Source organism: Esox lucius, chromosome 24 (assembly GCF_011004845.1).
Source record: "Esox lucius isolate fEsoLuc1 chromosome 24, fEsoLuc1.pri, whole genome shotgun sequence".
NCBI lineage: Eukaryota > Metazoa > Chordata > Actinopteri > Esociformes > Esocidae > Esox > Esox lucius.
Genome location: NC_047592.1, coordinates 18,523,921 through 18,596,009, shown reverse-complemented (window position 1 = coordinate 18,596,009; position 72,089 = coordinate 18,523,921). Strand labels below are relative to the sequence as shown.

Sequence of the window (72,089 nt, the reverse complement as noted above, 5' to 3'; positions counted from 1 at the left end):
TATAGCACTAAGCGCTAAAGAAATTGTACTGTGAATGCTACTTTCCTAACAGCTCTGCCCATACAGTTAAACAATAACATTTCTCTCTGTAGTTTCGATAGGCTATTATAGCCTATGAAATAGCAAATTATTGTTGCTATCTTGCCTTATATAATGTTGCTATTAGAAAAATGACAGTATATTCTCATTATTATAATATATTATTATTACATAATAATGCTAATGAATTAACTATTCTCACAGGATTTAACAGCGTTTTTTAGTAACAAGCCTTGGCGTAGGCTATATTGAGGAACATAGTCTAATGTGTGATTTGTGAGTTCCTACGTTTAATCTCAAGTGCTGCTATAAACACAAAATGTCTCTATACACACAATCGCAATTTTCCTAACAGCTTTAGTAACTTGCTGTTAGTAGACTTTCAGTGGATTAATTAAACTGTCAATTCAATTAATTAAATTCTAATTATTGGTACCATCTTTGCCCCATCGCCATATAGATATGTGATATAATAATTGGATACTAGAACCAAATCTCATTTTGTTGATGCGGTTGTGTGTGTTACAATTCCAATGTATTATAATGCTTGGATAGCTTATGTTCACACACCGACTTTCGGCACTTGCTATTAGGCTTAAAAATATTTTAAAGTTAGTCATGCATAAAGTTAGTCGCGATAAAATATTTTTAAGTTAGTCATAGAATTTATTTTACTTTAAAATTGTTTTTTAGGCCTAACTCTATATTGTTGATAAATACACGATGGTGTGAACATGTTATTTAATCTATAATATGCATTTGCCATCTACTATTATTCGCTTCACAATTTTCAACGGTGGTTTGGTCCCTAACCTGACTGTACAAATATGCGCACACATTTTTTTTGAAGTTCCTCTTGGGTGTTTTAATCACAATGGTTGATTAATGCAAGTATGTACAACACTTACATGCTTACATGCTAACCAGGCTGCTCAATATTACCTAACCTGTATTATTACACAGATCACAATTCATACACATACACCTCCAACCAATGTAATTTATTGTTACACCGGCCAGATAAACAATTAAATACACATCCAATGTGTTTTTTTGGCAAACAGGGTTATAATTTAAGTTGTTTCATTCATCCTTAGCAGGGGTCGGCAAGTACGTTTGGTACTGGGCCAATTTTCACTAAAGAGGAAGTGTTTATGTGAGTAAATGTTGTACTCAGGAACCTGTGGCTCTGTAGGCAAACTGCAGTGGGTCTAGTAGAGGGTTGATGATGGTCTTGATGTGGAACAGTAAAAGCCACTCAAACGACTTCATAACCACAGAGGTCAGGGCGGCAGGTCTGAAGACGTAAAGTCCTGTGATCCTTGGCTTCTTGGGGACTGGGATGATTGGAAACGATTAATTTATAAGCATATCCTTATTCATCCATTATTCTGCACATTAAAGGAACCGTATGTAAGAAATCTGTTTCAATTAATCATAAAATGGCCCTGATGTGTCACATGACATTAAGAAATCATGTTCATTTCAAATTCTTATATCACTGACAACTGTAGTATGGCCAGGATATTGTCATTTAAAAGTGAGAGTTGTAGCCCTCAACTGATGTTGATGTTGTCATGTTGTGTTTTGGCCTGATGCGCCACCCTCCACCTATCTACCAATCACAAAGTCAGTAGTGTTTCGGGATCCGGGTTGCCAGCTCTGCTCTAACCTACCCTAACTCTAGTCGGATAAATAATGTCTAACGTTACGAAATCTAAAAGACCTCTTTATAATTCCGAAATTCGTCGTGACGAAGTCCGAAATAAAACAAGAATTTGTATAGGAGATGCCGTTGAAAGATGGAGATGGCTGAAAACGGAGAAGAATTTGAAGACAGATGCCAACGTTGCAAATTTTCTCCTGGACAGGTAAGATTCATCTATATTTGACTAACTTGTACTTGATGTCAATGGACATTTCATATATTCATGACAGTCGAACAAAATTATGCATGTTCATGCAAAGTAACGTTACGTTAGCTCATATGGACGTATGCTAACATTAGCAATGCGTTATCAGAGCCCGTTTCTCTGTCCTTGTGCTGAGACGCTGAGGAAAACAAAATTAGCACACCCATTATGGCAATTTGAAACGTAATTGAGACAGAAGCCCAACTTTACCTCGGAAAAATGATTCCTCATTCATTCTTCGCGTATATTGTGGACAAAGTTACACATGCTGCAAGTTGACCTGTTATGTGTCATGGTGCGGTGAGCAGCAGCACCACCGTGCCATATATTCTCAAGTTCCCATATCTCACGAACACATCCCGAACTGTCACATGTTTCCCATCTTTCACACCAGGTCCCAATTGTCATCATTTGTATGTGTATATATGTTTCCCCTCTGCTCCCCACATTGTGGATCATTGTTGCTGTTATGTTTGTTCAGTTAATCAGTGAGTGTTGTTTAATGTACTGTTTGAATGTTAGCTGTTAAGATGCGTTGTCGCGCACTTTAATTTCATTCAGTCATTAGTATCGTTGTCCGTTCGGGTTGTTTCGTTTGTTTGTTTACTGAGGATGACCAGGATTTCCCCCCAAACCCACTCCCTTATCCTGGAATAGATGATGTCATGAAATACATTTAAATCATACAGTGGGGAGAACAAGTATTTGATACACTGCCGATTTTGCAGGTTTTCCTACTTACAAAGCATGTAGAGGTCTGTCATATTTATCATAGGTACTCTTCAACTGTGAGAGACAGATAGAAATTACAGACCTCTACATGCTTTGTAAGTAGGAAAACCTGCAAAATTGGCGGTATCAAATACTTGTTCTCCCCACTGTATATGACCTGTTCTGATATCTGTTCTGATATCCATGTTCTCTGTCCTTAGTTGCATTTACTTCCACTGAGCTTTCCTCAGTCTGTGGGGTTTCCCAAATTGTATTCTTGAGAAGAAGGAGCTCTGACATTCCCTCATCCTCCCATTCTTCTAACTCAGCTCTCTTGAAGTATCTTACTATCTGAGAAATTATTGCGGAGCGACTTTCACAGGACAATTTCCTGTGGCAATCCTGTTACACACAGGAACTCACATACTTCAACTAATTTGTCCTTTTGTGAAATTATTTTAAATGAACAGCACATTTCAACAAGGCTATGTCAAAATACAGTATATACACTTTTATTTGCATTTATTCTTTGACATTTTGTATATTTATGAGCACAGGGAACTCTAAGTTTAATACTACTACTCTATTATTACAACACAGTTGATATTACTGTACATTTACAATTACCCCCAGTCACAGCCCCAAGGTCTTACGCTTCTATATTATTGTGCCGGGGGAGTAGTGTCAGTTCTCCTTCTCCACTGTAAATCCTAATGTCAATCCTAATCCACTCTCAAAATTTTCCTTGTATCCTGCCCTTTTTAAACTTAGGAGGACAACACGTTCGTTTATGTGTTCAAGCGAAGTTACAATAATTTGTGTTTTATTATATGTCTAATACTGAAGGTAATTGTGTTATCTCTCCTCAGTGGATGAACCCTGGAGACTCAGTGACTCTGAACTGTGAAGTTAAAGAGTCGTCTACAGGCTGGAGGTTCTCCTGGTACAAGACTGTTCCCTACAGAGCTGGGTTACCCTCTCTATTGGACAAGTCCTACTCTGTAGAGGCCCTATCTGGAAATGAGACTACTGAAGAGTCATACATTCTGAGCCTTACGTCTCCGCCAGACAAAATCCGCCATGCATATGCGTAACAACGGAAGTTCAGTCATTTCCAATTAACAAGTGTGTTATGATGCAAAGAACTATAGCGCTATGCACACCCTTTGTAGATGCATTGTGTTTGGGGTGTTGCATGCATTGTATTTTTCCTACTTGTGCGCAGTAGTAGGGAAGAAAGTGTTCCTGAGCCTGCTGGTGCAGGAATGCAGAGACCTGTACCACCTGCCTGATGAGAGGAAGGCAAACAGATTGTGGCATGGATGTGAAGGGTCCCTGATGATGCCACGCTTGTGCTGGAGGTCTACGATGGCCGGGATTATTGACCAAGATGGTGGCGTATGTACTTTGCAACGTTCAGAGCCTACCCAGTTTTTGCAAAGTAGCAGTACTTTAAAAAGTAGACCAATTACTTATAATATACTATATTTCTAATGATTGCTTTCAGTGAAACATTTTTAGTTTAACATTTTCAACAATGATTAGACTAAGGGCGAGTTTATACTTGGTTAGCAGACCTTTTATTTCAATGTTCAAATAGGCTTTGTCATTTTGTTAACATTATATTTTTGATTTAATTAATTGTAATACAAGCCAGGGTGTTCACAGTATGGAAATTAAATGGGGTTTTGTTTTGTACATGCAAATACACTTGATTCCCCATTGAGGCTTAATGTTATTTCATGGTGACTAATGACTTTAGTTATTTTATGTGGAGTAGTTACAGGCCTGTCCCTGAAGGGGGCGATAAACCTCATTTCGATTTACGTAACTATTGACACAAAAGGTGAAGTCTGTCACTGCTTTCCAAATGTAACTTTTCTCTCTATTGGTTCGCTCCTTTACCAATGTTGAATATAAACACCACAATATTTGATCAATTCATAGCACAATGTTATGACATTGCTGATAAAGCCATGATTATCTGTCCCCTCAAAGCGGCTTGCATTGGAGCAATAATGTCACATGATTGATGACGTTTGAAGGTTCTGATAGGGTTTTGATGGCGATTCCAACCAGGCTTATATGAAATTAGATTAATACTGAAGTCTTGAACTAATTCAATTCACAAATTAAGCGGTGAATGTTGATATGTTTGTGCTGCATGTCATGCATTATCAATAACCGGCAGATATCAAAACCCTGTAGATTGCTAGAATTGTCTAACAACCTTGTGAAAGCCCCCTGCTAATAGCTCAACATGTAGAGCTCTAGAAAGATACATAATAGCTTCTGAAATCACGGTTCGAGTCCTGATGTTAAAATGTCTTTAATAATGTTTTGTTGAAACACTGTGAACACTGCATTTGTATTTTCTACATAGCTCGTCAGTTTTTAATGTTACATTTAAATCAAGCATAGGAGCCACCATATGAATGTTGAGTTGAACTCTAGTGTTTCTCTGTTACAGATTTATCTTTCAAAGGTATGATCACCACGTGATGAATGACGTCCGAAGATCACATGCCCTTTTTGAAACGGACTGCAAATGTGAAAATCCCCTGACTGGCACCGGGGCTTTCGTCCAAGTTATTAACAAATGGGTGCATAAAAAATAGCTAAGTAGGTGAAGTTGGTAATTAGATAATAGTGTTAACAGTGTGCGGTGGACCTGTGAGCAACCACTTCAGTGACAGCTAAACTTTGCCGAGACCTGTGGGTTCTGCTTTGTAGATCTGACCAGTTTTCATACAAATCATTGTAATGGTTTCTCCTTCCTCTGACTTGCACTGTTCAATTTAACAGCAATCTTCTAGAAAGTTGAAATTTGTAACTGGAAGTGTGAAATTTTCTATAGCCTGTTGCAGAAAGGTGGCAAGTTTCAATTTGCATCATGTAGAGGTCAGAGGTCTGTTTACAGAACAATTAATTTTTCCAGGGGTGCCTGGAACAAGAATTATTTTTATTATATAGTAATGACGTGGTTATGGACCTAAAACATTGTTTGGAGGAATATAAGTGTTACATCTAATTTAACCCTTATCCTAAAAGTTGATTCAATAGCATAAATTACAAGTAGAACAGGTACAAAATAGCACAACATACATTTTTGAAAGTATATTAATATAGCCCAAAATCTTAAAGTTAATGGCATAACCTAAAAATACAAAATTAAATGATATGCCAGTGAGACAATTAAACATTTAACATTAAATATTCAAAACATTACATTCCAAGACTGTCAAAACTAAACTGTTTCTTTATGTACTGTGTATTCAGCTTTGCCCAGATTCTGTAGGATTTAGATTCATCCTATCATGTTGTATGGCCAGGTGAACACTTCCAAAACACTGTCCAGTTTACTCTTGCTAAATAAATGATGTTCCTCATCTCTTTGTCTTGTCAAATTGCATTGTGTTTTCTGGATCTTGTAATTGTTGTTGTGTGGAAACCAGCATTAGATGATGGTTTAAAGACAGCTAATAAGTATCCTCATAAACTAAAATAATTAACAGAGAAGCTCAGAATTATCACTAAGTCCTCTTTTGTCTATTTTGTCCATGAATGTTTCAGTGTCTTCAAAATTATTAAACAAAAACATGAATGGGGAGAGAGCTTCTTCTTATGAGGAATGCACTTTCTAACTTTTCTCAGTTTCCTCCAGTTTTAAATTTTAGGAGGAGATGAGGTCCTGGTCCACACCTGTGATTACCTGGTTTGGGGGCCAGTTGCTGTCCCGGTCCTTGTCCACCTGGTCATACTTCTGACCTAGTCTAAAATCAAATAGCCTCTGGATTTAGCCCAGAGAAATGTATTAATTATTCCAATTGGACTCTTAATATCTCACCCGGCACAGCCAGAAGAGGACAGGTCACCCCTCTGAGCCTGGGTCCTCTCTAGGTTTCTTCCTAAAATTCGGCCTTCTTAGGGAGTTTTTCCTAGCCACTGAAATTCAACACTACTGTTGTTTGCTCCTTGGGGTTTAAGGCCGGGTGTCTCTGTAAAACACTTTGTGACAACTGCTGTTGTAAAAAGGGCTTTATAAATAAATTTGATTGATTGATTGATTCTTGTTCTTCCTCTAAAGTTGAAGCCTCTCTGAGAATCTGCAGAGCACCCTGTATTTCCTCATCATTCAGGGGTGAGGACAGTTTCAGAAGAGGCCCATGTTGGCATTTACCCAGGCAACAGCATCCCCCAGGTCAACAACGCATCTTTGGAACTGAAATGAAAGATCACAACAACCACATAAAGGTAGAGGTGTACAAAGTAGAAAGTAAAAGTACACAACTGTGTTCGGCTGTGTTCACCACTTTAGGCAAGTATCTAATTAAGATCTAAGTAACCAGGTAAAGCAAGCAAGTTTATTTATATAGCACAATTCATACATCGAAGCAATTCAATGTGCGTTACAAAGAAGAAAGAAAATGCATATACAATAACATAAAACAAATACTCAAATGAAAACATCAAAACAAATGAAAACATAATCATAATAATAAAAAAAGGGAAAATATAAAAAGAATAAAAACGGGATAAAAACACAGGAAGCTATAAGGCCACAGTGTGGTTAGGTTTAAGTGCTCAGTCATAGGCACGTGAGAAGAGAAGTGTTTTAAAAATGTATACGTTTGGTGCACGTCTCTGATCTTCTGGTAGTTTATTCCAGTTGTGCTGTGTTATGCTGTATAAGTGCTAAACGCAGCTTCTCCATGTTTAGTTGGTTAACATTCTAGCAAACACATTCTGAATGAGCTGCAACTGTTTTACAGTCGTATGGGGTGTCCAGTTAAGAGGCCATTACAGTATTCAAAACTACTAGAGATAAAAACATGGATGAGCTTCTCTTGGTCTTTTTGGGACACCAAGCCTTTGATTCTGGTTATATTTTTTTAGATGATAGAATGCTGTTTTGGTGACCGATTTGATATGACTGTTAAATGTGAGATCTGATTCTATCAGAACCCCAAGATTACGCTCTTGAACCCTGGTTTTACACAATAATCTTGGTTTAATTGTAGACAATTTTGGGAGTTCAAAACTAACCAGTGATCAATAAAATTAAAAGGAAGAGTGTAAATAATCAATTAAGGTCACTAGTTATGAACTCTGTTTAGGTAATTTAGATCATTCTTAGCAACTTCACAAAACTGGTGAACACGGCCAAATACTATTTTTTACACAACTGCATAGATGATGGCCATGACAAATTACTCTTTTGTTTACATTTCTAAATAATGACAACATAGTGTATATTAAGCTACAAAATAAATGGATCTTGCCTGCTTGCATAGAGTGACATACATCTTTAGCTATAACGTACCCCATTAGACTAGACCTGGCTTAAGCCTCGTGTGGTGCGAGACAAGGCAACCGTGTTTGACATCCACCTGTCAAACCCCGGGCCATGTACATTTTGCACCACCCTCTGTTGGAGCCTCATGCACTGTCAATACGCCTCAACCAGGATTCGACTGAAGCAGAGTTGCAGCTGCACTGCAAGCTGGAACGCTGCGGTACGTTACCGGTAGGTTTTAGTTAATAATCGCAATCCATGTGCCACATCATGGCAGAAATAATAACAAGTAGCCCACCTCGTAGCGTCGCTATGCTATCTTTAAACGGTGCTATAAGGGTTGACGTGTTGTCTGTCTCTGGAAAGCTATTCGAATCTCAGATTCAAAGAATTTAGTAGATAAACAATCTTAGCGAACACGTTAACTATCCCTAAATATATCGATAGAGGTTGTCAGTTGGAAGCACTTACCAAAATCTTCGTCATTGACCCTGTAATACTTCCTTCATAAACGCATGCACTTAATCGAAAACACCACACCAATGGAAACCTTCAATGGGCGTAACTTAATATTAAGGAACCCCATTAAGTTATGCCCCCGACTTGCGGACTGCAGACATACCCTCCTCGGTTCTGGACGTTCTGCCGCCAAATAATATGAATATTACCATTTTATTAACATGTATATATTTATTACATGAATATAAAGTAATGAAACGGACAGCTTCGCTATTACTATATGTTATTGACTTGCAAAATACTTTTAACTGTAGAGCAGGCTATGGGTTCATTCTTCCCGTTATGTGGAGTCATATAGCCTCCAGTGTTCGTTAGTGCAAAGAGCTAGGTTTTGTGTGTTTTGAGTGTTTGCTTTGTTTAATTAAAATAATGAGTACGACCCTGCATTTGAGTTAGCGATTTTGCTTCTTTCTTCTCATTCGTTTTTTTCTTATACTCACTTCCTGATCGTTTTTGTCTCTTATACATGGTAGCAATTTTTGGGGCTGCAAACCACACTGATCAGTTGAAAGCCCTTGCAGAATACAAGTTACCTATTGGTTTTCCGGAAAACTCTAACAATAGATGCCACTGTTGAGCGTTGCAGATTTGGCTGCACTCTCTGACCAGCCTCTCTCATTGAGAGACCATGATTTACTACATGATCAATTACAGTAGCTCTGATCTCATCTGAGACTACAGCTCTTGATCTTCCTGTTATTCTTCTTCCACCATGCATACGTATTTGTATTATGTTATTGTTTTGAACTTAAGTTTAACAGTTTTGAAAACAGTATGTAAGTATGCGCAAATTGGCTTGTAAGTACACCGAGTTTTGGCGGTTGTTGTGTCTAAGTAAGAAAATAATTAATATAATTTGAAAGATGTAGTCATTAAATGCATTTTGTGCCAAAGCGATGATAATTGATCCTCAGTTTAGCCCACTTATACTTCTGTTGTGCTCACTGTGTGAAGAGTTTTGAAAAAGTGACTGGGAAATGTATTGGGAAATGTGTCCTAGCGACTGTAAAAAACTGTAACACCTGTGCTATTTATCTAACTGTGTGTAATTTTGACACCTCCAACGAAGTAGAGTGTTTTTCTTGTGTTAAATCTGTGTGTAATTATGTTGTAGACTTGTGAGTAAGGTTTTTTTTTAGTTAAGGCTAGGGTTTGATTTAGGGTTAGGAGTTAGGGCTAGGGTTCGATTTAGGGTTAGGAGTTAGGGCTAGGGTTCGATTTAGGGTTAGGAGTTAGGGCTAGGGTTCGATTTAGGGTTAGGAGTTAGGGCTGGGGTTCGATTTAGGGTTAGGAGTTAGGGCTAGGGTTCGATTTAGGGTTAGGAGTTAGGGCTAGGGTTCGATTTAGGGTTAGGAATTAGGGCTAGGGTTCGATTTAGGGTTAGGAGTTAGGGCTAGGGTTCAATTTAGGGTTAGGAGTTAGGGCTAGGGTTCAATTTAGGCTTAGGAGTTAGGGCTAGGGTTCGATTTAGGCTTAGGAGTTAGGGATAGGTTCATTAATTCAAAAGGCGGGTTAATCGGGCTGGGATAAGGCTTAGATAAGGCTTAGATGTGGGAAAATCACACCTTTACACTTATGTTAAGCTAACAGCTTCCACCAACACATTACTGTCTAGCACTCTGGTACCCTAAAAACCATGATCAGTTGAATATTTTACACTCAAAACATTATTTAATTAATTCTGATGTACATGTTGGTGATTTTTGCGGTTATTGAAGGACTTGTACATTACAATATAACCACCTGGTTGACCAAGTCCCTTCTGAGCTTAGACAGTAATGACCATGAAAAAGTTCTGTTGTCACAGGAAGCTAGTTTGAAGTTGAGTCTGGGGGGAGGTGCTGATATTAAATGATGGCTGCTCATTCCACTAATATATGGAACAGGCTTTTGAAGATAATATCACTCATGTAGTGCCTGGGAGATGGGTGCAGGCTGGGGGCATTGATATTTGTCAGTTTCATTACCTCAACCTGCTTAGAAATGTGATTGCAGAACTGTCTGTGGGTAGAACAAGGCAGTGGTCTTGATAATATTCAGTTTCATGCGTTATGAACAGCCTGGCTGTATGGAAATGTTAATAAGAACAGCCTGGTTGTATGGCAATGTTAAGAACAGCCTGGTTGTATGGCAATGTTAAGAACAGACTGGTTGTTTGGCAATGTTAAGAACAGCCTGGTTGTATGGCAATGTTAATGAACAGCCTGGTTGTATGGTAATGTTAAGAACAGCCTGGTTGTATGGAAATGTTAATAAGAACAGCCTGGTTGTATGGCAATGTTAAGAACAGCCTGGCGGTATGTCTATGTTGAGAACAGAGTGTGTGGCAGAGCAGGTGCTTTTTTAAAGCAATGTGTTTATATGTGTTGATAACCTCTATATATGATTAGCATATTTCAAATCTGTGAATTGTGTGAACTATGTTCAATGTGTGAAGGAAGGGGTGTCAGAACACATCCATTTCCTCTGTGGGCTGTGGAATATGTGTGGTTAGCTGTCTAGGGCTCACTGCCAGTAGCCAACGTAAATCTATACAGCTGGCACACTTTATTATTCTAATAATGAGGAAGGAACAGTGTCAAGCCTTTTAGCCAACCAAAAGATGTTGGTCTGAAAATTAACATTGCATCAACAGAATGGGTGATGTTACAGAATGTTTTTTCTTCAGGTCTCTAAATGTCCTTTCTTTTTTGTATGATGGTGAAGAGGCTCGATCTAAGGCATCATACAGGAAGGAGTGTGGTTTTTAAGTAGAACTGTTGTTCAGAGAGACTCATTCATCATCAATATAGAATGAATCATACCTGGCTCTGTGTTCTACTCTGTGAGTACTGACTTTTTATTTGTGTTTGTATGAGTCTTATTAGCAAAGTACACTAAGGTTAATACTACTACTCTATTACATCAACACTGAAATAGATTCATCTTTTACTACTGCTTCATAATGTCTTTTTTTATGTCTTTGTTGTAGTACTGAATACCCTCATCTACTGTGGTCACTCTCAAGGTAATGCTAGATATTCATTCATTTGATCAGACCTCAATCTCTCTGTGCTTGGTGATTTAGTTGTGTATGTGTTTAAGCAGAGTTTGTATAATTTGTGTTTCATTATATGTCTTGTACTGTAGGTAATTGTGCTATGATGTTTAGGTAAACCAAATCCTGTAGTGACAAGCCCAACAGTCCAATATTCACTGGACAGACTGTCATTCTCAGATGTGTAAAACAGGGAAGAGAATTCAGTTCTATTCCCAAGTCTCCCAGTGGTGAACAGTGTAGAATCAGCCGACACAGTAATGTCGGAAATGATTCTGAGTGGAGTGATGCAGTCAAATTGTCAGTGTTTGTTACAGTATTTCTGAATTGCTAAAACAAATTTTTTGAATGTTTCTCTCGCTATCTCAAAACCTTAAACACAAATCACCAAACTTAAGCTACACTGTCAAAACCTTTGACTTGTCTTGCTATATCAAACAATTGCTTCAGAACGATGTTATCTTTACCCAAAACCAAACACTGTTTCAGATAACACACACATCCAGCTAATGCATAATATTACACACTACAGAGATAAATGTAAAACACTGCACTCAGGGCAGAGCAGGGGAAAAAATATATTTATTATGAAGTACTTGCACAATCCTGCACACATATAAATGTAGTCACAAACAAAATATGCAGCAGATCGATAGCAAGCAATGTCTTGGAATCATTCTGCCTCAGCATCATGCCTCTGGGCATGGTCAGGCCACAGGACCTCATCAAAGTCACAGGCAATCCTGTCCCTTGCTAAACAACGGGGAAAGAATCCTTTAGCATGCTGAATCCAACCTTGAATCGCTTCCACTCTAATGTTGTCACATGCTGCATCCATTGACTGAATGAGATTTTCCTGTGCATAAGGATTTCTGTCATAGACCTTCCATCTCCATGCAGAAAAAAAGTATTCAGTGGGATTAAGGAAGGGTGAGTATGGTGGGAGGTACACATTTATAAAACGTGGGTTATTTTCAAACCACTCACAAATTTCAGAACCACGGTGAAAGTTCACATTGTCCCAGATTACCACATACATGGGATGCTCTGCCTACTCATCACCTCTTTGTTCACGTCTCAGTAGTGCTTCCTGTAGAGCATACAGAAACGTCATAAGATGGGCAGTGTTGTAAGGCCCTACAGTCACATGGCGGTGAACAACCCCATAGCTGCTAATGGCAGCACATATGGTTACGTTGCCACCACGCTGCCCTGGCAACTCTACAATGGCACGTTGACCAATAATGTTGCGGCCTCTCCTTCTCGTCTTGGTGAGAGTGAATCCAGCTTCATCCAAGAAGATGCACTCATGAGGCCTCTCCATGGAATCCAGTTGAAACATTCTCTATAGAAATGAACAAAAATACATTTTTGAAGTAACGTAAATTACACAGCATTCCAGGCTTCATGACTCAGTATACATGTGCTGCATTACATTCAACACAGTAAAGATGTACAGTAACTCAATAGTGCTGTAATCTCTGGACATGATTACTTACTTGTACATTACTTTCAGAATTTCTCTCAAATGGTACTCTGTAGGCTTGTTTGAGACTTATCAGGTTGCGCTTCAGGACAAGGTCAATTGTGGAGAGACTCACACTGTTGATTCCTTCAAAATTCATGTGGTCTTCCTCAACTTGCTGTTGTATTTCACACAGATGAATGAGATTATTTTGAAGGACCATATTGACAGTAATGGTCTCCTGCTGTTGTGAGAACATACCTCTCCTTCCACTGGCATGTGGCAGTCTTTCAATTCTAGCAAATAAAACCTCTTGTTAGAATTGTACAGACAGGCCTAATGCATTGAAATGTCACCAAATATGTACAATACATAAAATACTATTATACAAGTATATCACTGCAAGAAAAGGGCACATTTTTTGATATGTTACAGTAATATACTGAGACGTTCCACGACTGCACATACTGTACTGTAAGTTTGAGGGACCACTAATGATAGTACACTTACCTGTTCTCTTCTCTGAATGTCCTGACAATGGAGGCTACAGAGAACCTGCTTATATTTGGTTGAACACGTAGTCCTGCTTCCCTCATACTCATTCCATGAACCAGAACATGGTGTATGATTGTTGCTCTAATTTCATTGGAAATGATGGCTCTTGTTCTTCCTCCTCCTCCTCCTCCTCCTCCTCCTCCACTTCCTCCTTCTCTCCTGCCCTCCATTGTTATAATCACCCATGCCATTTGGATTTGACGTGGCTTTATACCCTGATTACTGATTAGGTGCAACACATTACTGATTTGAAACAGGTGTGTTACATTTTGAGTGCTTGTGTGTTACCGATGACAACAGTGTGTTGCTTGTGTTTCACTTTTGGGGGCTGTGTTGTGCCATTTTGAGTTGAAGTGCACCACAATGCTACGTGTGCTTTGTGAATGACAATGTGTTTACAGTTTTGCACAAAGAGTGATTCCGATTTGCTAGTTGTGTCTAACCACACATGCTTTAAGTTCAGCAACTATGTGATTCAATCAATAAAGTGGTTTGCAACATTGGTTTTGCAAATGGATTTTAGTGTTCTAGCAATTCAGAAATACTGTAACATCATCTTGTAACAGCTGGGCACAGCCTGTACCGTGTCGGTTGTTGTATTTCTATGTTCAGTGTCTTCATGTCCTAGTTGTTTTGTTTCAATTTCTTTTGGTTGGTTTCACCTGTGTGTAGTTAAGCCTTCACCTGTATCTTGTTTATCCCTAATCATGTCCCTATATAAATTCCTCATGTCCTAGCGTATTGTTGTACAAACCTGATTCCAAGAATGTTGGGACACTGTACAAATTGTGAGTAAAAAAGAAATGGAATAATTTACAAATCTCAAACTTATATTTAATGAACAGAATAGAAACAGAATAGAAAGAGAGACATTTTGTAATGTCATGCCAAATATTGGCTCATTTTGGATTTTATGAGAGCTACACATTCCAAAAAAGTTGGGACAGGTAGCAATAAGGTAGCAATAATTATTATGTAAATTGGCAACATGATTGGGTATAAAAAGAGCCTCTCAGAGTGGCAGTGTCTCTCAGAAGTCAAGAGGGGCAGAGGATCACCAATTCCCCCAATGCTGCGGCGAAAAATAGTGGAGCAATATCAGAAAGTATTTTCTCAGAGAAAGATTGCAAAGAGTTTGATGTTATCATCCTCTACAGTGCATAATATCATCCAAAGATTCAGAGAATCTGGAACAATCTCTGTGCGTAAGGGTCAAGGCCGGAAAACCATACTGGATGCCCGTGATCTTTGGGCCCTCAGACGGCACTGCATCACATACAGGAATTATACTGTAATGGAAATCACAACATGGGCTCAGGAATACTTCCAGAAAACATTGTCGGTGAACACAATCCACCATGCCATTCGCCGTTGCCGGCTAAAACTCTATAGGTCAAAAAAGAAGCTGTATCTAAACAGGATCCAGAAGCGCAGGCATTTTCTCTGGGCCAAGGATAATTTAAAATGGACTGTGGCAAAGTGGAAAAGTGTTCTGTGGTCAGACGAATCAAAATATGAAGTTCATTTTGGAAAACTGGGACGCCCTGTCATCTGGACTAAAGAGGATAAGGACAACCCAAGTTGTTATCAGTGCTCAGTTCAGAAGCCTGCATCGCTGATAGTATGGGGTTGATGAGTGCGTGTGGCATGGGCAGCTTACACATCTGGAAAGGCACCATCAATGCTGACAGTAATATCCAAGTTCTAGAACAACATATGCTCCCATCCAGACATCGTCTCTTTCAGGGAAGACCTTGCATTTTCCAACATAGAAGAAGGATCCGGGTACTGAAATGGCCAGTCTGCAGTCCAGATCTTTCACCCATAGAAAACATTTGGCGCATCATAAAGAGGAAGGTGCGACAAAGAAGACCTAAGACAGTTGAGCAACTAGAAGCCTGTATTAGACAAGAATGGGACAACATTCCTATTCATAAACATGAGCAACTTGTCTCCTCAGTCCCCAGATATTTGCAGTCTGTTATAAAAAGAAGAGGGGATGCAAAACAGTGGTAAACATGGCCTTGTCTCAACTTTCTTGAGATGTGTTGATGCCATGAAATTTATAATCAACTTATTTTTCCCTTAAAGTGATACATTTTCTCAGTTTAAACATTTGATATGTCACCTATGCTGTATTCTGAATAAAATATTGAAATTTGAAACTTCCATATCATTGCATTCTGTTTTTATTCACAATTGTACAGTGTCCCAACTTTTTTGGAATCCGGTTTGTATTTTGGCAGTTACGTATAGTGGAAACAAATAGAGAAACAGTTTGATTCAAGGGAGAGATACATTCAGTTATTTTTTGGAAATACGCAGCACAGTTGTCTTTGGTAAATGTTCCATTACATCAATGTCGTCATTGTTCTGACTGATATATACACAATAGGCATGTAAACCTAGAACTATACACAATGTGTGAAATAAAGGGTGTGTTTGTTGTATACACAGTCTTTTATACCAGGACACATAGGAGGTCGTCAGTGTTCATAGCCAACCATTACACAGACTATTATTAGAAAGATTTATCCTACAAAATACCCTTGTATGCTGTATTCTAACCTATGACCCAAGGGTCTATTCACAGATCCTATGACAGTCACATACACAGTTCCTATCAGGTGGTATGGACAGGGTGTGTAGGACTCATCAGTAATGGGACATCACATTTCCTACCTAGTGTCCTTCATACAGAGATAGTTAGTACTCTCATACATTGTGTCAATCTTAATTCAATTACTTTTATGCTCAATATCTCTCACTTGGTTTTGCTCAGAACAACACTTGATTCCTGTGTCTTGTGATGGCAATTTCTAAAATTCCAAAGTTCTATGAAAATGGTAGGTAAGACAGGAGAAATCAATTGCGCAATAAACGGTTTTAATCTTGCTTGCAAGGAGAAAGTATACAGGTTACAAAGTAACGGTGGATAGTTTCTAAATAAAAACATCATTTCGACAGTATTTATTACATAGGAAGAAGGGGTGTGGTAAGATGCTGCCATCTGTTGGCTTATGGCTCTTTTGTAGAATAATAAAGGACCCAAGTCAGGGGGAGAAGCGTTCCTTGTTGTTTATTCACAAAATATAGTACATGTCTTTCTTAGATGTTCTGCCTTCTTCCGATCTGCCTTCAATACACAATCAAAATCAACGCATAATATTGATTATATACTGGGTTTTATTGTAAGTAAAAAAGACCCCTGTTCAAAAGTCTGCACACACTTAGTTCTTAATACTGTGTATAGCCCCCTTTAGCATCAATGACAGCGTACAGTGTTTTGTAATAATTGTCTATGAGCAGCACCATGCAGCTCATTTTTGTTCAAGTATTGTAGTATTGTGCTCCTTCAGATTTAGATTTTGAAAATAAATATTTTCAAAATCAAAGCAAAAATGACCCAATTTCTACCAGGGTATGCAAACTTTTGAGCACAACTGTACAACTACTGCTATGTTAGGCTCCTTTAAAAAATAATTATTTAGCTCGTCTTGTCTGGTCAGCTGGCAGGTGTGCATGCATTTGATCCAACATTGAATCACACCTAAGCTTTTCAAGGTATTGTACTTTGATGTTTTGGCTGAAATGTTGAATGGGGTTCAGATGGGGCCTGTAAATATGACCTTTAGTTGGTTCTCTGTTAAACCAAATGCATAATATTGGGCTACTTGAATAGGCAATGGCATAAATTAGACAAGGTTACTGGAGAAAGTGGAGATATTCATCTACGATGGATTTGATGGGTTTCGATGGGTTTTTGGAGGGAGATTTATTTGCGGGAAGCAAAGGAGAGGTATTCCAATTTCCAGGCATCCACCGAACGAAAGGATGTGTAGCCCACTAACATGTTGATTCATAAACTAGGCCTAGAGCTGGGTGAACACTAGAGCCTTTACAACAGGAATGCCTACTCTCCTTTGATATGTAGAACAACACACCTGTGAAGTGCTGAGGATAAGTCAAGCTCCAATTAAGTAACCGGTAAACAAAAAGTGCAGGCGAGTGCTGCAATCCTGACAGTTTTCCCTGAAGTCACACACTAACTATGGATTGTGTCCAATATGCTGTCCAGTATCACTGGATGTTTCTCTATGAATGGTTAAGACAGAAACATACAAGAACTGATGTAGTTACATTCATGTTTGTTGTTTCTACAGGTATGCCGAGGGCCTCAGTGAAGATAGTCTCTCCCCAGGAGCCACTATACACAGGAGACAGAGTCACTCTACAGTGTAACATACCAGAATACACAGACTGGACTTATGTCTGGTACAGAGACAACCAACACCTTCCCAGTCAGACCAGTAAAACCTTCACCATCTCTCTCCCAGACCAGACTGGTCAATACCAGTGTCGTGGGAAGAGAACAAAATGGCCTGAATCATCATTTCTTAGTCCTAATCATCCCATCAGTGCTACTGGTAAGATCATTTCGAAGCATACTCCTTTTCAATATTAAAATAACCACATAACTCTCACTGTGTCTATTTCTCTACTGTATATCTCAAGAATTACGTTCCCTGGGAACTATTGTAAAAACCGCGATTACGTTCTATGCCAACATATCTAGTGCCATTACATCAGTCAAGAATGTTATATATCAATCCACATTTTGATAGGCCACACGCGGCAGGTTTTTGTTTTGTATTATTCTTTTAAAAACAACTGATTTGGCTTGAGTGGGGATGGTCGACATAAATTGCCTTATTGGATTATTACCATACACATCGATTTATTTTCCTAAATATATAACGTTCTTGACCGACGTAATGGAAACAAGATAAGTTGGCATAGAACGTAATCGCGGTTTTTACAATATCCTGTATAGGGTGTTCTTCAAACACTTAATACTGAGCCAGTTGTGTACACCTAGTCTGTGGCAGTATTTTGTATTTAGTGTGTCATAGTTATATCAGAGTATTATACAGAGGTACTATCTTACTTTGGAAAGATTGTTGATGTGACTGTAATTCTTTTCGTTGATTATTATGTTTCTACAGCTCTACCAATAGCCTCAGTGAGTGTCTCTCCTCATGGTCTCCTCTATTCTGGAGACAAAGTCACTCTACAGTGTTACATACCAGAATACACAGACTGGACTTATGTCTGGTACAAAGATAAAGGGCTCCTTCCAAGTGAGACCAGTAAAACCTTCACCTTCTCTCTCCCAGACCAGACTGGTCAGTACCAGTGTCAGGGGAAGAGGACAGGTCGGCCCCAGTCATCATATATTAGTCCTAATCACCCCATCAGTGTTACTGGTAAGATCCCTTAGAAACCAACTTATATTCAATATCCATTTAATCCTATGACTCTCAATATGTCTATTTATTCTGTCAGTATTTTTGTTTGGCATCAGTTACATTATTATACAAAGGTAAGATCATACTTAGGAAAGATTGTTGATGTGACTATATTACCTTTCATTTATTTCAATGATTCTACAGCTCTTCCAACAGCCTCAGTGAGTGTCTCTCCTCATGGTCTCCTCTACTCTGGAGAGACTGTTACTCTGCAGTGTGACATACCAAACTACACAGACTGGACATACAGGTGGTACAGAAAGGATCAACCACAGACTCCAGGTTCACCTTCTAAAACCGTCACCACTCTGTCTGACCAGGTGAGTCAGTACCAGTGTCAGGGGAGAAGAACAGATCGTCCCAAGTCGTCACAACTCAGTGTTTCCCTCCACATCAGTGTCACTAGTGAGTAAATAATTATTACTACATGGTTGTTTCTCTTTTTTTTTGTTGTAGTCATGGTGTTATCCACTTAAACCTATTTAAATACCAACAGCGAAACAGTCCACATACAGGTTACTGGTGAATCCAAGCATGTTGTATTGCAATTGGTTGCTGTTTACCATGAACAGAAAGTAATCTAAGTCATAAATTCTAGTCAGCTCATTATTTCATCTTAACTGTATCATGTATCTATGTGTATATTCAGTTGAGTTAGTTGTCTGTGTTGTTTCTGTCCAGAGAGATCTGTTGCTGTTCTGACCCTCCAACCCAACTGGACCCAGATATTCAGTAGAGAGACTGTCACTCTCAGATGTGACATACAGGGGGGAGGAGACACTGACTGGGAGTATAACTTCTATAAGAATGGTCAGTCAGTTTACTTTGACACAAAGCCTGAATACAGAATCAGTCCTGTCTACACATCTCATACTGGGTCATATACCTGTATGGGTGTAAAGGGAAACAAGGAATCCATAACCAGTGATGCTGTACAACTGATCGTATCATGTAAGTATATTTATGTAAATATCTCAATGGCAACCTAGAATTCTCTGTAAGAATGACATTTGGAAACCTGTCCTCCATTTAATCACAGATCAACCCAAGGCTGTCCTGAGTATCTCTCCTCAGTGGATGAACCCTGGAGACTCAGTGACTCTGAACTGTGAAGTTAAAGAGTCGTCTACAGGCTGGAGGTTCTCCTGGTACAAGACTGTTCCCTACAGAGCTGGGTTACCCTCTCTATTGGACAAGTCCTACTCTGTAGAGCCCCTATCTGGATATGGGACTACTGAAGAGTCTTACACTCTGAGTCCTGCTGGTCCTACTGACACAGGAGGATATGTGTGTAGAGCTGGCAGAGGAGACCCAGTCTATTACACAAACTACAGTGAACCTCAGTGTCTCTGGTCTGGAGGTACGTACACTGAATTCTATTTATGTGACAGTGAAGAATAGAAAATGAAGAACTATTGGTTTGACCCTGTCTGTCTTTGTTCAGATCTGCAGTCTTCAGTGTCTCTCAGAATAAGTCCCAACAGAACTCAACACTTTACATCAAAGTCTCTCTCACTGATCTGTGATCTGAAGGGGAACTCTACTGGATGGAGACTGATGAGATACACAGAGACAGGAGTGCAGTCAGGGTGTTCCCCTAACTGGGGATCAATAACAGGGTCCACATGTACCATCACCTCCACAAACACATGGGACAGTGGAGTGTACTGGTGTGAGTCTGGATCAGGACAGTACAGTAATGCTGTCAACATCACAGTGTCTGGTAGGTCCATGATACACTCGCTTTAATATTCTAATCTGAGATATTATGAATAACTCTGTAACTGAATGATGGTATCCAATGCAATAGAATCTCTTGAGACATTAATATATGATCAGTGACGATTCCACATTTACAGTGTTATTTAGTATGTTACACAGCTGGTAATGTCACTTTGGAGAACCCTGTCCTTCCTATAACTAAATGAGACTCTGTGACTCTTTGCTGTACATATAGAAACCAACCACACCCTATGACCAAGGTACATTTCTACAAAGATGGAGTACTCATCAGTAATGAGACCACAGGAGAGATGACCATCCCTTTAGTATCAAATTCAGATGAAGGTTTATATCAGTGTAAATCTGTTTTAGATAAATTAGATAAATCACAAGGAAGCTGGATTAAATTGAGAGGTGCAAAATATAATGTGAGAATATGATTACAGCATCTTTACATCAGAGGTAGTCAGTAATTTGTCATATAGTGTTTGCATCATGTAATGATCATGTTACCTTTACATCAGTGGTAGTGAGTGATTTGTAAGGCAGTGTTAACATTATAATATGATCACAGTACATTTACATCAGTGGTTGTCAGTTTTTTTTTTATGTAGTGTTAACATCACATTTTATTCACAGTACCTTTACATAAGTGGCAGTCAGTGATTTAATATGTAATGTTAATATTACATTATGGTCACAGTACCTTTACATCAGTGGTAGTGATTGATTTGTAAGGTACTGTTAACAATATATTATTATACTGTTTTGTTTACAAGGATAGGCTTTGGCAGTTTAACTAAACACACATTTTCTATTAAAATCATTTATATTCAGCATGCAAGGCCTAAATGAATATATTTTCTTTATTTACATTAACTTTACTCTGCATCTGATGGTGTTGTGCTGTTCTCTCTCAAGTCATAGTTCCTGCATCCTCTACATCAGTCCTAGTAGGAGTGGTTGTGGGTCTGGTTGTTGCTGCTGTTCTACTGATCATATTCCTGGTCCTGCTGTGTCAATATAAAAACAGCAAAGGTGATACTTTTGCTATTTCTTAACGTTTTAGGACATGTTTACTAGTTCAAAACATAAATAGCTTGATTTAATATTGTGAATTTCTGAATAGGTTCCTGTTCTAACATAATTTTCTGGTGAGTACATCTGCCTCTAAACTAAGTTGATTCATACAGTGACATGTTATACGTGTGTTATATTAGTGTCTCTCACCCTGTAGGCCCATCCATCCCCAGAGCACCAACCAGGACCCCCAACAGGACCAAGGATCTACCCAGGTTCAGTCTCCTGATGCTGGGTATACAGGTCAGTAGTATGGTCAGTCTCCTGATGCTGGGTATACAGGTCAGTAGTATGGTCAGTCTCCTGATGCTGGGTATACAGGTCAGTAGTATGGTCAGTCTCCTGATGCTGGGTATACAGGTCAGTAGTATGGTCAGTCTCCTGATGCTGGGTATACAGGTCAGTAGTATGGTCAGTCTCCTGATGCTGGGTATACAGGTCAGTAGTATGGTCAGTCTCCTGATGCTGGGTATACAGGTCAGTAGTATGGTCAGTCTCCTGATGCTGGGTATACAGGTCAGTAGTATGGTCAGTCTCCTGATGCTGTGTATACAGATCAGTAGGGTCAGTCTCTCAGGCCCAGACCTCCAACTGTAACCCCAGAAACTGACTATTCCCACCCACTGTGTATTACATGTTTCATTGGTCAATATTATTAGGTAAGCTGCTTTGACCAACAGGTATTAAAAACATCTAGCACAAGATCAATCGCCCAGACAACACTGATAATGGTAAACTGTGATGTTATGTTTTTAGTAGGAATGTGCTTTATCCCACAATATATAGTTGAGGCTCTAAAATTATTCTCAATGTTTCCATTCCTAACACATTTTCTCTTTTTTTTTAATTTAATATCACATGTAAATTAACGATATAGTGTGGGACTTTTAAACTGACAGTTTTGGTCATGTTGTTTAATAAGTTGTTCATATTTCATATGACATATAAAAACAGAATTTGCATTATGGGTTATGTACCTACAGTGCCTTTGGAAAGGGTTTCTAAACTTTTGCTTTCTACTTCAATATGACTGGGCTACAGCTTTAAATTACCCGCTAAGGTATGTCAGATATTCAGTCATTTCCATTAATCCAGTGACCCTCAATCTTCCAGAATCCAACTTTTTATCTGAACCCAAAATCTAAGGATGTGTTAGCCTATTCTGTTAGTTTTTTTAATTAATTGCTTCAAAACATTGTTGAAAAAAAGGACAAATTCTCAAAAAGGGTATTGACATTGTTGTATATAAAAATCAAGATATCCTTGCTCCCCAAACACCACCATTGTCAAAACTTCACAGAAACATTGCCTGGGGCATGTGAATACACATTTGTAATCTTGAACACCTACACACAAATGTTTTACCCACACAAACATAACCTGTGATTATTAGGGCCACCAGCTATGGTTTTTCAAAGCGCAAATGAAAGAAATGAACTGTGATTATACACCTGCACTCGTAGCAGGTGACCAGACATCCCGGTTTGCCTGCTACTGTCCCGGTTTCAGGTAGGCCAATCACCTATCATTGTTCTGAGAATGATGCGTCCAGTAGCCTAGATAACTAAATCCCAGTTCATATGGGTCGTGGGATATACTCTGTTTTTACCAGCCATCCAACCAACCAGAAAATTAAACTAGCGGTTCATCAGTCACTAATCTTGTTATGCGCACCCACCTTTGTGCGCATGATGATCACACACACACACACAACTGAGACACTCATGCCTCCTTCACAAAGACAAATCTTCCCGATTCCAGCCTTGCTGAAGTATCCCCAGATCATCAGCGATCCTCCACCAAATTTCACAGTGGGTGCGAGACACTGTGGCTTGTAGGCCTCTCCAGGTGTAGCATGCCCCCCGAACAAGGATGAGACTTTACTGATGGTTTTATGATGTTTCATTCTTTATGAACCATAATCCGTTCACCATGTCACCAACGTAAGAGCTGTAATGTATACAAAACATGTACCCGATCAGTTAACATGGTTCACAATCACCTGCTGTCTTACATTGGTGCAAAACGAACATTAACAGACAGAATGCTCATTCTCAACTGAATGAACAAACCTTTTGCCTCTTCGGAAGGGCTTCAAGTATGAATTTGTCGTTTACTGCAAGTATGAATTCGTCCACACTCCGTGCTGAAGTTATCGCTGTTTCTTTTGGAATAAGCTACCTGCTATGAACTGCGCTCGCAGACTCGCCAGGTCTCTGTCTAACCATTAGACGAGCAGGTGTTGGGCAAAGCAGAAAATGTGACTCGTCAGAGAAGTTGACCTTACTCCATTCCTCTACGGTCCAATCCTTGTGGTCTTTTGCACAATTCAGCCTGGCTCTTCTTTGCCTCTGTTAGAAATCAGCTGTTTTGTATAGTGTTTGAAATAATTATCGCATACTTGGCTGTCAAGGGAGAGAGTACTTCAATTATTTATTGCAGCATTAGATAGTCTTGTTCATGAGGTTACGGACGAGGTCATCCTTACACAACCTCAATCTCATCTCACTCAAACTCTTTTCACTGTAATGTTGGTTACAAGGTGATATATACATTGAAGGGTGTGTCTACCTAGCAAAGATCAGGTTTCCAAGACAGTAACCCCCATGCTAAATGGTCAATGTAAAACATTCCTATGGTCATTAGAGCACAACCTACAGAGAGATAATCTAAACAGAGAGGTTTCTGTTGTTCTCATTATCTAGGCACATTCACTTCCAATGAAACGTACATTCATATTGTAATTATTAATGCTCAGATTCCACACTTTTCATTGATGAAGGGCTTTTTTCTAGATTTATACACAACTTCAGCCCTGCCCCTAGGAGCCAGTTTTGAACCGTCCTTGCGGTGCATTACATACCAGCTGCTGTTTGCCATTAATTCTGTAAGTCACTTGATGTCATCCTACGGTTGTTGAGTGACATTTGAATGAGTTGACGGTCAGTGGACAGTCGTTTTCACCCTCTGCCAGTCTGTAGCTTTGTTGTCCCCAATGTCTATTGCTTGACCTTCTCATGAACCGCCTTCTTTACAAATTTCAGGATGGAAGCAACTTGACACTCACTGTATCCCTCAGCCAGTAAAGCCAGAATTGAACCCTTCTTTTCCTCACTCAAAGCTTTTCTTTTCAACTCTTGTGTCATGCTGAATAGGTTTTTTTTCTATTCAAATTACCTTTGAGGTACTACTTGCTCGGTTTTTGCCATCCATCTGGTCCTATTGCAAGAGGATAGTGATGACCACAGCAGTGGTTTTTATACTTTTCCTCGTTAAATTTGATTTGATTCAGGTAATCACCTAATCAATACCTCATTAAGTAAAATGCGGTGTGCCTGTGTTGGAATTTAACAAACACTGGAATGGAATGGCTGCCATACATGAGATGCTGATTTAAGAAATATTAGGAGTGGTTTATATACATATATATATATATATATATATATATATATATATATATATATATATATATATATATATATATATATATACATATATATATATATATATATATATATATATATATATATGTGTGTGTGTGTGTGTGTAAATGTATATATGTATATTAGGGGCTCAAATCAAATATTATATACATGAAATACGGAAGAACACAATTCCTTGGGAACCTGTTGTGCTCGACAGCGCCACCTTAATGACCAGTGGCCACCAGTGTGGATTGCATCTTTAAGTGTGAGTCTTCCTGTTAGATTCTGCTGGTGTTTCTGCTGCTGCTGGGTCAAGTGATGTGACATATGTCCAGAGTCAACTCAAGAAGTTGGATCACAAAAAGAAAGGTGACTCAACAGTGCAATACATTAATAATTGTTTTTATCACTGTATTAAATCTGAATACCTGAAATATACAGGTAAGACATGTTCTACAAGTTGACATTCAGTCACATTTTAATTTGTGTTTCTGTAGTATCGGTCAAAGATGCAGAACAGGCATTATGCAAATTCACTTGATTATTTACCTGGACATTTTCATTGTCAGCATCGTCTGAACCAGTTGATGTGACCTATGCTGAAATTGACCTCAAACTGGTGGGCAAAACCCAGAAGAAGAAAAGTGAGACTGGACATCCCTCTCTACATCTTTCCCCATTCATAATCTCATCCCACTTTTACCTATTGAATAGCTGGATAATATTCTGTATATAACAAATGTATTCTTCTTCTTTTTAATTCCCATCTACAACAGAATCAACAATCCCGCCAGAGTCAGAATCAGTCTATTCTCCAATAAAGACATTCCCAGACCACAGTAAGACTAGATCACATCTATTAAAGGGTATGTAACTAATGGTCTGATATTAGAGTATATCTAAGTATGTCCTAACAAACTCTATGTGTTGACATGTTGCAGGTCCTTGAGGGAGATGAACACAATCAGTTGAGGAGCAGGAACAACCAGGGAACATGGATGTGATTTTTAGACACACACTCCCTCTAGCCACAGAAATGACACACGCACACACACACACACACACAACAATATCATATATCTGAATGATTTGTATCATACCATGCTATCAACAGATATTTAAATGACATGGGGTAATGACAATGGAGGATTTGTCTGATCTTTGACTCATTCCTTAAGTCATTCAAATATTTGGAAATTATTTTCTCAAAATAGAAGTATTATACAGTTTATGTTTTCTTGCAATGGTCTTCACTTTTAAAAAAACTTTGCTTTTTTATTTTTCAAATACTATGCTTTCATCCAGATGGCACAACTGGCTCCTTGAATGCATTAACTAGAAATGTGACAATCTGCAATTGCTAAATACTGTACATTAATGGACTTTTAAATGAATTACATTATTTTATATCTTGTATGAATATAAAATACTTGCCTCATGATTTTATGAAGTTTATGTAGCGGGAGGGGCCTGCTGCCCCCCAATGGAGGGACAGAGTCAGGCTACCGGTGAGAGAAGAGAGAGAGTCACAGTGAAGGGGGGGGGACTGCCCCGTCGGAGAGTCTGAGCAGGATGGATCAGAGACTGATCACACACTTAATTTCAGCGATCCTGCATTATGGCCAGCTGTACTTAGCCTTCTGGAATCTGCACAAATACACTACATGAGCCAGACAAACGGCATAACTTGGCATAACTGAGCTGTTGGCAAAGTATGACAGTATCCTAAATGACCATTCACATAACATTAGAGAGCACCGGCAACAGGGACAGACTCCAAGCTCATTACCTTTCACCTGACAGCCAAAATGACATTATTGAACTTTGTGCTCAGCGTGTCCTAAACACTATTTTCAGGGAAAGGCAAGAAACATCATTCTATTCCATAATGTTTGATGCAACCCCAGATGTGTCAAACTTGTAACGTTTCCATGAATTTAAGGACTTTAAAAAAAAATAACAGGAGAGGAAATCGCCACATTGGTGGAACAATCACTAGGTGAACATGGGATAGATATAGCTGATTGCATGGGTCAGTGCTATGATAATGGAGCTAACATGGCAGGAAAAGTGAGAGGAGTGCAAGCTTGCATACTGAATAAAAATCCCTTGGCCACATATTCACCATGTGCATCTCACACGTTAAACCTAGTTGCAGAAATAGACATATTCTGTACAAACTATTCAGTGGCAGCCCTCACCGATGGGAAGTCTTACAAAGAGTTTAGGGTTCTCTGCACAGCTTGTCTGACACACGATGGAGTGGGCGGATAGAGGCAGTGTGCCCAGTGGCAAAACATTTGCCCGGTGTGATCCAGGCATTAGACACCTTTATCACGACAGGTAACCTCACCAGTGAAGCCAAAGCTGAAGCACAGGGTCTAAAGACCTACTTTCAGTCCTTTAATGCTATTTTGCTCCTCACTTTTTGGGTCAAGGTGTTACAATGCATAGAGGATAGAAACCTTACCAGCCAGTCCTCAACCATCTCACTTGCTGTGCAAGTTATATTTATATGTCAATATAAAGGAACTGGAGGAGGAGATTGCCTGCATGCGTGCATCATGGGACAGTTTTCAAACAGAGGCAACTGCTGTTGCCACGTCCATGGGCATCAAATCCCAGTTAGAAATGAGACATAAAAAGAGGAAGCGTTTCTTTGATGAGTCAGAAAAGCAAGGGACAGTGGAGCAAAGCCCAGAGACCCTATTCCGAGACAGTGTTTCATGTTGCAATGGACAGCATAATCTCTCAACCACATGTACGGTTCTCATCAATGCAGCAGATATGTGACGAGTTCTGCGTCCTGTGGAAATTCAGAGATATGCCACAGGACAACATCAGTGAATCATGCTCAAAGCTCTCTGAGAAATATAAGAATGACTTTGCTGAGTCCCTTGAAGACCAAATTCAGCACTTTAAGAAAATATATTGTGGAACTTTTGAAGACTTAGAGCTCTTGATCTACTTAATGCCATATACACACGGGACTACAGAGCATTTATGGAGACCTGTGTGTCCTGCTGCATATATTCCTGTCTCTGCCTTTGTCTGCGGCTGGAGGTGAGCGGGCTTTCAGTAAAATGAAGATGATAAAAAACCACTTGCACTCTAACATTTCCCAGGAGAAGCTCAACGGTTTGGCAATGCTCTCCATAGAGCGCCAACATGCCAAGAAACTGGACTTTAAAAAAAGTTTGGCGCATGGCATTTGGAGTTCAAATCTAAACATGTCACACAAGCAGTAGCCTAAAATACAATGGTAATTATTATTTTATTTCCTGCAAGTGTCAGAATTCCAATACATATTGTTAGCCATTTCGTATAGTGCTTGTAATAATTATCGCATACCCGGTTGTCAAGGGAGAGAGTACTTCAATTATTTATTGCAGCATTAGATAGTCTTGTTCATGAGGTTACGGACCAGGTCTTCCTTACACAACCTCAATCTCATCTCACCTAATCTCTTCTCACTGTATTGTTGGTTAAAAGCTGATATATACATTGAAAGGTGTGTCTACCTAGCAAAGGTCAGGTTTCCAAGAGAGTCAATGTAAACATTCCTGTGGTTATCAGAGCGCAACCTACAGAGAGAATCTAAACAGAGACGTTGTTCTCATTATCTAGGCACATTCACTTTCAATGAAACATACATTCATATTGTAATTGTTAAAGCTCAGATTCCACAATATGAAGAGTGTATTTGGCAACAGCTTATTTGTAGTTTGTTAATGTTAACCGCTATTGTTAATGCCTGTCACTTGTCTTTTTGAGAGAGATGTGAGGAGAGGAGAGCAAGGGAAAAGGAGAGATCTGGGCGCGGGGGGGCCCATCTAAGATTATCTCATCCCGGGCCCAGGCAAGACTGTCAGCTGGCCTGTCTAGACATTCTAACGAAGAGATTGATACACAGTTTGTGTTCCTATGGCGATCACAGCCTGTGTGAGGTAAAAAGACGATGTGGACCAAAACTGGCCAACATTATATGCGTTACGAAAATGGACAATCCGACTCTTCCTTTGTTTGGAGCTTGAATCATTGTAGGCCAATCAGAAACAGCACGTCTACTATGTCATATTGTCTGGAAACAATGTAGGAATGATGGGAAGGCAAAGGGGTCAATTCCCTTGGTGATGGAAAACAACGCGCACCAATGGTCATTGGTCAATAATAGAGATTACCAATGTTTTAGTTCACTACATGTATTCTTGCAAGCAACAAAAAATTCAGTTCTGGGTTTTAGAGATAGAAATCAAAAGGGATAAGCACAAGCAGGAACAGAAGTAGTCAGAATGTCAAAATGTATGATTGGAATACAATTCCAAACCAAATGTGAGAACGTCTGGAACTGCTTTATTGTAAGCATGTGCAAATTACAATGAAGATAAACATTACAACTGGCGACGAGGATAACACACAATAAAAATAATAGAAGTGTGACCCAGAACTACGAGCAGTGAGTAAACACGGCTATCGACACCATAAGTTAGCTAGCTAGACAAGCACGCTAGCAGTTTACAATACCGAGATGGCCAATCTACCAACATTTCAGCAAAAGTGCTGTAAATCACGATACACCAGATATACTCCGACCAGCACCAAAAGACAAGCTCAACAGTGGCCAAAACCCAGTTAACAATATTTGGTTAATTGATGAAAAGAAGGCAAAAAAAAAAACAGACACCCCACCAAGCTCTGACGATGATTATGTTTATGTTGTGTGTACGTTACAGACACCGTCCCAACCACACGTTGTCAACATTGTGAGCAACATGGTAGACGTCATTACTGACTCAGGAGCACGTGTGAATATTGTTGATGATGTCACTTATGATAAGCTGAAACTGTAACTTAAAACAATCAAACGCAACGATACTTGCCTACGGCTCATCTGAACCACTCTCACTGAGAGGTGGGAAAGGGACAACATGGGGGAGGGGGAGGTGTCTGCATAGTGGCGGCTGAAATTGTCAGGCATTGTCTTGATCTGCAACACAACCAGGAGGTGTTGTGGAAATTCTTGCACTGATGTATACTTGGTCGCCCTATACATGTATAAATGGGTTACTAGTTAAAGATGCCAAGAGGGATCCGGTGTTTGCCTAGGAGACATCCTAGACCGGCACTAGCGGATTAGAGGGTTACTCGTAAATTCGTAAATCTGTATAAGCATTTAGTGTCTATCTGTTGATTGTCCAGACATTGTGACTCCTCAGGAGTTAAGGATAAGGTGGGGGGACAGCCCTCCCTTTGGGTAAAAACATATGTGACACGAGACAGATGGGCAACAACTTACCACGCACCTTTTTCACTGTAATAAATACGGACTGTTGATAATACTACTGTATCTATGACGATTATGTTTGTAAGCTTTTGACGCATCTCTCTTATTTGCAAAAAATTAATAAACTGTTAAACCGTGCCAAGAGAATTTCGTCTCTGTTCTTACTCCTTTAAGAGTGTCGATCGATGGAATTGCCATAACAGAGGAACACTTTGGAACTGAGACGGGGGGTCCGGCGACACTGTGGCCCTACCCGGGGGAGGCCCCGGACAGGGCCCAACAGGCAGGAAATCAATCCAACCACATTGCCAGGCACCAACCAAAGGGACACCCACCAACCGCAACCCCCCTGAATGAGGGCAGATTATTGCCAGCAGCGTACAGCCCAATTGCACAAGTGCGCAACAGTGAGACAACAACAAGCTAGTGACTCTTCCCCCAAAAGGTATTGGAGGGAGGGCATCCCAGAGGCGACGAGAGCCCACCTGGCAAGACAGCAAGGGTGGACAGTATCAAGCCTACTGGTCACCTTCACGCCCCCGGGCCAGGCTACACCTAATCATACACTGTGCTGTAGAGATTAGTTTTTAGTAGACACTTGAAAGTTTGCACTGAGTTGGCATTTCTAACCTTAATTGTCCAATCATTCCACAGTAGTGGAGCTCTATGAGAAAAGGCCCTGCCCCCGGCTGTTTGTTTAGAGATTATAGGTACAATTAAAAGGCCTGCATCTTGCGATCGTAGGTTATGTGTAGGTATGTATGACTGGATCATTTCAGCAAGGTATGTAGGAGCAAGTCCATGTATTGATTTATAGGTTAACAATAAAACCTTAAAATCAGCCCTAACCCTAACAGGCAGCCAGTGTAAGGATGCCAGGACAGGAGTAATGTGTTCAAATTGTATTCTTCTAGTTAGGATTCTAGCAGCCAAAGTTTATTTATTGATTTGTCAGGGTAACCGGAAAGAAGAGCATTCCAGTAATCTAGTTTAGAAGTAACAAACACATGGATTTTTTTTTCTGCATCGGTTTTTGATAAAATGTTTCTAATTTTTGTAATATTTCGAAGATGAAAATAAGCAACTCTTGAGACATATTTTATATGTTCATCAAAGGAGAGGTCTGGGTCAAGTGTAACGCCAAGGTTTCTTATAGTTTTTTGGGATACAACCATGCAGCCGTCAAAGTTCACAGTGAGATCTGCTAACAAAGCTATTTGTTTCTTGGGTCCTAAAACAAGCATTTCTTTTCTTCTTGAGTTTAAAAGCAAGAAGTTCTCTTTCATCCACTTTTCTAATATCAGAAACTAATGCGTCCAAAGTAGCTAATTCTGGGGCTTCTCCATGCTTCATTCAAATATATAACTGTGTGTCATCAGCATAAGAGTGAAAGTTGACATTGTGATCCCGGATTACATCACCCAGAGGTAGCATATATAGTGAAAACAATAATGGGTCCAGAAATGTGCCTGGAGACAACACCATAACATACCTTTGACTTGTCAGAGGATATTCCATCCACACTAACAAACTCATATCTTTCAGATAAATACGTTTTAAACCAGGCTTGAACATGTCCACGTAGCCCAATATGGGTTTCCAGTCTCGCTGAGAGAAGGGCGTGATCAATAGTGTCAAAAGAAGCAATAACATCAAGAAGCAAAAGAACGTATGCATAATCTTTGTCTGAGGATATTAGAAGATCATTTGTTACCTTCACAAGTGCAGTCTCAGTACTATGATGGGGTCTGAAACCAGACTAGAGCATTTCATAAATGTATTTTGTCTTCAGGAAGGCATTCAATTGTTGGCAAACAGATTTTTGAGAGGAACGAGTGGTTCGATATTGGCCTATAATTGTTTAATACAGTGGGGAGAACAAGTATTTGATAGACTGCCGATTTTTCAGGTTTTCCCACTTACAAAGCATGTAGAAGTCTGTAATTGTATCATAGGTACTCTTCAAGTGTGAGTGACGGAATCTAAAACCAAAATCCAGAAAATCACTTTGTATGATTTTTAAGTCATTAATTAGCATTTTATGGCATGACATAAGTATTTGATACATCAAAAAAGAAGAACTTAATATTTGGTACAGAGAATATTTGCAATTACAGAGATCATACATTTCCTGTAGTTCTTGTTCAGGTTTGCACACACTGCATCCATCCTCCCCTTAATACAGTGCAGTCGTCCTGCCCCATTTGCAGAAAAGCATCCCCAAAGAATGATGTTTCCACCACCATGCTTCACGGTTGGGATGGTGTTCTTGGGGTTGTACTCATCCTTCTTCTTCCTCCAAACACGGCGAGTGGAGTTTAGACCAAAAAGCTCTATTTTTGTCTCTTCAGACCACATGACCTTCTCCCATTCCTCCTCTGGATCATCCAGATGGTCATTGGCAAACTTCAGACGTGCCTGGACATGCGCTGGCTTGAGCAGGGGGACCTTGCGTGCCCTGCAGGATTTTAATCCATGATGGCATAGTGTGCTACTAATGGTTTTCTTTGAGACTGTGGTCCCAGCTCTCTTCAGGTCATTGACCAGGTCCTGCCGTTTAGTTCTGGGCTGATCCCTCACCTTCCTCATGATCATTGATTCCCCACGAGGTGAGATCTTGCATGGAGCCCCAGACTGAGGGAGATTGACCTCATCTTGAACTTCTTCCATTTTCTAATACTTTTTCTAATAACAGTTGTTGCCTTCTCACCAAGCTGCTTGCTTATTGTCCTGTAGCCCATCCCAGCCTTGTGCAGGTCTACACCTTTATCCTTGATGTCCTTATACAGCTCCCTGGTATTGGCCATTGTGGAGAGGTTGGAGTCTGTTTGATTGAGTGTGTGGAAAGGTGTCTTTTATACAGGTAACGAGTTCAAACAGGTGCAGTTAATACAGGTAATAAGTGGAGAATAGGAGGGCTTCTTAAATAACATTTTTAATTGTGAGTGCCTGAATTCTTACTGGTTGGTAGGTGATCAAATACTTATGTCATGCAATAAAATGCAAATTAATTATACAATGTGATTTTCTGGATTTTTGTTTTAGATTCCGTCTCTCACAGTTGAAGTGTACCTATGATAAAAATTACAGACCTCTACATGCTTAGTAAGTAGGAAAACCTCTAAAATCGGCAGTGTATCAAATACTTGTATGTCGGGATCCAGATGCAATTATAATTCGAAGAGGCTTAATTTCCGCTATTTTTAGTGAGTTTGGTACACATCCGGAGGAAAGGGAGCAATATATTATGTTCAACATTGGCTGACCTAGCACAGGAAATAGCTCCTTAAGTAATTTTGTTGGAATTGGGTCTATAGGTGACAATGTGTGGGTTTAGAACTCATTACACATTTATTGAACGTGTCGAGCGATACGGTATACAAAAATTCAAGTGTCTAAACTGCTGGCAACAAAAATGAGTACACCCCTAAGTGAAAATGTCCAAACTGGGCCCAATTAGCAATTTTCCCTCCCCGGTCTCATGTGACTCGTTAGTGTTAAAAGGTCTCAGGTGTGAATGGGGAGCAGGTGTGTTAAATTTGATGTCATTGCTCTCACACTCCCTCATACTGGTCACTGGAAGTTCAACATGGCACCTCATGGCAAAGAACTCTCTGAGGATCTGAAAAAAATAAATGTTGCTTTACATAAAGATGGCCTAGGCTATAAGAAGTTTGCCAAGACCCTGAAACTGAGCAGCAGCACAGTGGCCAAGACCATATAGCGGTTTAACAGGACAGGTTCTTCTCAGAACAGGCCTCGCCATGGTCGACCAAAGAAGTTACTGGAACTATGTCCTGTGTTCTGATGAGAGCAAGATAAACTTGTTTGGTTCAGATGGTGTCAAGCGTGTGTTGTAGCAACCAGGTGAGGAGTACAAAGACAAGTGTGTCTTGTCTACAGTCATTCATGGTGGTGGGAGTGTCATGGTCTGGGTCTTGTCAGGGAAATTTCTTGAATTGATGTATTCTTACTGATTAAAGGACTGAGTTCCCATGTTTGGATGAGAAAAGGAATGTGTTAGAGAGGGGTCTGGTGTTTGCGTAGGGGGCATACTTGACCGGCACCAGCGGATTAAAGGGTTACTCGTAAATCAGTTCATCTGTTTAAGGCAATGCTGGAAAATAATGGTGGCCACACAAAATTTTGGGCCCCATTTGGACATTTTCACTTAGTGGTGTTCTTACTTTTGTTGCCAGCGGTTTAGACATTAATGACTGTGTGTTGTGTTATTTTGATGGGACAGTGAATTTACACTGTTTTACAAGCTTTACACTCACTACTTAACATTGTAGCAAAGTGTCATTTCTTCAGTGTTGTCGCATGTAAAGATATAATCAAATATTTACAAAAATGTGAGGGTGTACTCACTTCTGTGAGATACTGTATGTTGATTCATAGAGTAACATGTTGTCTGTGTTCTTCATTAGTGTCACTCTTCCTGTAGGCCCATCCATCCCCAGAGCACCAAACAGGACCCCCAACAGGACCGAGGATCTACCCAGGTGCAGTCTCCTGATGTTGGATATACAGGTCAGTGGTATGGTCAGTCTCCTGATGTTCGGTGTACAGGTCAGTATGGTCAGTCTCCTGATGTTGTGTATACAGGTCAGTAGTATGGACAGTCTCCTGATGCTGGGTATACAGGTCAGTAGTATGGTCAGTCTCCTGATGCTGGGTATACAGGTCAGTAGTATGGTCAGTCTCCTGATGCTGGTTATACAGGTCACTAGTATGGTCAGTCTCCTGATGCTGGGTATACAGGTCAGCAGTATGGTCAGTCTCCTGATGCTGGGTATACAGGTCAGTAGTATGGTCAGTCTCCTGATGTTGGGTATACAGGTCAGTAGTCTGGTCAGTCTCCTGATGCTGGGTATACAGGTCAGTAGTATGGTCAGTCTCCTGATGCTGGGTATACAGGTCAGTAGTATGGTCAGTCTCCTGACGCTGTGTATACAGGTCAGTAGTATGGTCAGTCTCCTGATGCTGGGTATACAGGTCAGTAGTATGGTTAGTCTCCTGATACTGGGTGTACAAAGTACTGGGGCAAGTGCCAGCTCGCAACACATCTGCCTTTGGCTCTGCCCCCACATGCATGTTTGTTTGAGCATACAAACACAAACAGCTTACTCACCTTCTTGGCTTCCATGCCAAACCTCACAGGAACCTTTCCCCAATAGAATCTTTCCCCTGTGGGAACCACACCTGTCGGTTTTTACAAACAATGTCAATATTGATTTAATAATATATAGAACTTTTCTCGCAGCTCTGGTATATAAAGCTTTTTATAGGACTAGTTCACAATTAATTCTGTGGCAGCACAAAGACCAAACAGTTTACTGAATGTGAGGCTCTTGATCATATCTTTGATCATGACACTGTTGAGGAGGAGAGATGCCAGGAAACTGACAGTGAAGATGCATAAATGGACGAAGTGTCAGAAGTTGAAGACAACACAGAATATGATCCAGACCAAGAGACAACCGATGTGGAACAATCCAGTGATGAGGAAGAGGGCCCAGTGATGAGGTTGTTGTTACATTCTGGTCAAAGAATGAATATTTGTCCTGGTCTTCATCCCCACCTGAGGAGAGAGGTCAGCTGGAAATTATATCATTATAACCCCAGGGGCCAACAAGATACGCCATATTCCGGGTTGATTACCTAAAGTCCTACTTTGAACTGTTCCTGACAGAGTCAATCAAAACTATAGTGATAAACACCAACGAGGAATGGAGACACATTTCCAAAGACAACTGGAAGGAGGTTGACTGGATAGAGGTCCAGTTGTCCGGTGTGTAGAAATCCAGAAACATATCTACCACCAGGTTATGGGATACAAAGTCTGGTCCAGCAATTTTTCATGCACCTATATCACTCCAGACAATTCACGTGTTGTCATGGGTGATTCACTACGACAACCGTGATACAAGACCAGGCATCCATTATGCCCTTGGTCAGCAGCTTCTCCAAAAGAAAATGAACATGGTGGTGACAGTCAGAAGGAACAAGCCGGATTTGCCTCCTGCCTTCCAAGGACAGGAAGAATTTTTCTTCTAAATTTGCCTTCACCGATTCACAAACACTTGCCAAAAAAAAAGAAGGCTGTGCTCCAGATGACAACACTGCACAGGGATGCCGATTTGAGAACCAGGGAGGACAAGAAGCCCAACGCTGTCCTGGATTACAACAGGAACAAAGTTAAAGGTTAAAAACCTTCCTAAGGTATGTTACTTTTTCAAGTTTCATCTTTCAAGTTTAATATAAGTTTTTTTTCTATTACCAGATTATTTTAGCTGCCCCATAATAATAAGACATGTTGTTGTTTGCTGAAATGCTCATTGAATTTGCGAACAATACAGAGACAATTACATTCAATAAAATATACATTTAAATATGTTTTTGATTTGATAAATTAAAACAATGCTTTGATGCAATTTTTCACATGTTACTATGCAAGACATGAGTTATCAGGTGCATGTATTCATTATTTTATTTACTGATTGTTGCACAGGTTACTGGCACTTACTCTTGTGAGAGGATGAAGGCACAGTAGCCCATGGAGATGTTCTTCAACATCCTAGATGTGTCAGAAATGCACCAGAGCCCAGGTCATTCAAAGAAAGGTTGATGTTTTTGGGATAAAAGAGAGTAGGAGAGGAAGCATGGAAATTGACTGACAGTTGTCTATTCTTTGCAGTGCAGCTTGAAGCATGAAGAGGGCAGAATGTAATACATGTTGGAGCGTCCCTGTGCTGCTGCTTCCAGAAACGAATCAGTGGGAGATTCTCTGCTCTTTAGGATGACAACGCCAAATCTTTTTTGTTTCTATTCTTTTTTGTTTCTTTGTCAACAATTTCCAGCCTTATGTTACAGATTGGGGAAGTCCCTAAAATTCATGTTATACGCAAAAATGATTAGTGCAAGAGCCCCAACAGCTAGACACTTATGAAGACGCTTAACGTGCAGTTTAGCATGAAGGGATGTAGCAATGGACATGAAATGCCCTGAAAAACACTTGAGCTTCACTGATGATGAAACAGGAAATGCTCGTCCATCTCAACCAGCAGCACAGTGGAAACCCTACTGACTCAGTACTCCCTGTATGTAGTCTTGTTATGGTGACTTATTGTGAACCTATTGTCTTACTATTTCTAAGATATTTTTTTCCTTTAAAATGTTGATAAATTCTAGACCTGGTCATTATTTAATAACACGTGAGATATATATATATATATATATATATATATATATATATATATATATATATATATATATATATATAGTTTATTCTGAAATTGTGAGGGAATTAACAGGACAATTCATGTTTACTTAATTTTTTAATAAAGAAAAAAAATGAATTCAAATATGTTATCCCATTGCTAGTTAGCTATAACAAAATTAGTTATATTTATGAAAATGAGGTTGAAATTACATGCTAAACCATTAATAGAAATATTGACAGAAAATATGGATCAAGTTAATAAATCAAACAATATATAATAAATGTTCTATTATCAAGATCAGAACCCCAATATTATGAAAATGTATCCATCTTTCCATATAAGTACAATATGTCACATCCAGCTGGATATGTTGAGAAAGTACAATATCCAAAATCAAAACACTGGTCGACACAAGTTTAAATGTACCAATTAACTAATGGATTAAAATCAATTTTTTCAAATTAAAATTTGGGCACACATGTCTGGTCCTGGACTGAAAGCATTTAATATAGATTATCTCTACTGACTGTGTTTCTTCCAGGAATAGGTCTTATCTGTGCCTGTGAAAGTGGCACTATATACTACCAAATGCCTTTTGCTTGTTATAATGTAATATACTCTCCATTTTGAATGATTATCTGGCTGCATGACTCTCACATATTCTCTTAGATGGTTCATCACATGCAGTGTCAATCCAACAACTGATTTGATCAGAACAGCGCTGACCCATTTGGGCACAGTCTTCACGTGACTTCAAATTATTTGGTTCCGGAAAGTCACTGATATCTGTTCCACTGTTTTGGTCCCAGTACCTAGAACAGGAAGGAGAAAAACCATTACTCCATAAATGTATGTAACCACAGAAGGAAACACATGGGTTATAAAACTATATTCTTTAACTAATTATTCTATTGATGTGAGAATGTGTTTGTAATTGAGTCAAAGGTTATAACTGCACTTTGATTGACTAAATGTGTTTGTGTGTGTGTGTGTGGGTGTGTGTGTGACTAAACCATGAGAACCTGAAGAAAATTTGCCAGTCAGGTACTATACCTTCATCAGGCTTGGGGGTCAAGATGTTAAGTTCAGTGGTTTAGGGTATAATGTCAGGATTTTTTGCAAGGGTTTTAACCAACTTATTACACCAAGTATTTTGAATAGCATCAAACAAACAGATGAATTGTTGATTCATTGATTAGCAGTGAATTGATGTTCTAAATTCAACACGTCTGGTATTACAGTATGTAGGAGTATGTAACCAGCCAAGGAAAAAACTGCTTGACAGCAACCTCTCCCTGGGGAGACAGCGACCTCTCCTGGGGGAGGTTGCCAAAGTACTCCCAGGCTGTTCTCACTGATTGCTTTGATCTCCACCTGCCCCCAAGGAGATCCCACAGAAATTCCAACAAGTGTGATATTATATTTATCTGTGTCTATGTGTGTGTGTGTGTGTATATATATATATATAGTACCAATAATCCTTAAACATGTCCTTACTTGATGTTGTCATTAAGGGTTGTATTGTCCATCCAGACCCAAACTCCCTCCACCTTCATATCTGTCATTCCAATCCAGTAATTACTGCCAGTGTTTCCCACTTTCTTTCTAATGAAGTCCTATGGAGGAGAGACAAAGATGATGTAGAGGGAAACACCAGTAGGACGTTTTTAACATATTATACCCATGTATTTAAATCTACAGGTGGATATTTAACTGAAATGCATGTACAGTGGGGAGAACAAGTATTTGATACACTGCCGATTTTGCAGGTTTTCCTATTTACAATGCATGTAGAGGTCTGTAATTAATATCACAGGCACACTTCAACTGTGAGAGACCAAATCTAAAACAGAAATCCAGAAAATCACATTGTATGATTTTTAAATAATTAATTTGCATTTTATTGCATGACATAAGTATTTGATCACATACCAGCCAGTAAGAATTCCGGCTCTCACAGACCTGTTAGTTTTTCTTTAAGAAGCCCTCCTGTTCTCCACTCATTACCTGTATTAACTGCACCTGTTTGAACTTGTTACCTGTATAAAAGACACCTGTCCACACACTCAATCAAACAGACTCCAACCTCTCCACAATGGCCAAGATCAGAGAGCTGTGTAAGGACATCAGGGATAAAATTGTAGACCTGCACAAGGCTGGGATGGGCTACAGGACAATAGGCAAGCAGCTTGGTGAGAAGGCAACAACTGTTGGCGCAATCATTAGAAAATGGAAGAAGTTCAAGATAACGGTCAAACTCCCTCGGTCTGGGGCTCCATGCAAGATCTCACCTCGTGGGGCATCAATGATCATGAGGAAGGTGAGGGATCAGCCCAGAACTACACGGCAGGACCTGGTCAATGACCTGGAGAGAGCTGGGACCACAGTCTCAAAGAAAACCATTAGTGACACGCTACGCCATCATGGATTAAAATCCTGCAGGGCACGCAAGATCCCCCTGCTCAAGCCAGCGCATGTCCAGGCCCATCTGAAGTTTGCCAATGACCATCTGGATGATCCAGAGGAGGAATGGGAAAAGGTCATGTGGTCTGATGAGACAAAAATAGAGCTTTTTGGTCTAAACTCCACTCGCCGTGTTTGGAGGAAGAAGAAGGATGAGTACAACCCCAAGAACACCATCCCAACCGTGAAGCATGGTGGTGGAAACATCATTCTTTGGGGATGCTTTTCTGCAAAGGAGACAGGACGATTGCACTGTATTGAGGGGAGGATGGATGGGGCCATGGATCGCGAGATCTTGGCCAACAACCTCCTTCCCTCAGTAATAGCATTGAAGATGGTTTGTGGCTAGGTCTTCCAGCATGACAACGACCCGAAACACACAGCCAGGGCAACTAAGGAGTGACTCCGTAAGAAGCATCTCAAGGTCCTGGAGTGGCCTAGCCAGTCTCCAGACCTGAACCCAATAGAAAATCTTTGGAGGGAGCTAAAAGTCCGTATTGCTCAGCGACAGCCCCGAAACTTGAAGGATCTGGAGAAGGTCTGTATGGAACAGTGGGCCAAAATCCCTGCTGCAGTGTGTGCAAACCTGGTCAAGAACTACAGGAAACATATGATCTCTATAATTACAGACAAAGGTTCCTGTACCAAATATTAAGTTCTGCTTTTCTGATGTATCAAATACTTATGTCATGCAGTAAAATTTAAATGAATTACTTAAAAATCATACAATGGGATTTTCTGGATTTTTGTTTTAAATTCCGTCACTCACAGTCGAAGAGTATCTATGATAAAAATTACAGACTTCTACATGCTTTGTAAGTGGGAAAACCACCAAAACTGGCAGTGTATCAAATACTTGTTCTCCCCACTGTACATTATCTTACTGTTCATTACTGCATACCAGATGATACACTACCTTATTGATCATTATTCTATACCTCATGGTACATTATCTTATTGATCATTTTTCCATACCTCATGGTGTATTATCTGGTAAATAATTTTACTGTTCATTACTTCATACATTATGATACATTATCTTACTGTTCACTACTCCATACCTGCTCCTGCTGACTCTCTATGATGACCAGGTGTCCTCCTTCACGGATGCAGGCATATTGACTCTGTTCCCAGGTCAGTTTGTCTTCAGAGAAATAGTACGATGATCCTTTGAAGAACTCCAAAGGAGCTAGAAGAAAGAGAGGGAAGAAATTGAATTCAATGTTTTAAATTATTTAGTAGATTATAATCCATGGACATGTCTTCTAGGTTTTGATTCAGCTTTCATTATGGGAAATAATGTCTGACATTTTGGAGTGGACATTTTTCCACTGACCTTGAAGTGGAAAGTACAAACTATTGAACATTTACATTTAATTATATAACAAAAGGAGGATATAATTCTGTCACATCTGTATATCTCCTGGTGTTTATTTGGTCAGGGAGGGATTTGGGTTGAATGCTGGGAACCAGGTTACTGAGGATGACCAGGATTTCCCTCCCAAACCCACTCCCTTATCCTGGAATAGATGATGCCATAAAATAAATATTTCTATAAACAGCATTTCAACAAAAGGAATTTTAAATTCTTATGTGGTGTATAAATGCTCAATACAAATGATCAATAATCACTTCTCAGTAGTGTGTGTGTGTGTGTGTGTATTAAGCTTATTTTACTCATACAAATGTGCAAGTATTGTTTATATTGAAACTATAGACCAACATGTAACCTTGAAACCGTCCATATTTTAAATGTATTTTTGTTATTACCACATTTTGTTTGTATGGCAAAGCTTTACAAACTCAAAATATAATGGGCAGGGTGTTTAGCAAGTTGGCTAATCTGTAATGTCTACAATCTTCATATAATGAAGAATGCGCAGAGAGGACTCCAGCAGCAAAAAAAACTAAAACTACACTGAGAGCCAGTATCTGTGCAAACTGCAAGTAAAGTACATAAGAAAAGATGGCCAGACTCATCATACTCAGCAGCTACAAATCATATTGTAGTGGAACCAAAAGAGATCGTGAGCCAAATGATGGTGTACTGTGCATCTGGCAGAAGCCAGAGTTTGAGTGATGATCTGTCACACTTCATGATGTCAACATCACCGGTTACAACTTAATGTACACCCTGCAGGAGAGAGATGACATCTCCAGCAACACGATGTTCCCACAGAATCTGAGGACTGTCATGCAGTATTGGATGTCTGATAAATGTTGCATCAGAGTAATTGTTTTTAATGTATTTTATAACTGTGTTTGGACCATAAACTATTGAATATATTAATGCAATTTATAATAATTGTGAGTGGTTCCTATTGCTGACTATGGTTTATTCTTTTCATTCTTTTACCTCTGAGCTACTCACCAATTTTTTGACAGAAGACCCATTGATCATCTGCGTCGAAGCTACTGGTTGTGGCACACCACAGTTTACCATCGCCCCGTCCAGCACTGGTGCACGAGTCATACGTGTCCCCGTTGAATACGAAGGGGAACTTGCATGTCTCTCCTATAGATATTTCACTTGTCACAGCCATATCTATCTCTATAACACAGACACAACAACACAGGGTGTCAGAGGCAACATCACCAATGACTCATCTCCATTTTCTTTGGTTCATTTAGCAGAGCCTTTTATCTAGTGAGACAGTTATAGTACATTCTTAAAATGGAATAATCAAGGGACATTATTTCTCACTAAAATATGAGGTTTTGTTCTCTTCAGAGAATAAAAGTTTGTTTAATACATCATAGCTGCTTTTAGTAGCTTATTGTATTGCCCTTTTTGCATTGAGTATTGCTTGTTTGTACATTTTGATAAATTGTGCGGTAATTGACTATCATAGATTTAATTTCTTATAAGTGAATGCACATAATTTTACTACAGATATTGTCTTGGAATTATTTTTTATGTAGTTGTGGTAGGCTTAGTTCAACACAGAACATCAATAACTAACAACTGCTGAATCCCAAAATATACAGTTTGCTTGTTTATCTTCAATAGGCTGTAAAGAATGGTAGACAACGTCACTAGATAGCTTAAGTATTCAGACCCCTTCACTTTCTCCATGTTTGTTGTATTATAGAATTAATTTATACATTTTAAATATATATTTTTTGCTTTCACTTTTTGCAAATTACCCCATAGCGACAAGGCAAACATTTAAAACAAAATGTGTGCCCACTCATTGAAAAAGGAAAACCTTAATATCTCCCATACATCCAAATTCATCTCTAAGGCTTCCTGTGTACTTTGATTGGTTGAGTCAGCTGTGGAAAATTCATTGGACTGGACACGATTTGTGCTTGTCAGAGTCAAGACATGAAGTCCAAGGAACTTTTCATAGACCTTAGAATTGTGTTGAGGCATTACTTTTTTTTGTCTGAAGCACTTAAAGTTCTTAGTAGCACAATAGGCTCCTTCATTGTGAAATAGATGTTTTGAACCACCAAGACTCTTCCTAAGGAGGGCACACAGCAAAGCTATGTAGCAAGGTAAGAAGGCCTTGATCAGGAGGTGTCCAACAACTAAACATTCACTTTTCCGCGTTTCCGAGTTTTTCTGCAGAGATAGGAGAAAATTTCCCTCCATTAATCACACCTTTATTGTAGAGGGCCTAATACCTCCCCTACAAGCATGGTGGAGGGAGCATCATGCTATGAGAATGTTTCTCAATAGGAGGTACCAGGAGAAAGGTCCAGATTGCATTAAGGATGAACCAAACAAAATACACGAGGTCCTTAAGAAAACTTTATCCAGAACTCACATGACCTCCGACTGGGATGAAGATTCAACTTTCTGCATGACAACAACCCACAGTCAAGTCAAAGCTGGAGTCTGTGAATGTCCTTGAACCAAACCCAGACTGTGAACATCTTTGAGGAGATTTTAAGACTGCAGTTCAACGATTGTTGCCAAACTAAACAGACAGAGCTAGTGAGAATCTACAATAAAGTATGGGCAAATTGACATACTGTACAATAAAGTTAGAGGACAATTGACAAACTGTACAGTAGAGACCAGCATTTTTTGAAAGGTGCAATGATCTCTGGATCATGGATATTCTTACCGCATATATTCTTCTTCATCCTGTTGGAAGCATCTGAAGAAAATTTTTGTAGATGTATAGAAGAATGTAAAAATGTTTTCTTGTGTTTCACAATATGGAGAAGTCCTTAAACATACTGTACTGGACTGTCTTGGATGTTTAACAGCTATATCCTTAATGTGAATTAGATTTAACATTACTGTCATTGAACAAGTACAAGTACAGTACAACAAAATTCAGTTAATTTGCACCTGCTATAGCTAACTTACAACAAAAGCTGTTTACATGTATTTTTTTTAAATGTCAACCAGCTTGTAAAATGTAAATGTAAAAACTATATTTGTATATATTTTAAACATTAGTGAAGATGATAGTAGAGAGGAAAGAGCTTTTCCAATTTGCCAATACAAAATGATGCACTTTCTTCTGGCCAACAGAAATTCTGCTCTTTGTATAAATCACTTTTTGTAATTGTTGTGAAACACTGTCATTCGAATTTTACTGCATATCTATTATGGCCATTTTCTGATATTGCAAGGCAAAATATATTTGTGTATTCCCTTTAATTTTCAGCAGGGTTCCAGGACTATGACACAGTAGATGCAGTAAGTAGTCAGGCCAGCACAGCACATATCAACACTGTATTAATGGGAACTTAATGGGAACTGTATTAATGTGATTCTATACTCACAGAACACTCCCCAAGCAATTGCCAGGCCCATCAGTACAGCCCAGAGACACGCTAGGGTTAACACAGTAACTCTCCGAGACCTCAACTGAGGAGCGGCAACATTTGACGCCACTCTGGGAAAGGGATCACTTTCTGAAAAACAAAAATACAGATAGAAGTTGAAATAATGTTACGCCTAGGTGCCTTGATTAAAAACAGCATGATTTATGATCCTGGAGGGCGGGACCTCCAGATTGATGTGACAGGTGGGTGGGACATCCGGTTTGTAGGGTGGGACTTCCATTGTGACGTATGGACTTCCATTGTATGACGTGTGTTAGGGTGGGACTTCTGGAGTGATGTATGCATGTCCGGTGACTTTGTAATTTATGATTACATTGATGTGTCCGTGTTTGATGTTTTACAACCCTGATGAGCAAACCAGAATAGTGTTATAACAGGTGGGTTATGTTTGATGTTTAACAAATCGGTCTTAGGGTTCCGGAATGTTAAATTCCCAGGCAATAAATACGTCTTGTATCAGCGGTAAGATGATTGGTGTTCAACAAAAGGGGGCCAGGGTCCAGCAATTCTATAAACCCGCCGGGATTTTATCTTCCGACAAGTGGTATAACAAATGCCATACAACTGGTGGTTTTTACAATGTGCCTGTAGCATAGTGTTTTTCCACAAGCACAGAATTACATTTCCAGAAAATTTCCAGAAAATGTCAACTGGTTAAATTGTGACTGCAGACTGTTTGACTGACGTAAGACCCTGAAGCCCCGCTTTACGTTAACACTGTCCTCAACACAGCATAAAAACAGACCTGTGACTATCAAGCAGTCTGAAGAATTTACGAAACATGTCTCAAGATTACAACCAAGCGGTAATTGAAGAACCCAAGGCTGAGGACTGGCTGTGTGACGCCTGGGATGACAACGCTGAAGCCTTCTACGGAACCCCTGACCCCGACAGCTCAATTCCACTGACATACCCAGCAAGAAACTACCACTGGATTGACCGGATTGGTGATCAGCTAGGTCCTCTTAATCTGTCATACATTTCAAATGCTAAGAAAAGCTATCACAAAATGGACAAACACCTTGTACCAAAAGTTTTAAAGAACATCGAAGCAACAATGGGTATGATTCTGGAAAACGTTGTTGGGGCTATTCTACACAAAGCATGCATCGGATGTGAAGTGGAACACCCGAACCAGACCCATTATGATGACATCGTGGCATCATGACATCGAAAGTTTTAACACTGCGACTGAAACGTGTGTTGGTCAAGGCTTTGAACGTATCAGGGTTTCATGCAACTGCTGACCGATGTTCACGTGGCCACTGAGAACTTTCTGCATGAGTTCAAGTTGGAGTCGAACATCACACTGAGACTGAGTGAGAACAGGGATGAATACATGGATTCATTTAATGAGGGTGCTGAATTGTGATGGAAATTCCATGTATCGACACTCTTAAAGGAGTAAGAAACAGAGACAAAGTTCTCTTGGCACATTCTAAAATTTTTATTAACTATTATGCAAATATGAGAGACGCATCAAACGCTTACAGACATAATCATCCGAGGAGTCTCTAACTCCATACATGAAAAATCCGTATTTATTACATAGAAAAAGGGGTGTGGTAAGTTGTTGCCCATCGGTCTCATATCAATCGAACACATGCCCTTTGTTCTATCACATGTACTGGGCTTGACACAAGGGACATGCTGTCTTCCCCCATCTGGTTAACTTTCTCAACCCTTAAGGGCAACTTAAAGCATCTAGACAACCTACAGGTCGGCAGATGATTAACCCTATAATCTACTGTTACCAATCAAGAATGCCCCCTAGGACATATACCAGATCCCTCTCTCCTACATTCCTAAGAAACAGAAAGGACTGACACCCTTCTTTGTCTAGGCAGGAGGACATGGCCCAAATACCTGTTAATCCTCTGATATTATACAGACGTGTGTCACAATCAAAGTAAATATCTACATACCAGCCAATAGAAAGACAGACATTTCTCAAATGTACCTTAGTTCCAAATTTCCATTACAGTATGTGACGCAGTGGCGTCATGGTGCGACAAAAGCAAAAGAGTCTATTGTCTAAGGATGGGTAACTTCAGTTCTCGTGTTAACATGTACATAAACAGACCCTATGAGAAAACTGAATGTTTGTGTAACTTTTCTGAATATCTTGGGTGTGTAATTTCGAAAACTCAAATTAAACATGTATTACTTCTCATTGTTGCTCGACTACTCTACAATGTCTGAACAGGTTATGAAAAGTATTTACAACGACCTGGCAAAACCTGGTGCTTATGTGGGTAGAGAGGGTTTGAAAAGAGTGTACTTGGAGAAAACCGGGGAGATCCTCAAAAATGGATGAGGCCAATGACTGGATGCTCGCCCAGGATACATACATGCTACACAGGCCTGTAACTATAAAATTTCAAAGAAATAGAGTTATTGTTCATGATATAAATTCACAATTTCAGCTGGATTTGGTTGACATGAGTGCTTACAGTGTGGAAAACGATAACATGAAATGTATGTTAACATGCATAAATGTATTAAGCAAATACGCATGGATTCGTGTGCTGAGAAATAAAAGCGCTATCAAGGTAAAGCAAGCATTTGAAGACAAAATGTCCAAACGGACAAGGGGAAGGAGTTTTTTATTCACATTTTGAAATGATAATGAAGAAGTATATCATAAAAAAAATTCTTCAGGAAATTATGTCAAAGCGAGTATCGTTGAGAGATTTAATAAAACAATTACATCACGAATTTGGAGGTATCTCACAGCTGCCAACATTCATCGCTATGTTGAGGTTATTCAAGATTTAGTTCATGGATACAACCATAGCTACCATCGGAATATTAAGATGAAGCCTGCTGACGTTTGTGAAGAAAATGTTAGATTAGTTCTCAAGAACTTCTTTATTTCATCCTGCATGACAAAGGGGTCTGCGGAAAACAGTTGCATACCTTTGCAAAAACTCATATTTTTCTTTAGTCATGATGGTATTCACATCGTAGTAATGTGGTTCCGGATGGAGGCCAACATAGTTCTCATTCTGCTTGATGTTAAACTTGTAAGGAAAGTAGCCTTTTTTCTAATCCTTAAAATCCATAGCACGTGGCAAGGCCGACAGCTTTATCGGTAGGTAGCAATGACTATCAATGTATCTCTGATTGAATGAGCTGTCTGTAAAAATCATGAGCTTGCTACCATTAGCAACAAGTGTCGTGCCAATACCATTGTTAGCAAGGTACTGCATCAAGATGTAACCATTGAAACCTTTATAGCTGTGTGCTATAAATTTGTAGTCATTATATTTCGGTTGACCTAAACTTTTGGAAAAAAGCAGCAACACAATCATCTCCGGCTGAACACCACATTTTGTTATCAAAGCTTATTGCACACACAACACTTGCAGTGTGTACACCATTCACCGGATAGGCAATTGTCTCAAAATCATAAAATATATAGCGCTCACTGGGGTCCTCGGAATTGGAGGGTTTTATAAAACACTGATGATTCATTTCAACCGCAACATCCACATTACAATTGGGGCACTTGTGCGCATTATAGTTGGTAATACTGACATTGTAATAACGTCCGCAATCGACACAGTATTTCTTCTGGTCACACAGACTAACCCAACGCTCCACACTTTTGTGGTGCTTCAAGCGTTTATGCTATCTATAACAAAACTCTGAATAACATATCCGTTTACAGTCAGGGCACTGCTTTGTGTTACGGGGTTGGGTATGACAATCTTCATGAGGACAGACACTACAGCTATGTTTACAACCAAGATCACCACGTGTGTTGAAACCGGTATAGCACCAGTCACAGACATATGACACACCCAGAAAACCCTTCAGATTCATGATGCCATAGGAATGGTCATTGTGTAATACATAAAGACAGTTCTAGGGTGGGTGTCCTTGGTAAAGTGACCAACCCATGTTCGATGAAAGACAACAATTTTACACCCTGTCATTTCTTCAAAGCGAACAATATCTGTGAATGCCACACAATCATCTAAAGCTAAACCAGCGCCCGTATGTAACTCACAACCACTTACCAGGACCTCAGGATATGTGTACTGCGGGTTCAACAGACCCATCAAACAAACTGAAAAGCATGTAGAATCATTATTCACAGCCAAATATAAATGCCTTCTTTGTTTATTGATAATCTGCACAATCAACAGTGTTTGAGCTTTACATCGCGGGGCACCGCCCACACGGTTTTTGACAATTTGTACCACCAGTTCTAGTGATTCATCAATCATAATCTCAGCATTACTCTGCATAACACTTTCAAGTAAATTACCAACACTGAGTTCATTATATTCATCCGCTCATATGGTCACATGTATGGGGGATATCAGAGATTCACCAATCAATTCAATCTGCAGACGATCTCCAGGCCTGAGTACAAAGTCTGAAGCTCTAACAATCAAAGTATCCAAGCCTGCCATAATACTTGCCTAGAATGTGCCAAAATCACCAACTTCACCAGTATTTTGTAAATGTATCAATTGTAGTAATTCAACACTGTCAAACGCATTACGTTGTACACTCACCTAAAGGATTATTAAGAACACCATACTAATACTGTGTTTGACCCCCTTTCACCTTCAGAACTGCCTTAATTCTATGTGGCATTGATTCAACAAGGTGCTGAAAGCATTCTTTAGAAATGTTGGCCCATATTGATAGGATAGCATCTTGCAGTTGATGGAGATTTGTGGGATGCACATCCAGGGCACGAAGCTCCCGTTCCACCACATCCCAAAGATGCTCTATTGGGTTGAGATCTGGTGACTTTGGGGGCCATTTCAGTACATTGAACTCATTGTCATGTTCAAGAAACCAATTTGAAATAATTTGAGCTTTGTGACATGGTGCATTATCCTGCTGGAAGTAGCCATCAGAGGATGGGTACATGGTGGTCATAAAGGGATGGACATGGTCAGAAACAATGCTCAGGTAGCCCGTGGCATTTAAACCATGCCCAATTGGCACTAAGGGGCCTAAAGTGTGCCAAGAAAACATCCCCCACACCATTACACCACCACCGCCAGCCTGCACAGTGGTAACAAGGCATGATGGATCCATGTTCTCATTCAGTTTACGCCAAATTCTGACTCTACCATCTGAATGTCTCAACAGAAATCGAGACTCATCAGACCAGGTAACATTTTTCCAGTCTTCAACTGTCCAATTTTGGTGAGCTCGTGCAAATTGTAGCCTCTTTTTCCTATTTGTAGTGGAAATGAGTGGTATCCGGTGGGGTCTTCTGCTGTTGTAGCCCATCCACCTCAAGGTTGTGCGTGTTGTGGCTTCACAAATGCTTTGCTGCATACCTCGGTTGTAACAAGTGGTTATTTCAGTCAAAGTTGCTCTTCTATCAGCTTGAATCAGTCGGCACATTCTCCTCTGACCTCTAGCATCAACAAGGCATTTTCGCCCACAGGAATGCCGTATACTGGATGTTTTTCCCTTTTCACACCCTTCTTTGTAAACCCTAGAAATGGTTGTGCGTGAAAATCCCAGTAACTGAGCAGATTGTGAAATACTCAAACCGACCCGTCTGGTACCAAAACAAATGCCACGCTCAAAATTGCTTAAATCACCTTTCTTTCCCATTCTGACATTCAGTTTGCTTCAACCCCTAAATGCATTGAAGCAACTGCCATGTGATTGGTTGATTAGATAATTGCATTAATGAGAAATGTAGGTGTTCCTAATAATCCTTTAGGTGAGTGTATAACTCTAACATCGCCATCACTGCATGAGTTTTCATCAGAGAGCTCGAAAGAGAGTCAACTAGATTGTGTGAAAAATGGGGGCTACTAAGCTCGGTTAACAAGCCTTGTATCTGAGGATTATTGTGTGCATGGCTGTGTAACAAAGTAACGGTTGGTTCATTTTTATTTTGGGGTGTGATCGATTGATTATGTGTAGAGGTTGTTGGCTGTTCCGTGTCTAGTCTGGTGTTAGCATGATCTTTTGCCATTTCTCTAGCTTAACATGTAAATAACGAGCCACTTACAGTTTAAAATATTCTAAATCAAACAAAAATGTACATACATCACAGTTTTGACTAGTTGACCATATTACCTTCAGCTTTCAAGCATGAAAGAAAACAATGAAACAAAAATCCCCTCACGCTGTGCAGCCACAAGGTGGGGTGTCCGTAACCTAATCCATTATGGTGATGTTCTCTGTATCATCACCGAGGTGTCCTATATCTGTTGGTTGGTAAATAGAGTACAAAGGTTCAGCTGTATGCATATTGTCGTAATTGTTAATAACATTTTAGTACAAGACTAAACATTTCTGTAAATAAATGTACACAAAAAGTATCTGCTCAGGTTGTGTAAGATCACAACCACCCAGTCCATCTGACACAGATGCTGTTCACTTGGTCTAATTACAAAAAGGATTAACAAGCATATACATGTACTTAAAGCTCATTAACAATAATGTCAAAAGTCTACTTACCAAGATTTGAAGGCCCAAAAATGTGTTTACCAAACACGGCTGGTGTTTAATACCACTCAACCATTGCAGCTAAAAATGCATGGATTGCTCAATCGTAAAATGTATTTATACATTCTTAAAAAGTTCAAATATGTCGTTTGTTAGCATTTGTATTTGCAACACAATTCAAATAAATTACATCAAATAAAATAACTTATTCATACTTATACATATCCACTTCTGTGGATGCTGCGGGGTTAAATACTGTCTTTACATCGCAGCCGGGGCGCCTCCAGCAAGTCACGCCTCTTAACTTTGTCATTGGTTACATGTCATCATTCTTCACGTTAGATTCAAATTGTGTTAGAACTATACAGGCTACAATGATTAAAATTCTGGATAAACGTAACTATTTAGAAACGTAACTGATGATTGTTGACGTTTGACAACCAAATATATTGATACTTCCGGTCCGGTAGAAACGCCGTTCTCGTTAGTTATCACAGCTCAGCCGTGACATCACATCATATATTTATATAAATTAACGATAAACTCATATGCTTACATATAAACGCTGGCTATTGTCACCGTATCACCATTAATCTGTTCAACATTTAACAAACACAAGACCATAATTCAACAATCAAAAATCTGATTTCACAAGTTGGTCATTATGAGAATGCAACACATCTTACCTGGAAGTCACAGCATCCGCCCACACTAACACAAATCGGTATTCTACTGTTTTTTAATCAACGTTGCCTGTTAAACATTTCTACCAATGTGAGTAAAACAATCTTGCGTTGATCCCCGTTGTACAATTTCAAAAGACACCTTTACGAAATGTTTTGATTACCTGAAATAACATATCCTGACCTGTCAACGATTCACCGTTGTTCATGCAAATTTATACGTTACCTTCCAGATACCTTTGTAACAGTCATGGTATGGTGAGCAGCAGCACCACCGTTCCATACACCTTCAGTTCCAACCATCACATGAATGCATCCCGGACTTGTTGTGTCACATGTCTTCAATTATCGTTCACACCAGGTCCCTGTTTGCTAATTTGTATGTGTTTAAATGTTTCCCCTCTGCTCCCCACAGTGTGGATCATTGTTGTTGTCATGTTTGTTGGCATGTGTGTTGCTGCCAAATGTAGGTTCCTTATACTTGTTGCTACATTTATTTTGCTGCTGAAGTCAGCCCTTTTCTTTCATTGTGTTTTGTTATGCTAGGTGTTCTTTTAAATTAAAGATTCAACACCGACTACTCCTGCCTGCACCTGGTTCCTTGCTCCCACAACACCACCATTCATTACAGTAACGTTTTGCCATATAATGCTACTTAAAAGTTAATCCCGACTTAAAACAACCATTTTTATTACAACATTCACCATTGCACCTACATACACATGAAACAAAATCCTTGTTTTTATTTTTAACAATATTTTAAACCACGACCGCCACACAATCAACCTATACATATTGTCTGCTCGGCACAGGCCATGACCGTTCCTTCAAAATAATAGCATTGCTCATGCGATGTATGTTTGCTGTTGTGTTGTGTTGGACTACAAACCGTAAGACACAGGATGTTTTTCAATCTGCATATACTAAAGTTTGTAATAGTGGTTATTAGGGAACCATTACTACAGGGCAGATCTGATCTTAAGGCCCATCTCTTGTTAAAATGAAAAATGGGTTGAAACGTTGAAACACTTATTTTTTGCCTGGGAATTTAACATTCCGGAACCCTAAGACACATTTGTTAAACGTCAAACATAACCCCCCTGTTATAACACTAGTCTGGGTTGCTCATCAGTTGTTGTAAAACATCAAACATAGACACATCAATGTAATCATAAATTACAAAGTCACCAGACATGCATAGGTCACTCCAGAAGTCCATCCCTAAAACACGTCATACAGGAAGTCCATACGTCACAACTGAAGTCCCACACATCTGTAACATCAATCTGGATGTCCCGCCCTGGTCATAAATCACCATTCTGACACATTATACCCTACATTTACTACTAATGCTGTCTAACCTTATAAAATGTAGATAATGTATTTATTGTATACTTTATTTACAACATTTAGTGTATTTAAATTTTTTTTAATAATAATAACAATCAAAACGTGAATGATATGGTATTATGCGTATTCTTGTTACCAGCTTTGCTGGGGACTGTAACATCTTGTTAGGATATGTGTATTATGCTCCTTAATTAGCAAAATATGGAAAAATGAAGGGGTCTGAAAACATGCAGAGAACTAGCAATATCCATAAATCAACAAAAAGTATAAATAATTCTTACTAGTGATACCTGCTCTACCAGTTGTTTTGATTTGCTGTTTGCACTCTCAAAAAAGAGTGAAAAGGAATGAAAAAAAGGTAGTAATCTCTCATTCTGGGTCAGATTTGCACACAAAAATAAGGAAATGACAAAGCGGAATGAGTTTAGTCAACAGTGATTTAGTAAGTGGTGGTTAAGTGAGTGGGTGGGACTGCGAGGTTGCAGCTGGAAGGGCTGTGAGTCAACAATGTTTGGACATCTCCCCAACAGTTATGGTTAGAAACAGTATTTTTTCTAATAAAAGAGCAAAATGACCTGGGAAAGGGAGTTCATACCTTACCAGTGACATTAATGGATCCTTTTTCATTCTTCCTTTTTATGTAATTGATCTTGGAAGCGTATTGTTGCCAAATATACAACTGACAGCCAAACAGATACCATTACAAGTACCTACCCCAAGCAAGCTATCCTGACAGCTGGAAAATCATAGTATGCATTTGAATGCTGACATTATGAATAAATCAATAAATTAATCATTCACAAATCTTACTAGTGACATCTGTTCTACTTGCTCTTGCACACTCAAAAACAAGAAGGAAATTACTTGCACATTCTGTGTAAGAATTGCTTCCTCAACAATAAAAAGGACATTACAAAACAGAGAATTTAGTCAACAGTGATTAAGTAACTGGAGGTTTTCTGAGTGGTGTTTATTGGAGGCGGTAGCTGGATGACTCTCCATTGGGATAGACTAGAGACACCTCAATTTTGCTTAGAAACAGTCACATCAGTTTTGCTTAGAAAGAGTATTGACAAAGAGATATATGAAAACTTAGAATACATAATGTCAAACCTTAGCAACCATTAGTTTTGCAGTTTGCAAAGTTTTCAAATCCCAAATTCTATTTTCCAAGAGATTATTTCACCAGGGCTCCTAATTTGATGAAATAAACAAAACAAATTAGAGCCTATGGTAAGCTGAACAATATTGGACTGGGGCATCAGACTTTTGAGATCAATATATATTAACTTGACCTAAATGCCTGAGTCCCCATGCCAGCTTGGGCACCCACTGCAGCCCCGATAAGTCTGTGTTTTATTGTACAATGACGCTTGAAAACAAAGAACATTAATAAAATAATAATAATAAAGACAAAACTCACTTTCAGCCCGATCATCTTGGATTTGGTGCCGAGTTGTTCTTTCATTGTAGTAGGCACTTTCATCAGACATCATCATTGCTTCAAGTGCTCTCTTGTAATGCTGACCAAAAGAGGAAGGTGTCTTCAGCATCACAGTTTTCACACGTGTCTTTTCCTTAATAATTATAATAACTTTACAGTGAGAGGAAAAAAGTATTTGAACACTCTTAAAGGAGTGCTCCTAATCTCAGCTTGTTACCAATATAAAAGACACCAGTCCACAGAAACAATCAATCATGATTCCAAACTCAATTATTTTTTACATGCGTTCTTCTGGATTTTTTTTTTGTTATTCTGTCTCTCACTGTTCAAATAAACCTACCATAAACATTATAGACTGATCATTCCGTTTTCAGTCAAAGTGGCATACCCATATTTCACAGTGGCGATGAGGTACTTTTCTGCATGGCTATCTTTCTGTCTACCCCAAAAACACCTCTGGTGTTTGTCTCCAAAAAAGCTCCATTATAGTCTCATTTGACAATAGAATCTGGTCTTCATTAAACGTTCCAGTAGTGTTTGGCAAACTGTAGGCGCTTAACTTTTTTGTTTGATGATAGCAAAGGCTTTTTTATTGCAGCCGTCCCAAACAACTTGTGGTTATGCAGGGGCAATTTCTGACTCCAATACCCAGCAAATGTCTGCAATTCTCCAACTGTGATCCTTGGAGATTCATTGGCCACTTGAAACATCCTCTGCACCGTGCGTGGAGTCAAAAAATATGAATGGGGTGAACATGTTAGATTTTTCTCATAACAATTTCTGGCAATAATTTTAATTATAGATGACATTTTTGTGAATATTTTGAAAGAAAGTACAAGAATATAAAGAGCGTTGCGCATATTTTTCAAGGGTGGCACAATACAGTAGGTAATTATTATTTAGTTGTGAAAATGAGTGTTATTAAGTAAATGGTTATAACTGGCTTTTGACTAACAAACTGTATTTGTTTATGTGTGTGTGCGTGTGAATAAACTTTGAGAACCAGAAGAAAATGTAGATATTTCTACAGCAAACTGGCTTTATCAGACTTGAGGGTTAGGTTATGGGTAAGAGTTTGACAAATCTGCTAGACCAGGTATTTTGAATAGCTAAACAACAAACAGATTAATTGTTTGTCAGTTAATTGATAACCTAAATTCAACAACACTAGTATTTTCCAGACGTGTGACAAATTAAAGGACAAACATGAATACTTGATGCCTACTCTGTTATGCCATGGGGGGCATTTTCCTGTCATGGCTTGGATCAAATTGTCCCCTTAGAGAGAAGGGTCACTGCAAATCACTTCAAAGTTATTCTGAGTGATCACATTTATCCTTTGGTAAAAAAATTCTGTCCTGATGGGAGTGGTCTCCTCCAGGATGATAATGCCCCCATCCACAGGGCACGAGGGGACACTGAAAAGTTGAATGAGTACGAATATAATGTGAATCACATGCTATGGCCTTCACAGTCATCAAATGTCCATCCAACTGAACACCTATAGGAGATTTTGGACTGACATGTTAGACAGAGCTCTCCATCACCATAATCAAAACACAAAATGAGGGAATATCTTTTGGAAGAGTTGTGTTCCATCCCTCAAATAGAGTTACAGAGACTCACATAATCAATGCCAGTATACATTGAAGATTTTTTTGGTGGCTTGTGGCCCAGCACCTTGCTGAGACACTTTATGTCGTTTTATTTCTTTAATTTTGTTCCTTTAATTTTCCTGCATGTCTGTAGGTTAATTACTGTAAAATCCTGCATACTGCATGAGTCCAAAAAGCACGATACTGTATTTGTCTGTGTGTGTGTGTGTGTGTGTGTGTGTGTGTGTGTACAGTGGATATAAAAAGTCTACACACCCCTGTTAAAATGCCAGGTTCTTGTGACATAAAATAATGAGACAAAGATAAATCACGTCAGGACTTTTTCCACATTTAATGTGACATATAACATGAACAATTCAATTGAAAAATAAATACATTTAAAAATGTGCTCCAAATCTGTCAGATTGCGAGGACATCTGTGCACAGCCCTCTTCAGATCATTCCACAGATGTTCAATTGGATTCAGGTCTGGGCTCTGGCTGGGCCATTCCAAAATGTTAATCTTCCTCTGGTCAAGCCATGCTGTGGATTTGGATGTGTGCTTTGGGTCGTTGTCGTGCTGAAATGTGAACTTCATCTTCAGCTTTCTAACGGACCCTTGAAGGTTTTGTGCCAAAATTGCCTGGTATTTGGAACTGTTCATAATTTCCTCCACCCTGACCAAGGCCCCGGTTCCAGCTGAAGAAAAACAGTCCCAAAGCATGATGCTGCCACCCCAATGCTTCACTGTGGGTATGGTGTTCTTCGGGTGATGTGCAGTGTTGTTTTTGCCAAAAATGCAACCTTGTTTCGATCAGACCATAACAAATTTTCCCACGTGCTGTTGGAAGACTTGATGTTTGTTTTTGCAAACTTCAGCCGGGCTTGGATGTTTTTCCTTGTAAGAAAAGTATTCCATCTTGCGACCCTACCCCATAGACCTTTCATATGAACAATACAGGAGATTGTTGTCACATGTAGCACACAGCTAGTACTTGCCAGAAATTCCTGCAGTTCCTTTAATGTCGCTGTAGCCCTCTTGGAAGCCTCCCTGACCAGTTTTCTTCTAATCTTTTCATCAATTTTGGAGGGACGTCCAGTTCTTGTTAATGTCTCTGTTGTGCCATCTTTTCTCCCCTTGATGATGACTGTGTTCACTGTGTTCCATGGTATATCTAATGCTTTGGAAATTATTTTGTACCCTTCTCCTGACTGATATCTTTCAACAATGAGATCCCTCTGATGCTTTGGATGCTCTCTGAGGACCATGGCTTTTTCTCTCAGATGCACCAAAGAACATTTCAGGAAAATCCTACTAGAACAGCTGAACTTTATTTGTGATTAATCAAAGACACTTTAAATGATGGCAGTTGTGTAATGACTTCTATTTAACATGAGTCTGAATGTGATTGGTTAATTCTGAACACAGCCACATCCGCAGTTATAAGAGGGTGTGCACACTTGTGCAACCAGGTTAATGTAAGGTTTTATTTTTCATTATTCCCCCTCCAAGATTTCAGTTTGTTTTTCGATTGAATTGTTCACATTATAGGTCAAATTAAAAATTGAGTTCTGACATGATTTATCTTTGTCTCATTCTTTTACATCACAAGAACCTAGCATTTTAATAGGGGTGTGTAGACCTTTCATATCAACTGTATATACAATATCAATAAACCTTAATTAAACAAGTCCATACTTGATGCTGTCATTAAGGATTTATTGTCCATCCAGACCCAAACTCCTCATTAATGTCTATCATTCCAATCCAGTATTTACTGTCAGTGTTTCCCACTTTCTTTCTAATGAAGTCCTGTGGAGGAGAGACAGAGATTTTGCTGAGAGGAGGATCTATAGCTGGATATTTTACTCAAACATATTTCTAACGTAGGATGTACATATTCATCAGTAGGATATACGCTGTCTTACTGTTCATTATCTCATACCTGATGGTACATTATCTTAATGTTCATTACTCCATACCTGATGGTCATTTATCTTACTGTTCATTACTCCATACCTGATGGTACATTATCTTACTGTTCATTACTCCATACCTGATGGTCATTTATCTTACTGTTCATTACTCCATACCTAATGGTACATTATCTTACTGTTCATTACACCATACCTGCTCCTGCTGACTCTCTATGATGACCAGGTGTCCTCCTTCACCCATGCAGGCTTATTCACTCTGTTCCCACTCTGTTCTTTACAGAAGTAGTAAGATGATCCATTGAAGAATTCCCAACGAGCTAGAAAAAAGAGGGGGATGAAACTTTATTCATTATATTAAATTATTCAGTGGTTTGTAATCCATGGATATATCATGTAGATTTTTATTACATTGTCTTTACGGAAAATTATGTTTTTGACATTTTGGAGTAGACATTTATCCACAGATCTTAACAAACTATTAAACATTTCCATTTAGTTATATAACAAAAGGAGGATATAATTATATCACATCTGTATATCTTGTGGTGTCCATTTGGTCAGCGAGGGATTTGGGTTGAATGCTGGGAACCAGGTTACTGAGGATAACCAGGTTACTGAGGATGACCAGGATTTCCCCTCAAACCCACTCTGTTATTCTGGAATAGATGATGTCATAAAATACATTTAAATCATATGTAGTGTGTAAATAGTTTTTCTACCTCTTTCTTTGCTCAATCTACATGATCAATAATCAATTCTCCGTTGTGTGTTTGTGTATTTTTATAGCTTACCTTTACTTATACAAATTTGCATATAATGTTTGTATTGAAACTGTACTACACTTGACTTTAAAAGGGTCAATTGTTTATTTTTGTGATACCTACATCTTGTTTGTGTGCCAAAGCTATACACATAGGTCAAATGCAAAATTAAAACTGCAAGCAGCGTTACGCAGGTTTCTGCATTAAAATAATACAACGCTGTTTCCAAAGTTGCATAATATGTAAATTACAAAATGCAATGCTGTACAAATCATTTAAACCCAATTAAATCTAATAGAAAATAATACAAAGACAACATATCAAATTAGAAAACTGAGATTTTTGTTTTTTGAAAAATATTTGATCACTTTGAATTTGATGCCTGCAATACATTTCAGGAGCAACAAAAAACTGCAAATGTGCATGTGTAATCAGTACGGTCATAGATCAAAGATTCTGTTTGAGGAGCCTTTATGGCCTCAGGGAAAAAGCTGGTATTGAGTTTGGAAGTGCATGTCCCGATGCTCCGGTAGTATCTACCAGATAGCAGCAGTATGGGTGGCTGTGATCTTTGATTATCTTCCGTGCTTTCCTCAGGCATCCTGTATGGCAGATGCCTTGCACGGAGGGGAGATGACAACCGATGACATGCTCGGCAAACACTACCACCCTCTGGAGGGACTTGCGGTCCGCAGCAGAACAGCTGCCGTACCAGGCAGTAATCCAGGACGCAGTGATGAAGATGCCCTCAATGGTGCACCTGAAGAAGTTGGCGAGAGACATGCCAAACTTTTTGAGTATTCTCAGAAAGTATTGTCATTTTGGGGCTGTCATCACTGCCGAGTTCGCTTGTCAGGACCAAGTGAGGTCATCTTTGATGAACACACAGAGAAACCTGAATTCGGAGACTCTCTCCACTGTCTATGAGGACGTTGAGAGGTTGTTGTCTTGGCACCATGTATCCAGGTTCTTTGCCTCGTCCCTTTACGTGGTCTCATCTTTGTTGGAGATGAGACACAGGATGGTTGTGTCGTCCATGAAATTAAGGATGGTGTTGGAGCTGTGTGTGGCCACGCAGTCATGCGTGAACAGGGAGTACTGGAGGGGACTGAGTACCCAGCCCTGAGGGGCTCTGATGCTCAGGGTCAGTGCAGAAGAGATGAGGTTGCCCTTTCTCACCACCTGGGGTCTGCCTGTCAGGAAGTCCAGGATCCAATTTCAAAGGGAGTTGTTAAGTCCCAGGGTCCTGAGCTTAGAAAACAAGCTAAGCGGGCACAATGGTGTTGAAAGTGTTGAATGCAGAGTCCACAAACAGCATCCTCACGTGTTGCCTTTTTCCAGCTGGGAGAGGGTGGTGTGATAGGGGCAATAGCATCGTCCGTAGATCTATTGGGGCGGTGTGTAAATTGGAAGGGGTCCAAGGTGTCAGGAAGGGTGGAGCAGATGTGAGTTCTGACCAGCTGCTTGAAGCACTTCATGATGATGGAGGTCAGTGGTACAGGGTGGTAGTCATTCAGGCAAGTGATGGAATGTTTCTTCGGTACAGGAGTGGGGTGCAGACCGAGACAGGGTGAGGTTGAATAGGGAGGCGATGACCTCCGCTATTTGATCTGCTCACCCCCTGAGGACATGGCCTGGAATGCCATCTGGCCCTAGTGACTTCTCAGGGTTCTATCCTCAGGTTAGTTGTGGTTAGGGACAGACTGCAGTTGTCTTGGTCCTCAGCCAGCCTCACCAAAGGAATTGCGTTGGATGCCTCAAACCGTGTATATAATCTGTTAAGCACGTCAGGGAGTGAGACCGCAGAATGAGCATCATTGCTATTTCTCCCTTTGTATTCCAAAATACAAACTTAAAAGTTTGATGATTTCATAATATAAGGTACATAATATCATCAAAAGACTCAGAGAATCAGGAGAAATCTCTCTACACAAGGGACAACCAATATTGGATGGTCGTGTTCTTCGGGCCCTCGGGCAGCACTGCATTAAAACCAGACACAATTCTGTGGTGAAAATTACTGGGTTCAGGAAAACTTCTGAAAACCATTGTCTGTAAACACAGTACATTGGTGCATCTACAAATGCAAGTTAAAACTTGACCATGCAAAGAAGAATATATTAACAAGATCCAGAACCGCCCCTGCACCTCGTGTCCTGCCTACCCAACATTGTGACAATATCAAGCAAGAATGGGAATGTTAAAAGAATAGGTGATGCAGCACTGTGGTAAACAGGCCCCTGTCCCAACTTTTTTAAATGGGTTTCTGGCATCAAATTAAAAATGGGATTACATTTTTCCAAAAACTATGACATTTCTCAGTTTCAACATTTGATAGGCTGTCTTTGCAGTATTTTCAATTAAATACAGGGACATACAAACATTACATGATGTTTTTTTTGCATTTTATGCAGCGTCCTAACGTTTTGGGAAATGGGGTTGTTTATTGTACCAATTTTGCAATGCAGCATGGACGGTTTTCCCGGTCCAATTGTGCCCCCATGTATATTAATTTGATCAAAAGTAGCAAAAATTCGGACACTAAGCATCTGTACTAAAGGTATATCACCAAAAGTCTGAAAATCTATTAACAGTTTCTCGTAATTGGGACAGCTGTTGATAAACAATGTAAGAGTATAGATGTTGATGTTTTTGAAATGTTAAAGAAAAGGTGCATGTATTTGATAACATTTCAAATGTTTATTTCAGCATGTAGCAAAATAGAACTGTCAGTTTTTAACAGCAAGCTAGTCAGTATTACATGTTTATACTGAAAGGTCTATTTGTTTTGTTGGCTGAAAAAGTATGTGTGAAGTTGTAACGTGTCAATGAACATCTTGGAATGCTTGCGTTTTTATTTCAAAAAGAATGCTTGCGTTTTTATTTATTTCTGATTATGGCAATCTCCCAGACCACGCTCATAATTCATGAAAGTGCGCTGATTGGCCTGGTCAATCACTAGTTGGCTCCAGAATTAAGCCTACTGATCATGACCAGAGTGATATCTGTGTAGCGTTACACAGATAAATGTTAGCACACGGTATCAGGGAGCTGTGCAAGGTTAGAGATTTTCATTGTGAGGAGTTTGACCTATGTACAATTTTTCAAGACTCTAGGTCAAACAGGGTGGGTGCGATGAGCTTCCAAAGTTGGCCACTTTGGAGGCATGTCACAACGCCACCATGAGACGCTAACAAATACAATATGGTTTCACCAATGAACTTCTGAAACCCTAAATATATTGTGCAGGATGTTTAACCAGTGGGCTGATCTATCATTCATGTCTGCAACCTTAAAAAAATGAGGTAAGTACAGAGAGGACTCCTGCAACAAAACCTAGAACTACTTTGAGAGACGATACAGGAACTTGCTGACATTCTTACAGAAACAGCTGTTCAAAACTGCAAGTACACAGCATAATATGGCCATACTCTCCAAAAAACATATTCTAGTGGAACTCAAAAAGAGCATTAAAGCCAAATGAAGGTGTAACGTGCGAAGCCATGCTTTTGAGTAATGATATTGTCACACTTTACAATGCTGTCTAAGTCACCGGTGACAACTGAATCCACACCCTGCAGGAGAGAGATGAGATCTCCAGCAACACGATGTTCCCACAGAATCTCTGAACTGTTGTGTTATGGATTGGATGTGTCTGAAAATCATTTATCAGCGCAATTCATGAATTTTATAGCTGTGTTTGTTAGATATCCCATGAACAGTTTTACATGTTAATGCATTTCATCATAATTGTGAATGATAGTTGCTATTGTGATATTTTGTTTTCATTCCTTTCGCCGCGTCCATCACTGGTGCACGAGTCATACGTGTCCCCGTTGAATACGAAGGGGAACTTGCATGTCTCTCCTATCATCTCAAAGAAATTAGTCCTGTCTTAATGTGTCTATAATAATTGAAACTACATTTAGATTGATTGACATCTTTTTTTATGGGGGGGTGGGGGCACCCAATCGGTGCCCTCCTGCAGTTGGCGTTCTAGGCGACTTCCCAGTCTGCCTATGCTTAGAAACGCCCCCGGGTGTGTATGACAAATAAGGAACTTAAATAACCACATAGTAACTGATGAGGTGCAGGTGTGTGTGTTGGGTGCGTTGCTGCCATCATCTCCAGCAGGCAGTTAGTACACCACCGTGGTGGAGCGCCGGAGAGGGTGTGGAGCACCACACGGAGCAGCCGTCACAGGTTCCTTCACAGATGTACAAGACAGCCATGCCATGTGCACTAAGGCGCCCACATACCATCTAGCAACTTATGAGATGCCCAAGAATCTGTCCCAGGTCCCAGGCGTGGGAAAAGGAAGGCAGATTATATAACCTCTAAAACAAGATAAATAATGTTACAGAATGATTGTGCTGGCTTAGGAAATGCTTATTAAGGACATAGTTATCTTTTATGTTCTGTCTTTCTAATAGTACAATCATATACATTACAAAGAAACATAAAAAATTCACACATACACACATACAATCTCACCATTGGCAGTACAAACCCAAAGTCTGGCTATAGAATATGAATGCATTTAGCTAGGGATACAAATACAAAATGCCTATAGAAAAAATAATGTGACCATAAACATACTTGAAATATTGATAATATTACAGACATCGGTCTGCATTCTAAATTAATATGTTACCTTTAGACAATAAAACACTATCTGGAGGCCTTACATTATACAGCATTTAATTAACTGCTTTAAGATAGAAAAACGTAAATCTTGCTAAAGGAATAGCCTTTCCATCCACTGCTGACTCGTATTTGCAATGACATTAAGATAAAACTAATAATATTAGCTGCATAGATGCTCAGGGCTGTTTTGTTTATCAGTGGGAAGTTGGTGCAGCCCGCGGCTGCCAAACAGCTTACATCAGCTAATGAGTGATGGGGGATGTGGGTTAACAGATAAGGTCTGCTCTGGCTCAGACACAAACCACGCACATCTTCCTTCCCTGTAACTAACGAGTCACCAGCTTTTGCTACTCATCGTCTTGTGAAGAAACACAAGATTCACACAAAAACACGCTTCACAAAATAAAAACTAATAGCAGGTGTCTAATCTAAGGGAGACAGAAAAAATTTGGTGGTGTAAAAATGAATGAATTCTCTGAGGTGTTTACTCTAAGCTGGAGGTCAAAATATGTGAATTCTCTGAGGTGTTTGTTTTGACTATTGTTATCAATTGGGAGAGATTATTATAATATTTAAATCTTATGGCTAGGGGCCTCTAGGCATCTCTATGAGCCTGGGGGTCACAGTCAGGGCCTGATCATAGAGGTACCTCTACGCATCTCTGCACTACCATTTTCTGTTTTCCCCAATTAGAGGCAGCTGCACTTTGTTGTCTCTAATTGGGGACCCTATTTAAGTTGCCCTTTTAGACCTTTCGGTTTGTTGGATCATTGTTTGTGCTTCACGTACTTCAGTTTGCGGTTATCCTCAGCGTTTGTTATTTCGGTGCGTGATAATATAATGATATTCTACAGCTCTGCTCCTCATGATATTCTATAGCTCTGCTCCTCATGTCCTGCCTCTCAACTGTGACAGAATGACGGACTGAACCAGGAACAAGCAGAGCTGAACCATGGGGGAGCTCCTCAACAGTAAGGAGGTTGTCACCGATGAGGATTACCTCCATCGTCGTTTTTAGTCAGTGAACCCGAGCAGCACCGACGCCAGCAGGCACCAGAATACAGGCACCAGAAGACTCCGTATACAATTTATTTGGGGGGACCTTCGGGGGGATGGGAGGTGAAGGCCCTGCTGACATTCATGGGAGCTCAGGACAGAGCCCCTGCAGCCTTGGGAGCAGGAGTACCTTGAGATGTCGGATGAGGCAGACGAGATAATCCTCCCACCACACAACTGGGGGCTCTGGAGAGAGCCCCTGCAGCCTTGGGTGGAGGAAGTGGACTTCCGCTTCCTACGCTCGGGAATCGGGTTCCACCGGTGCCGGCTCCATGCATCAGGGCGCCTGCGCTGGTCCCCAACCTGGCGCTCACTGCACCTTTCCCCTGCCCTGAGCCCCTAGTGCCTGTCCCCCTCCCTGAATCACCAGTCCCTCACCTGGAGGGTGAGACGACGAGCCCCTGCCATCGCCACCTCCTCTCTCTGCTGCAGCACCCTGTCCAGTAAAAATGTTGTTTGTGTCCCCTCTAACGGGGTTAGACACATTGTCAAATAACAGGAATTTGGTTTAAATGGAAAAAGCAAATCTTGGTTGGACCTTGTGTGCAAAATGGCAAATATCCTCTCACACTGTCCTTTACTATGGGATTGGTCAAACCAAAGGCCACTGAATTTTTCTTAATAGTAATTAAATTGTTCTGACAAGTGGACATATTTTACATTACAATGTAGACAAGCCATAATCCGACCCCAAACATTGAGGTATGTACAGTCAATTATACACTGCTTACTTAATATAATAGATTTATAAAGAACTAATACCCTGGCAGCCAAAGTCATAACCAATGTTAGATTTGGAATGTTTAGTAACATGTCATATCATGGTCACAACACATATATTTTGACATTGCGTTTTTTTTATGACTGGTTATGACACATACGCAAGTCTGTCAAAACACAAGAAACCATTCCGTAACACCCGTCTTCAACAGTATTTCTATATTGCATTTCATTGTATAACCGCTGACTGCTTCTTCCCTAAATAGTTCTTACATAGTTTGGAACTGTGCTTTAGGTTATCCTGTTGAAGGAAGAAAGTGGCTCATGAATGTTTTTCTTTGTGATCCAAACACCTCAAACTTAGATTTCTGTCCTTAACACGTTTTTCCAATCTTACTGTCTAGTGTCTGTTTCTTTGCCCATCTTAATTGTTTTTTTACTGGTCTGAGATATGGCTTTTTCTTTGCAACTCTACCTAGAAGGCCACCATCCCGGAGTCACCTCATCACTGTTGATGTTGAAACTGTTATTTTGCAGGTACTAGGCTATTTAATGAAGCTGCCAGTTGAGGACCTATGAGCCGTCTTTTTCTCAAACTTGACACTAATGCATTTGTCCTCTTGCTGTTGTGCACTGGGGCCTCCCACTCTGCTTTCTATTCTGGTTAGTGCCAGTTTGCCCTGTTCTGTGAAGGCAGTAGTACACAGCATTGTACAAGATCTTCAGTGTCTTTGCAATTTCCCACAAGGAATAGCCCTCATTTCTCAGAACAAGAATAGACTGAGTTTCAGAAGAAAGTTCTTTGTTTATGGCCATTTTATTTTTTTAAAACAAGAACCTCCCAAGAGCCAAATCAACATTTTCAACTGCATTTTGCTTCCCTTGTTGGATTCCAACTAGATGTATTCTACATCTATCACAACGCAGATGAGAACTGTACAGTCTTGGCCAAAAGTTTTGAGAATGACACAAAAAAAAAAATCACAAAGTCTGCTGCTTCAGTGTCTTTAAATATTTTTGTCAGATGTTACTATGGTATTACAAGCATTTCATATGTGTCAAAGGCTTTTATTGACAATTACATTTATGCAAATTATTTGCAGTGTTGATCCTTTTTCAAGAATGCTGCAATCCGCCCTGGCATGCTATCAATTAACTGCTGGGCTACATCCTGAATGATAGCAGGCCATTCTTGCATAATCAATGTTTGGAGTTTGTCAGAAGTTGTGGGTTTTTGTTTGTCCATCCGCCTCTTGAGACCACAAGTTCTCAATGGGATTAAGGTCTGGGAGGTTCTTGGCCATGGACCCAAAATCACAACGTTTTGTTTCCTGAGCCACTTAGTTAGCACTTTTTCCACATGGCAAGGTGCCCAATCATGCTGGAAAAGGCATTGTTCATCACCCAACTGTTCTTGGATGGTTGGGAGAAGTTGCTCTCGGAGGATGTGTTTGTACCATTCTTTATTCATGGCTGTGTTGTTAAGCAAAATTGTGAGAGAGCCCACTCCCTTGGCTGAGAAGAAACCCCACACATGAAAGTGTCTCAGGAAGCTTTATTGTTGGCATGACACAGGACTGATGGTAGCGATCACCTTGTCTTCTCCAGACAAGCTTTTCTCCATATGCCCCAAACAATCAGAAAGGGGTTCCATCAGAGAAAATTACTTTAACCCAGTCTTCAGCAGTACAATCCCTTTAGCTTTTGAAGAATATCTGTCTGTCCCTTGTGTTTTTCCTGGAGAGAAGTGGCTTCTTTGCTGCCCTTCTTGACAGCAGGCCATCCTCCAAAAGTCGTCACCTCACTGTGTGTGCAGATGCAATCACACCTGCCTGCTGCCATTCCTGAGCAAGCTCTGCACTGGTGGTGACCCGATATCGCAGCTGAATCAACGTTAGGAGACGGTCCTGGCGCTTGCTGGACCTTCTTGGGTGCCCTGATGCCTTCTTAACCACAATTGAACCTCTCTCAAAGTTCTTGATGATTCGATAAATGGTTAATTTATGTGCTTGCCTGTGAAGCCCTTTTTGTGCAAAGCAATGATGATGGCACGTGTTTCCTCGCAGGTAACCATGGTTAACAGAGGAAGAACAATGATAACTAACCCTAACCCTCCTTTTAAAGCTTCCAGCTTGTTATTCGAACTCAATCAGCATCTCCAGCCTTGTCCTCGTCAACACTCTCACCAGTGGAAAGAATCACTGACATGATAAATCATCTTTTTACTCTCAATGAAGAATTTAGCATTTGCTTAAGAAAGCATGAGTTAAATGCCATATAATGCTCTCCCTGTCTTTATCTTTGTGTCAGAGCCTGTATCCAATGTGTTGATCCATCATGAGGTCAAGTTATTTGCCAACCACTACTGTTCAGTTAAGATGATGTGCAACGCATTTGGCAGCTCCAATCTCACCCATACCTGGAAGAAAGGGAATGAAACATACAGGGGCAACCAGCATATACACTTCCAACCCTGACCAGCAGAGGGAGCTCTCAATTTAACATGCAGCGCATCCTACATAGTGAGAAATCTACAGCAGTAATACGTAGTACAATCACAGGTACCTAGATATCGTCATAATCATTTTGATTGACTTCAGTTCACTTATGCTTATGTTGTTTGATGCAATGGGCAAAAAAGATAATCTGGAGCTCTATAGTAACAGTGAATTCCTATTTGTATCTGAACAATATCTTACAAATGTACTGTCTCCCAACCCTCTCCTGTACCCCCAGTCAGTCTACTTACATATGATGAATTGCAGAACTATGAACTCTGATTCAAATGGTCACCTAATTACCAAGACCATCAATATTTAAACCCACTATTCTTCTAACTAGATTACAGTGATTATGTGGCTGGAGGTCCTCAAAGAGAGGTTTGCGAAAAACTGGTATTGTATAATTATGTTATACTATTTCATGTCAGTTACTGTGCCAGGTGAGCGGAGATATGATTTTGTCATTATGGTAACATTTTTGTTTTAATACTCCCTCCAGGTTCTCTGGTCTCCATCTTTCTGTCCAGACTGCTGTGTGGTCTACTGGTGGTGTTTCCATTTCTACTGGTGTCCATCATACTGATGGTGAAATATTGCAGGGCTGGAGGTGAAGACTTTCATCACGTTTTTATTCATGTCTGCAGACAACTGACCTACATTTAGTATATTAATTTTAGATTTTCCTTAAAATTATAGGGTTTTAGACACTTTGAGAACATGTGCAATGACTCTGCCTTCCTAACTTCTAATAGAAGCTGGTCCCACTATTGTGGTACCAGGAGTCAGGCTAATTCTAATTCGTATCTCCTTCCATTATGTTCCTGTAGGTTTGTGTTCAACAGTCAAATCTCCTGAAGAAAAGTTACAATGTGATGATGTAATCAAACAGACTGAATCATCCTTGTGATTCTTACTGGGTTAAATCACTGTGAGCTGAACAAGTAGTATTGTGATTTTGAGATTCTAAATATTATAGGATTTACTGAGTTTGATGTCATTCAATGGGATTTTCATTCTGTTGAATTATGTAATTAAGTTATTGTTTTCAGGTTTTTGTGTCTATATGCTTTCACTTACAGTACATCATTCTGAGTTTAGATTGTTATCTTTATAAAATAAAAGCCTCACCTTCATTGACAGTTTTCTAGGACTGCTTTCATTAATTTGGCAAGATGCCAATTGTTTGAGTCATTTAGTGTGTCTCCTCATACTAACTAACTTGGCAAAATGAACAATAATATCTCCTCATCCCATATAATCCAGTACACAGAACTTATAACTTATACTAAAATATCCACATATATGATGATACAGTAGGAATATTTTGACATAAACAAATGAATAAGCCCTTTTTTGCATTATAAAATGATCCTATATATTTACAATCAGTTTTAAGATCATCTACCCAATATATTTCACCTTTTATCTTACTTCAGATCATTATGTTTGTCGTTGTCCAAAGGTGTTACATTTGTGAATGCATTAATCAACTATTGGTTATCATAAAAACCGGTGTGCATCTGATTGAAAAGGGGAGACTTTCATTGAAAAGCTATTTTTTCATCTCTATGACTTAAAAATAAAATATTTGTATATATGTTGTGCTTAAAGGGATGTTGTGACAAATTTTAGCAAGTTTAAAAAACGTTTAACTCTGAAAACAAAACGACAAGTATGCTGAATCCAACCATAAAACTCCACTTCCTTAAAGTGTATGGAGATCCCCAGACGCTAAATTCTGGGGACTTTTTAAAGAGAGATTCTACTACTCTTGGACAACATCTACAAATACAGTTGTTTGTATTTGGCTGCAGGCTTGCTCTGGGTGTTGCTTTACCTGTGCCATCTGGAAATAGCTTGTTTCAACTTAAAATTATTTTAAACAGTATGATACTACTGTACTTATTACTGGGAGTGCTAATTATATTTTAAAACCTGCAGAAACTAATTTCAGGGCGGTGGCTTCACCGGCACCATACACCCCCTACAACTTGTGACGAGGTAGAACAGTACTTAGCCAATTGGTCACAAAAACTGGCATACTAACCAAATCATCTAAAAAGTACGTACTTTGCCAAACACACAGTAAGCAATTTGTGATTTTGCCCTTAACCATCACAAGCTAAAAAAAAATATCGGGGAGATATAACATAATTTGCGAGCATCAGGGAGCCGCATATAACAAGCAGGAGAGTTGGGATATCTGTAATCTGCAGAGTTCATCTATTTCTATTTTGTATTCTTTTGAAAGTTCAGTTTTGTCTGGAAGCAAATCTACTGGTATTTCATTAGTATTATTTTGTGGAACATCATGAATTGTAGAATGATTTGTGTTGCTCAGCTGCCGATAGAAAATATTAGATTAAAATCGTGTGTGAAACACATGGCTGTTTCTTTGGAATGGACTGCAGTTATAGCTATGTGATCTTACCTGATTTATGTTGTATTGATTAGCCTAGAGTATCCTCCGATTATTCTAAAGAACAAGATGTATCCTAGGTCAAATCCATCCTGAAAAGTTTGTTTGTTCATTGCACATGAAAATGTACCTATCCATTTGCTAGGTAGAATAATGATGGATGATGACCATTCTAACGTTTCTCATAATCACTATGCATTCTTCTAAAATTGTTTTTTGTCGACGTCTCAGGTTTCTATCTTGTTACATCATCCGTTCCTTTAATAATGTGGAACCAACCAGTCTGTGGTCATGGTGCAAAACAAAAAGAGAGGTTGGTCTGAAAATAAACACTGATGTGAGGATGTAACACTCAGACATTAATGATTTCTATGCATGACTCTCTTTTTGTCTGTGGGAAAATAAAAAGCTGTGATCTAATCAGAATGTCATCATGTAGAATGAAGCAGCCCATAATAACCTTTAAAATGTCATCCTTTGATTTCTGGAAAACAAAAGACAAGACATGATGTTCGTCACGCTGTGCCATTTAATTCAGTGCAATAATTGGTAAATTATCCTTTTTGCAACAAATTGAGCATCCATACAACACATAATATCCAAAATTACATTGACACTCTCAGCTGCCCAGAGCTGCTTTCCTAGAGACCATTTAGTCTTCCTAGGGACCCTTTAAGCCATTTAGGAATAGCAACTGGACTGCATTCAAGGACCATTCTCCAGACCTGGGCCCAGCGGTTCTTCCTGGGGTATCGGCCCGACACTGATGGAAGAGAGGTGTTTGCACCACACCATCTTAAAACAATTCCTTAATATACAAATCACAATTCCAAGGGGATGTTCCAATGTGCCCCCACCTTCTGGAGGTTAACTGAATTACTGCAACAAGAGTACATTTAAACCATCTATTCCCTTCTAGCACACTGACACAAGTTTCACTTCTATAATTGTTTACATTTTAAGAAAATATAATGACCTGTGTAGAGTTTCACCCATCAAGAAAAAAAGGGATTTCGCTTCCCCCCATTTGAAATGTTTGTCTTGAGGAGACATGACTGTGTCATTTAGTTATGCCACTAAAGGAGAGAGAGGCTGCAGCTTTTACAATTGTCAAGTATGTGACAGAAATATCTTCCCATTGACTACAAAATAATGAGTAACATTTCAACAATTACAGTATTTTCTTCATCCCACTGACCTCAGTGTACAGAAAACATATTTTATCCATGACTGCAATGCATTCACAAGAAATTCTGCTATATGATATTTATCTTTGCAATGAATTGATAAAAATGGTATGGCTGAAATGTTTCCAAAAAATATAAGATGTTTTTCTTTCTCATTGACTGAAATGTATTTAAGACCAAAGCATCTTCTGACTTTTGAAGTCACATAATGACCTATTACATAATGACCTATCACATCATGTTAGAAGTAGGGGGATTTTTAAGAAGAACTGCTGGTCAGAGAGTTACTCACTAAGAAAGAATGGATCACTCCTGGCTCTTTGAGCTACTCTGTGAGTACTGACTTTGTATTTGTGTTTTTATGTTTAATATGAGCAAAAAGTACACTATGGTTAATATGACTACTCTATTCCTACAACAAATTTGACATTACTGTGTTACTACTGTATTATAATGACTTTCTATGTCTTTGTCATAGTGCTGAATACCCTCAT

General features: G+C 39.5%; 2 protein-coding genes and 1 long non-coding RNA gene across 8 annotated transcripts; 2 read left to right on the top strand and 1 right to left on the bottom strand.

Annotated features, from left to right (window-relative positions):
* The first annotated feature begins 11,455 nt into the window (after window positions 1-11,455).
* On the top strand, window positions 11,456-28,456 carry LOC105007154 (basement membrane-specific heparan sulfate proteoglycan core protein-like). Its single transcript, XM_034290643.1, has 14 exons — window positions 11,456-11,485; window positions 17,699-17,962; window positions 18,713-18,802; window positions 18,989-19,249; window positions 19,526-19,795; window positions 19,884-20,204; window positions 20,289-20,567; window positions 21,488-21,604; window positions 21,696-21,720; window positions 21,804-21,889; window positions 25,354-25,440; window positions 25,641-25,715; window positions 25,848-25,937; window positions 26,013-28,456. Exons 2-14 carry the CDS (start codon window positions 17,701-17,703, stop codon window positions 26,018-26,020), a joined length of 1,971 nt encoding a protein of 656 aa, XP_034146534.1. The 5' UTR covers window positions 11,456-11,485; window positions 17,699-17,700; the 3' UTR covers window positions 26,021-28,456.
* Window positions 28,457-37,692: 9,236 nt separating this feature from the next.
* On the bottom strand, window positions 37,693-54,844 carry LOC105007151 (C-type lectin domain family 4 member E-like). Of its 3 annotated transcripts, none has more exons than XM_029117537.2 (7): window positions 54,751-54,844; window positions 44,791-44,922; window positions 44,121-44,153; window positions 42,416-42,595; window positions 41,106-41,233; window positions 39,079-39,197; window positions 37,693-38,393 (listed from the first exon to the last, which is right to left on the bottom strand). In XM_029117537.2, the coding sequence occupies exons 1-7, from the start codon at window positions 54,824-54,826 to the stop codon at window positions 38,216-38,218; spliced, it is 846 nt and encodes a 281-aa protein (XP_028973370.1). In that variant the 5' UTR covers window positions 54,827-54,844; the 3' UTR covers window positions 37,693-38,215. The 3 variants fall into 3 exon arrangements, with proteins under 3 accessions (XP_028973370.1, XP_028973372.1, XP_028973371.1); XM_029117539.2 differs by lacking the exon at window positions 54,751-54,844 and adding an exon at window positions 50,972-51,561; XM_029117538.2 differs by lacking the exons at window positions 44,121-44,153; window positions 44,791-44,922.
* Window positions 54,845-64,480: 9,636 nt separating this feature from the next.
* LOC105007152 lies at window positions 64,481-68,577 on the top strand. 4 transcript variants are annotated; one of them, XR_004575380.1, is made up of 5 exons: window positions 64,481-64,537; window positions 64,628-65,470; window positions 67,890-68,049; window positions 68,330-68,382; window positions 68,489-68,577. It is a non-coding gene; the product is annotated as an uncharacterized LOC105007152 (long non-coding RNA). The 4 variants fall into 4 exon arrangements; XR_004575378.1 differs by lacking the exon at window positions 64,481-64,537 and having other exon boundaries at window positions 64,544-65,470; window positions 68,330-68,367; XR_004575377.1 differs by lacking the exon at window positions 64,481-64,537 and having other exon boundaries at window positions 64,544-65,470.
* Window positions 68,578-72,089: the final 3,512 nt, after the last annotated feature.

Excerpts from the sequence above, each read along its gene's own strand:
- LOC105007154 (XM_034290643.1), top strand. The coding sequence starts at position 17,701 with ATGCCGAGGGCCTCAGTGAAGATAGTCTCTCCCCAGGAGCCACTATAC. Across the intron at positions 18,803-18,988 it reads TCACCCCATCAGTGTTACTG|CTCTTCCAACAGCCTCAGTG; the intron begins GTAAGATCCCTT and ends ATGATTCTACAG. Across the intron at positions 21,890-25,353 it reads TCCTGATGCTGGGTATACAG|ATTCTGCTGGTGTTTCTGCT; the intron begins GTCAGTAGTATG and ends TCTTCCTGTTAG.
- LOC105007151 (XM_029117537.2), bottom strand. The coding sequence starts at position 54,826 with ATGATGATGTCTGATGAAAGTGCCTACTACAATGAAAGAACAACTCGG. Across the intron at positions 44,154-44,790 it reads AATTGCTTGGGGAGTGTTCT|ATGCTTCCAACAGGATGAAG; the intron begins GTGAGTATAGAA and ends AATTTTCTTCAG. Across the intron at positions 42,596-44,120 it reads GATGAAGAAGAATATATGCG|AGATAGATATGGCTGTGACA; the intron begins GTAAGAATATCC and ends TCTGTGTTATAG.